Source organism: Pelophylax lessonae (genome assembly GCF_965119305.1).
Source record: "Pelophylax lessonae genome assembly, chromosome: 3".
Classification (NCBI taxonomy): Eukaryota; Metazoa; Chordata; class Amphibia; order Anura; family Ranidae; genus Pelophylax; species Pelophylax lessonae.
Genome location: NC_138770.1, coordinates 308,430,282 through 308,502,370, shown reverse-complemented (window position 1 = coordinate 308,502,370; position 72,089 = coordinate 308,430,282). Strand labels below are relative to the sequence as shown.

At 41.4% G+C, this 72,089-nt stretch overlaps 1 protein-coding gene across 2 annotated transcripts; it reads left to right on the top strand.

The window, feature by feature from the left end:
* The first annotated feature begins 39,639 nt into the window (after nt 1–39,639).
* On the top strand, nt 39,640–70,143 carry PRSS56 (serine protease 56). 2 transcript variants are annotated; one of them, XM_082252391.1, is made up of 17 exons: nt 39,640–40,067; nt 40,522–40,683; nt 42,705–42,905; nt 45,008–45,061; nt 46,734–46,923; nt 47,662–47,770; nt 51,495–51,654; nt 52,131–52,273; nt 54,076–54,235; nt 54,446–54,634; nt 56,207–56,368; nt 58,485–58,581; nt 60,463–60,622; nt 63,328–63,463; nt 66,468–66,545; nt 67,109–67,215; nt 69,524–70,143. In XM_082252391.1, exons 1-17 carry the CDS (start codon nt 39,956–39,958, stop codon nt 69,695–69,697), a joined length of 2,394 nt encoding a protein of 797 aa, XP_082108517.1. In that variant the 5' UTR covers nt 39,640–39,955; the 3' UTR covers nt 69,698–70,143. The 2 variants fall into 2 exon arrangements, with proteins under 2 accessions (XP_082108517.1, XP_082108518.1); XM_082252392.1 differs by having other exon boundaries at nt 39,666–39,740.
* The last annotated feature ends 1,946 nt before the right edge of the window (nt 70,144–72,089 follow it).

Here is a 72,089-nt window from a genome sequence, read left to right as displayed (position 1 = left end):
CTGTAATAGCCAATCGTGTGATCGAAATCCAGCTTTTCTGGTTCCCTATTGTTAGCAGGAGACCCAGAATTGCAGGGGCATTTTATGAAATCAGCCGGCCTGTGTGCAAGATCATACATTGGGCCCTACTGCTTGTTAAAAAAAAAATATATATGGTTTTCAATGTACCAGGGGCATTGCTTGGATTGTAAAAGACCTGGGAAATCTTTGGGCAAACCAAGTAGAAGAGGTGTGGTCAAATTGTGTTAATGGTGGCACGGGCTTGGCTAAATAAAACAAGGTCACCCCCCCGGTCAGTATAATCCTTTCTCCCCCAAGTCAATCTATAAACCCCCCAGGTCAGTCTGTCCCCCAGTATAATCCCCCCTCCCCTACAGGTCAATTTGTCCCCTAGTACAATCCCCCCCCCCCCCAGCTTAGTCTGTCGGCTGTTACAATCTTACCTCCCAGGTCAATCTGATTCCCAAGTATAATTCCCCCTAGGTCAGTCTGTCTCCCAGTATAACCCCCCCCCCCCCCAAGGGAAATCTGTCCCCCAGTAAAATCCCCTCCATTTCTGTCTGTCCCCAGTACAATCCTCCACACCAGATCAATCTGCCCCCCCCCCCCAGTATAATCCCCTCCAGGTCAGTCTGTCATCCAGTATAATTTCCTCCAGGTCAATCTGTCCTCCGATATAATCCCCCTCAGGTCAGTTTGTCTCCCAGTATGATCAGACTGACCTAGGGGGATTGTACTGTGGGACAGAATGACCCCCCGTATAATTCCGGCAATAGTTAATTTTTTAGGCCCCACATTAGTTACACAAATGTTTATTAAATCACTGTTTTAAAAAAAATATATATACTCAAAACATTTTTAGCACACATAAATACAACCTAACTTTCAAAATTCCTGTAAATTCCTACTAAGGCCTCGTTCACATGGTGAACACCCATGTGAGGGCTGTGTTTAGGTGTACAGGGATACACAGGTATTCTCATTCATGTCCCATTCAGGTCAACTGGGACACAGCAGTTGCATGGACATGATCGCTGCTCCCAATCTGACATCCATGTAGGTGCAGGTAGTGTCCATGCAGTTGTTGCTTCCTAATTGACTTGTATGAGACTGCATGCACAGGGATGCACGGAACACTTGTGCATCCTCGTGCAGATATACATGGCCTTGCACAGGTGTATGCTGTAGTATGCCCCGTGTGAACAAGGCCTTACTATTTTTTAAATTTTTTTGGAGGAGAAGGGGCTTGGGTGAAACATCAGGGGTATAAACACAGAAAGCCAGCAGCACTGCAGGGAGGGGGCACTGGGGGATTGGTGGGGGAAGAGGGAAGTACAGGGGGGAGGCAGAGCTAGGGGGATCTATATTTACAGTTCTTCCATGCGTGCTCGCTCTTCTAGGCAAGGAGAACATATAGTGTAATGGATGCCCACATGTAATATATTGATAATAATATGAGTAAAATTATGCAAGTTGATGTACAGGATGATTTATATATTCTCTAGGTTTATGTAGTGAATTCTGGTCTTGTCCTGCTGTGTGTCCTGAAGAAGCAAAAAAGGGAAATGTGTTGACACACAGGAACTTATTTATTCATTTGTACATGTGATTTTATTAATATGATGACTGGATGATTTGAAACTTTGTTTACAAATAAAAATATACTGTATATTTTTTACTATTTTGTGTCCAAATTTGTCGTTAAAGTCCGGGCAAGTTTCTGTCTTTGTAGATTTATCTGTAAACATGGTATGGCATTGGAGAAGTTTTTCTATTATCACTATTTTTACAGTTAAATCCCACTGAGGCTCCCTTGCAGCACCCAAAATGGGAGGGGAGAGGAAGAGAAGTCTGTAGCTGCATGGCTGCCACAGGGAATCAGTGCAGCGAGAGGGAGGGCACATAAGAACGAATGGAGGGGGGCACTTCAGAGGACAGTGTGTGCATTGTGTGTTACTGCACAGTGGGCCTCATCCCCCTTCAGGGCACGTCTGCACCGCACACATGGATGGTACGTACGTCACTGATCTGAAACCATTGTTTTCCGAACCATAATGCAGAGACAGAGATGTATAGTAACTAAGTAGAACTACTTCACTACTCTACTTAAGCACCGAAAGGCGGTATTTATACTTTCCTAGAGTAGAATTTTTTTCTCCTACTTCCACTTTTACTTCACTACATTTTTTCAATGATTTTTTTTTTTTGTGCTGCATAGTTGGTCGTTACTATTATAAAAATTACCACTTCCAGAACAGTAGATGGCAGGTTTCATGAAGCTCAAAACATGTGTATTATCAGCGCATACGACAATAAATGCTACTGTATGTATAAATAAAAGCTGCATTTGAAATAATAAAAAACAATATGATGTTCAAACTTTTGACTTCTTTCTTTAATAACTACATAACACAGTACTTGTACTTTTACTTTCAGTACTTGAGTAGCAATTTTTTTTTCAAAACTACTGGTACTTTTACTTTCAGTACTTGAGTAGCAAAATGTTTTAAAAAAACTACTTGCAATACTTAAGTACAAAAAATGTTGAATACTTTAGTACTTCTACTCAAGTCACTTTTTGATCGAGCACTTCCACTTCTACTCAAGTCACTTTTTGATCGAGTACTTCTACTCAATTCACTTTTTGATCGAGCACTTGTACTTTTACTCCAGTATGGGTTTCGAGTACTTTATACAACCAGCATTTCAGTGACTTTAAACTAATGTGAAACTGAACTCCTTTTCAAGATTAGGACATGGCATCCTGTATGGGGAATTCAAATATAAATAATGCTTCAGATGTCAGAATAAGGGAATTATGAAGACTAGAACTAGTAAAGAAAATCTAGAGATGATGACAGTAAATAACTACTTTGTAAATGAAGCACAAATTGTAAGTTGTTTTTTTTTTTTAAGACAAACTTTGCCAGGTCCATTGATGAAGCTATAGCATTTTTTTATTACAAGACATGTAATTGCAATGCTTCATCAGGTAGTTCAGTCATTCTCCACATATAAAGGGTTAAGTGCGGTGTGAAAAGTGTAGTCCAAAGTACACTGCTCTAGTATAATGAATTATTATTTTGTAAGCATGGTCACACTGAAGTACTGGCATTCAGAGACAACAAGACACATTGTTCATGAATTATAAGCAGGAGGAGCTGATATTTTAAACATGAGTAAAACCAAATAAAGCATGTCAAGTAAATCACACATTTGCAGTCTACACGACACTTATGTATTGTTTGCTGTTCATGTGCTATGCAGTTTTCACAAGTAAAGTAAAAGGACAGAAAAGTAATAACAGCCTGGATCAATGGTCATAGAAATTCTGCATGTTGGAATATTTCGGTTTTGTGACCATACAATCAATTCAGTAGAACTTCAGGTGTGATCTTAATTGCATAGTTACATTGGTCCAGCTTGTTACAATGTAAGTATGCATATCTCATAATATCTGATGGGTAGCTGGGGAAGCTGACAATCACTGTAGTAGTCAGTGCTGCTACAGTTATAGCTGCTATATTCTTTGTGAGTGGCTTCCCTTCTGCACACTGAGCATAGGAGGTCACTCACTCTGCACTGCCCCTGTGGTCAGTGTACAGAGAGGAATCCAAACACACAGGACCCAGAAGATCATGGCGATCACTGTAATAGTGCCAACTACCAATAGTAGTGCCATCGGGTATGAGATATGCATACTCACATTGTGCCAAGCTGGTCCCATGTAAGTATACAATAAAGATTATACCTAGAGTTTAGCTTAAAAGATACAAGGTGCTTGGCAAAAATCTGGAAAATAGCAAACCTGTTATGAGAGAGCATGGAGGTTATTATTTCTGAATTCTCTCAAAAAATTAGCACCGCATCACTGATAACAATTTACAAAAATGTGAAAACAAAGTTTGGGACTTTAACCACTTTACCACCGGAGGATTTTGCTGTCTTACGTCCAGGCCACTTTTTGCGATTCGGCGCTGTGCAACTTTAACTGACAATTGCGTGGTCGTGCGACGCCGTACCCAAACGAAATTTATGTCCTTTTTTTTCCCACAAACAGAGCTTTCTTTTGGTGGTATTTGATCACCTGTGCGATTTTTACTTTTTGCACTATAAACAAAAAGCAAGCATTTATTTTGAAAAAATAGCAATATTTTTAACATTTTTTTATATGAAATTCCCCCCAAAAAATGTAAAAATCAAATTTTTTTAAAATTTTTGGCCAATTTGTTTTCTGCCACCTATGTTTGGTAAAAAAAAATCACAATAAGCGTATTTTGATTGGTTTGCGCAAAAGTTATTGCGTTTACTAACTAAGGGAAAGATTTCTGTAATTTTTGGTGTTTTTTTTTTAACGCGTAATGGCGGCGATCTGCAATTTTTTTTGCGGGACTGCGACATTGCGGCGGACAGATCGGACCCTTGACTGACATTTTTGACACTTTTGGGGGTACCAGTGACATTACTGCAGTAATCAGTGCTATATATATATGCACTGTTACTGTAAAAATGACACTGGCAGGGAAGGGGTTATTTTATTGGAGAGCGATCGCCACCGATCCTCCCCTGGCCTGACTCCCGCTGTGACTGAACACAGTGGGAGTGAGCCTCCGGCGGCGCGCGCGCGCCGCTCACAAGGGGCGGAGTCCAGCGACGTAGGTCTACGTCGCTGGACGATAACGAGCCACATTGCTGCAGTAGCAGCAATGTGAGCAGAGTTAAAGTGGTTAATGGTGCCAAACCATCTCAGGAATAAACAAGAGTGATAAGTTAAAAAAAAAATTACATTTTATTAAATGCACAGCACTAAAAGCCATTCCTAGTAGAAGGTATACGTAAAACAAAAAATGCAGAAGGGGGGGGGGGATTATACTAAACATTACCAGCTGTTAGTCTATTAAAGCTGACAATAATATACTCATATGAAAGATGAAATATGTAAAAAATGATAACACTAATACAGGATTTCAACAGCTGTAAAATCTTAACGCGTTTCGCAGTTTCTGCTTCTTCCGGAGATATCATGAGCTGGTATTAAAACCCCAGACATCCTCAGCAGGAACCTCAGACATCCTTAGCAGAAAACCGAGGAGGAGTCCAGAAGGAGGATAATCCAGAAATGAAAAAGTCACCCGCCAATAAATATGGTCAGCCCCAGGGGATGGGACACAAATACTGGAGGGAAACTCCTCTATCAGGATTCAATAGCAAATGGCAGGGTGGGTATCTTGTGGCTCTGGTCACAAATAAAGGATGGCTAGCTGCCAGAAAAATTCACAAAGTGAGCAGTACTTGCTCCTCCAAAAGTAAGGAAGCGCTGCCTTACATTTCCTCCACTGCTTGAAGTCTGCCTCAGAAAGTTTGGACATCCCGTAATAGAACAATACAAGCAAAAATGAAGAGTGTACCAATCTCGTGCAACGAACATGGCACATTTCATAATTAAAAGACTAAAGTGACAATTCACTAAACTTCAAAAGGACAAAGTACTCAGGCCAGGGGAAGTCAGTCGTGGAATAACACAAGGTGTTTGAAAAGTTCTCAGTGGCTGAAAAATCCTCTGATGGGACCCACTCAAGAAATCTTAACAAAAATGAGAAAATATTGAAAAAGAGGAGAAATATCTGTGTGTGACCTTCAGCTACAGTAAGTTAGGAGTGCAGTTTGTTTTGCACTCCTGTGACCCGTTTTCATCAGACAGCAGGCTGAAGCCCAGTGGCGGCCGGCCCATAGGGGGCGCAGGGGCGCCGCCCCCCCCCCCCCCCCAAAAAAGAAAAAGAAAAAAAAAAGATTTAAAAAAAAAAAAAAAAATTTTTGCCCACAAGGGGCGCCCGTCTCATTGGTGCCTATGGGGGTGGGGTTTTCCACCCGCAGAGGCGCCGATAGACGGCCTTCTGGGGCGTAACTGTAGCGCAGAGCTCTGCGCTCCACCACCCCTCTTTTGGCGTCCGCCGCATTGGTGCCAATGGGGGGCGGGGTTTTCCACCAGCAGAGGCGCCAATTGGCGGCCTTCTGGGGCGTAACTGTAGCGCAGAGCAATGCGCTACACCACCCCCTTTTGTGATGTCTTGGATCATAATTGGTCCAGACTCCAGCCTGGACCAATCATGATTCAGGACATCCATGGTGACCTCGTTGGGGGCGGTGCCGGTGCGTGCATCAGTCACTCACCGTCACCGCCCGGTCACTTTCCCACCGCAGCCCGCGAAGAAGAGGAGTCGCGAGGAGGGGAGAAGCCGCCGCCAGGAGCCGAGCAGAAGAGGACGGACATCAGAGTCGCGAGGAGGGGAGAAGCCGCCGCCGGGAGCCGAGCCGTCGCCAGGTAAGTGCCTATTCCACCACCTGCGCCATGCCTGTGCCATCTGTGCCATGCCTATTCCACCACCTGTGCCATGACCTTACCACCACCTGTGCCATGACCTTACCACCACCTGTGCCATGACCTTACCATCACCTGTGCCATGCCTGTACCATCTGTGCCATGCCTATTCCACCACCTGTGCCATGCCTGTACCATCTGTGCCATGCCTATTCCACCACCTGCGCCATGCCTGTGCCATGCCTATTCCACCACCTGCGCCATGCCTGTGCCATGCCTATTCCACCACCTGCGCCATGCCTGTGCCATGCCTATTCCACCACCTGCGCCATGCCTGTACCATCTGTGCCATGCCTATTCCACCACCTGTGCCATGACCTTACCACCACCTGTGCCATGACCTTACCATCACCTGTGCCATGACCTTACCATCACCTGTGCCATGACCTTACCATCACCTGTGCCATGCCTGTACCATCTGTGCCATGCCTATTTCACCACCTGTGCCATGCCTGTACCATCTGTGCCATGCCTATTCCACCACCTGCGCCATGCCTGTGCCATGCCCATTCCACCACCAGCGCCATGCCTGTGCCATGCCTATTCCACCACCTGCGCCATGCCTGTGCCATGCCTATTCCACCACCTGCGCCATGCCTGTACCATCTGTGCCATGCCTATTCCACCACCTGTGCCATGACGTTACCATCACCTGTGCCATGACCTTACCATCACCTGTGCCATGCCTGTACCATCTGTGCCATGCCTATTCCACCACCTGCGCCATGCCTGTGCCATGCCTATTCCACCACCTGCGCCATGCCTGTGCCATGCCTATTCCACCACCTGCGCCATGCCTGTACCATCTGTGCCATGCCTATTCCACCACCTGTGCCATGACCTTACCACCACCTGTGCCATGACCTTACCATCACCTGTGCCATGACCTTACCATCACCTGTGCCATGCCTGTACCATCTGTGCCATGCCTATTTCACCACCTGTGCCATGCCTGTACCATCTGTGCCATGCCTATTCCACCACCTGCGCCATGCCTGTGCCATGCCCATTCCACCACCAGCGCCATGCCTGTGCCATGCCTATTCCACCATCTGCGCCATGCCTGTGCCATGCCTATTCCACCACCTGCGCCATGCCTGTACCATCTGTGCCATGCCTATTCCACCACCTGTGCCATGACCTTACCATCACCTGTGCCATGACCTTACCATCACCTGTGCCATGCCTGTACCATCTGTGCCATGCCTATTTCACCACCTGTGCCATGCCTGTACCATCTGTGCCATGCCTATTCCATCACCTGTGCCATGCCTATTCCACCACCTGCGCCATGCCTGTACCATCTGTGCCATGCCTATTCCACCACCTGTGCCATGACCTTACCATCACCTGTGCCATGCCTGTACCATCTGTGCCATGCCTATTCCACCACCTGCGCCATGCCTATTCCACCACCTGTGCCATGGCCTTACCATCACCTGTGCCATGCCTATTCCATCACCTGCCCCATGCCTATACCATCTGTGCCATGCCTATTCCACCACCTGTGCCATGACCTTACCATCACCTGTGCCATGCCTGTACCATCTGTGCCATGCCTATTCCACCACCTGCGCCATGCCTATTCCACCACCTGTGCCATGACCTTACCATCACCTGTGCCATGCCTATTCCATCACCTGCGCCATGCCTGTACCATCTGTGCCATGCCTATTCCACCACCTGTGCCATGACCTTACCATCACCTGTGCCATGCCTATTCCATCACCTGTGCCATGCCTATTCCACCACCTGTGCCATGACCTTACCATCACCTGTGCCATGCCTATTCCATCACCTGTGCCATGCCTATTCCATCACCTGCGCCATGCCTGTACCATCTGTGCCATGCCTATTCCACCACCTGTGCCATGACCTTACCATCACCTGTGCCATGCCTATTCCATCACCTGTGCCATGCCTGTACCATCTGTTCCATGCCTATTCCATCACCTGCGCCATGCCTGTACCATCTGTGCCATGCCTATTCCACCACCTGTGCCATGACCTTACCATCACCTGTGCCATGCCTATTCCATCACCTGTGCCATGCCTGTACCATCTGTTCCATGCCTATTCCATCACCTGCGCCATGCCTGTACCATCTGTGCCATGCCTATTCCACCACCTGTGCCATGCCTGTACCATCTGTGCCATGCCTATTCCATCACCTGTGCCATGCCTATACCATCTGTGCCATGCCTATTCCACCACCTGCGCCATGCCTGTGCCATGCCTATTCCACCACCTGCGCCATGCCTGTACCATCTGTGCCATGCCTATTCCACCACCTGTGCCATGCCTGTACCATCTGTGCCATGCCTATTCCATCACCTGTGCCATGCCTATACCATCTGTGCCATGCCTATTCCATCACCTGTGCCATGCCTGTACCATCTGTGCCCTGCCTGTACCATCTGTGCCCTGCCTGTACCATCACCTGTGCCATGCCTGTACCATCACCTGTGCCATGCCTGTACCATCTGTGCCATGCCTATTCCATCACCTGTGCCATGCCTATACCATCTGTGCCATGCCTATTCCATCACCTGTGCCATGCCTGTACCATCACCTGTGCAATGCCTGTACCATCACCTGTGCAATGCCTATTTCATCACCTGTGCCATGCCTGTACCATCTGTGCCATGCCTATTCCATCACCTGTGCCATGCCTATACCATCTGTGCCATGCCTATTCCATCACCTGTGCCATGCCTGTACCATCACCTGTGCAATGCCTATTCCATCACCTGCGCCATGCCTATACCATCACCTGTGCCATGCCTATACCATCACCTGTGCCATGCCTATTCTACCACCTGTTCCATGCCTATACCATCTGTGCCATGCCTATTCCATCACCTGTGCCATGCCTGTACCATCTGTGCCATGCCTATACCATCACATGTGCCATGCCTGTACCATGACCTCAAAGTCATGCAATTTTTTTACCTCGTTTTTTGCCGCGAAGCAATACTTATTACATTTTTGTTTTTGCGCCCCCCCAAAAATTTTGAGCACCAGCCGCCACTGCTGAAGCCCGCTGTCGGCTGATGTCGCAGAGCTGGTCCTGGCTGGGGAAAGATTGTGAGCCTCTAAGAGACTGAGCCAACTGATCCTGCCCCCTCCACAGCCCAGCACTGTTCTCACCTTTTGGTGAGGACACATATGGAAGAAAAAAAATGCCAACATGACCTTCAGCTACAGTAAGTTGCATCTGAGAGTGGGGCATCTCGTTAGATGCAGCCAAATGACCTTCATTTTTTCCTATAGCTTTATTTCCTATGTTTCTCAGCTACATCTAGTGGTCATAATGCTGTATTTTCCTGAATTATCTCAATCAGGAAAAAACTGCCACAAGATAGACAATCTTAGGAAATAAACAATATAGAAAAAGAATGGGACATTAAGACATTCACCTTACTTTAGACATTTGTCCAGCATATTTTTTATAAATAGGCCCCTTAGTAAGTTAGTACAATGCTTTTTTGTTGAAAGTGATGCGGTGCACATAGTACATTTTTGTCTTAGGGCTACCGAATGAATTCTTTATAAAGTATTATTTGAAAACTTTATCTAAAAATGTGCTGGTCATCGTTGATGTAGGGGGTTCAGTGTGTACTTTTCCTTGCTTTCACTCACTACAGTCCTCAAATAATTTTCCTCTTTTTTTAATACATACTACTATCTGGCAAAGATAGTGTTTAATTTCTGTACACACTGAAAGTCTTGTTCCTCGTGACCTTAGCAAGTAAGAGCTTTTTACTTTATTTTTGTATAGGTACTTTTTATGTTTTTATATTTATAATACCTCTGTGAAAATTGCAACTATGTCCTTCATGTACTGCACTCCTATCCCACATGTTGACGGCAACCCTATTGTTACAAATGACTGTCCTGTGTCATTTCCTGACACTCTCTTGATATGGCTCGCCTCTGACCACTGGTAGATGGAAAAAAAAATTACTGAGTTTCCTACAATTCAAGTGGGGGGGGGGGGGGGTTAATATGCTACAGCCAAAGCTAATTTATTTTGGCAGTACTTCTCCTGTGGATCACAGGAGTGCAGTTTGTTTTGCACTCCTGTGACCCGTTTTCATCAGACAGCAGGCTGAAGCCCGCTGTCGGCTGATGTCACAGAGCTGGTCCTGATTGGGGAAAGATTGTGAGCCTCTAATGGCACTTTTCCACTGCAAGTACCGGCTCGGCTCTACTCGGCCCTGCTTGGCCCGGTTTGCTTTTCCACTGCTGGTACCGCATGGTACGGTGTTGGAACGGTTCGGTACGGTATGGTTTGCTTTTCCACTAAAGTAGTACTAAAGTTAAGTGGGTGGGATAACAACGATTCTCTGACCAATCAGTGGCTAGTAGTGACTGCATGCAAAGGATTGTGGGATATGGTACCGGTATGGTACCTCTTGGAACCACAATCGAGGTGGTACTGTTTTTTGAGAGCCGTACCGTTCGGTTCCATGCAGTGGAAAAGCGCCGCCGTACCGTACCGTACCGAACCGTTCCTACACCGTACCATGCGGTACCAGCAGTGGAAAAGCACAAAAGCGAACCGAACCGTTTGGTTACATGCAGTGGGAAAGCGCCATAAGAGACTGAGCTAACTGCTCCGGCCCCCTCTATAGCCCAGCACTCCAGTGAGTGCGGGGGGGGGGGCAGAGCAGACAGCAGTGACTGACAGTCTACAGCTCTCTGCTCAGAGTCGAGCAAAAAAAACAAAGCCATACTTCGCTTTTAAGGTTTATTATCAATATGCTCATGCTATATATTGGAAAAAATGCCCACCCTCAATGTACAATAGTCAATTTACACTCACCAGCCACTTTATTAGGTACCCCTTGCTAGTATTGGGTTGGACCCCCTTTTGCCTTCAGAACTGCCTTTATTCTTCATGGCATAGAATCAACAATGTGTTGGAAACATTCCTCAGAGATTTTGGTCCATATTGATTTGATAGCATTACGCACTGCAGATTTATCGGCTGCACATCCATGATGCGGATCTCCTGTTCCACCACATCTCAAAGGTGCTCTATTGGATTGAGATGTGGTGACTGTGACCATTGGAGTACAGTGACCTCATTGTCATGTGCAAGAAACAAGTATGAGATGAAGAAGATGGGTACACTGTAGTCATAAAGGGATGGACATGGTCAGCAACAATACTCAGGTAGGCCATGGCGCTTAAACAATGCTCAATTAGTACTAAGGGGCCCAAAGTGTACCAAGAAAAAATCCTCCATGCTGTTGGTCAGAGGAGGCCTGTAATGCACACGCAGTGCTCTGGATGGGCAGTGGTCTGAGGGAAGGCCTCAGGCCTGTAGTAGTAATGTACACACTCACAGTGCTCTCTGCTCTGAATGGTCGTCATCGTGAGTCGGGAGTGTGACTCTCCTCGGGACTCAGGAGGCCTAATGCACAGTGCTGCTCTGGGCGTTCGTCTGAGGACTTTGAGGCCTGTAATGCTGGCTGCACAGTCACTTGCTTGCTGGGAGCGGAAGCAGGAGGAGCTCTATGGAAACCGGAAGTTCACGTGGGTAAACATTCCTGCCTCACATTTTCGATTTGTTTGTTAACGAAAACAGAATTGATTTTCATCATAGTTTTAGTCCATGGATGAAAATGTAGTGTATTTTTTTTTTTTTCGTTTTCACCACTGTAACAAGGCCGTTGATAAAAATGTTGACGAAAAGGTTTTAGTTGACGAAATCAGCACTGATACTGACCCTACCATCTGAATGTCGCAGCTGAAATCGAGACTCATCAGACCAGCAACATTTTTCCAATCTTCTATTGTCCAATTTTGGGGAGCCTGTATGAATTTCCTGTTCTTAGCTGACAGGAGTGGCACCCGGTGTGGTATTCTGCTGCTGTAGCCAGAGATGGTATTCTGCATACCTTGGTTGTAAGCAGTGGCGGCCGGTTCGCTGGGGGCGCAGGGGCGCCGCCCCCCCTATCCATGCGTCCGGCCCCCTATTCTACATGCAGGGGCGCCAGACGCATGGAGTTCAATGGGGCTTTTTTTTTGGCATCACCTGATTAGAGCCAGAGGCTCTAATAGGGCGATGCAAAGGGTGGACCCGGGGAGCAGAGCAGTGCATCCCGAGCCCACCCATTGTGTGACAATAGCGAATGAAAATTCGCTATTGTTACACGGATCCTCCTCCTGGCCAATCAGGGAGCGCGTCCGATACGCGCTTCCTGATTGGCCACAAGGCAAATCCCATGCCATTGGCCGAGGTGGAGGCTGGAGCAGGAGGACTCGTGGAGATGTGCCGCCGGGGGACTGAAGAGAAGCCGATGCCAGGACTGCTCCAGGTAAGTGCACTGGTCTGGGGGGGGGGGGCGCCATACTGCATTGAAGGGGGCACACATGCACGCTGGTCTCTGCATTGAAAGGGGCATGTACGCTGGTCACTACATTGAAAGGGGCATGTACGCTGGTCACTGCATTGAAAGGGGGCATGTACGCTGGTCACTGTTTTGAAGGGGGCACGCTGGTCACTGTTTTGAAGAGGGCACACTGGTCACTGTGTATGGAAAGGGGGCACGCTGGTCACTGTGCATTGAAAGGGGGGTCACTGTGCATTGAAAGGGGGCACGCTGGTCTCTCTGCATTGAAAGGGGGCACACTATACCTTAACCACTTGCCGACTGCCGCATGACTATTTACGTCGGCAGTCAGCCCCTCACAGGCAGAGTAACGTAGGGCTACGTCGCTAGCCTGTGAGGGTTTTGGGAGCGAGCACACGCCGCCGGAGGCGTGCTCCCGCGCGATCACGGACCCCCCCGCGCGTGTGCCCGGTGGACCCGATGTCCACCGGTCACTCGCGATCGCCCGTGACAGCGGGAGAAAGGCAGGTGGCTAGTGTAAACAAAGTGGCCTGTCAGTTGTCCCTGTGTAAGAATGATGATCAAACGGTTCTTCTATGTAGGACCGTTGATCATTGTTCTTACACATCAAGCCACAGCCAATCACAGTTAGAAGCACGCCCCTAGGACACACTTAACCCCTCCCTCTCCAATACAGTTAACTCCTTCACTGCCAGTGTCATTTTTACAGTAACAGTGCATATATATAGCACTGATTACTGTAGTAATGTCACTGGTAGCCCCAAAAGTGTCAAAAATGTCAGTCAAGGGTCTGATCTGTCCGTCTCAATGTTGCAGTCCCGCAAAAAAAATCACAGATCACCGCCATTACGCGCTAAAAAAAAAAAAAACAACAAAAATTACAAAAATCTTTCCTTTTGTTAGTAAAAGCAATAACTTTTGCTCAAACCAATCAAAATACGCTTTTTGCAATTTTTTTTACCAAACATATGGTAAAAAAAAATTGGCCTAAAATGTTAAAAAATTTTGATTTTTACATTTTTTTGGGGAATTTCATATAAAAAAATGTGAAAAATAGTGTTATTTTTGCAAAATTTACACTATTTTTTTGTTTATAGCGCATGATCAAAAAATCGCACAGGTGATCAAATACCACCAAAAGAAAGCTCTGTTTGTGGGAAAAAAAGGACGCCAAATTCGTTTAGGTACAGCGTCGCACGACCGCGCAATTGTCCGTTAAAATCACGCAGTGCCGAATCGCAAAATAGGCCCTGGTCAGGAAGGGGGTAAAATCTTCCGGGGCTTAAGTGGTTAATTACTGAAGGCCCCTTTCACACTTTTGCGACCTCAAAGTCACGCAATTTTTTACAGTGTTTTTTGCCGCAAAGCCTATTACATTTTTCTGTTTGCGCCCCCCCCCCAAAATTTTGAGCACCAGCCGCCACTGGTTGTAAGGAGTGGTTATTTGAGTTACTGTTGTCTATCTATCATCTCAAACCAGTCTGCCCATATTCCTCTAACATCAACAAGGCATTTTCTTCCATACAATTGCCGCTCACTGGATATTTTCTCTTTTTCAGACCATTCTATGTAAACCCTAGAGATGGTTGTGCGTGAACAATCCAGTAGATGAGCAGTTTTTGAAATACTCAGACCAGCCCGTCTGGCACTAACAACCATGCCATGTTCAAAGTCACTTAAATCCCCTTTCTTTCCCATTCTAATGCTCGGTTTGAACTTCAGCAAGTCATGTCTAGATGCCTAAATGCATTAAGTTGCTGCCATGTGATTGGCTGATTAGCAATCTGTGTTAGCAAGTGCAGGAACAGGTACCTAATAAAGTGGCCAGTGAGTTTAAGTAGCCATGCATTCATACCTCTTTTTGAAAGAAGGTCTGAACTGTTGGAATTGTGCTCAGAAAGTACAAGAAGATGACAAAGGAGCAGTCACCAGTGTTACCTGTCGACTCCCTGCAGCAGATCAGCCACTTTTACAGACCTTCTGGGGTTGATTTAATAAAACTGGAGAGTGCAAAATCTGCTGCAGCTCTGCATCAAACCAATCAGCTTGCAGCTTTTATTGTCAAAGCGTAATCGAACAAGCTGAAGTTAGAAGCTGATTGGCTACCATGAACAGCTGAATCAGAATTTGCACTTTCCAGTCTTAGAAAATCAACCCCATCTTGCCTTATTCTGCACAGTGTTTCTGTGTAGAGGTATCCATTTTGGAAAAGGCATGTCTTTCGTTCCTCATGTCAGAGTGGATGACCCCCTGCTGACTGGTAATATAATATTCAAGAAGCAGCAGGATAAGTAGATGAAGCACAGTTCAACAGAATGATTGAAGCAGGGGGATGCATGCATTGCAGGTCCCCAGGTGCCGCATACTCTCCAGCAAGCAGCACAGTAGGAACATAACCAAATGCAATAAGACTAGCAGTCAAAGACAGCAATGCCTTTGATGAATTCACATTTCTCATATTTAGTTATCAAGCCCAAGGCAAAGAAAGTGCAATTCTTTTTTTTTCATGAGGAAATTAAGACAAAAGCTACAGTTTTCAGGGTACTGCCTAAGCACAATTAGCATTTCTAGATGTTCTTATAAGAAAGAAAATCTTCACTTTCCAAGTTCAAGCACACGTTAAAATGATTGTAAAGGTTTATTTTTTTAATTAAAATAATGAACATGTCATATGTCATACCTACCTCTGTGCAATGGTTTTGGACAAAGAAGGCCCGATCCTCCTCTTCTTGAGTCCCCCGCTGGCACTTCTGGCTCCTCCCTTACCCACTGAGTGCTCCCAAAGTAAGCCACTTGCTATGGGGGGACTCATGAGTGCTCTCTCCTAAGCCCTACTCTGTGTGTCCATAAGACACACAGAGCAGGTCTTGGCCTTGCCCCCAGCTCCCTTGCCACTGGCTTTGATTGACAGCAATGGGAGCCAATGAGGAGTGAGAATGCTGAGAGAGCCTCTGCCCTTGTGCACATCCCTGGATCGAGATCAGGCTCAGGTATGTATTTAGGAGGGGCTGCAGGGGAAGCTGCTTGAAGGTTTTTATCTTACTGCATAGAATGCAGTAAGGTACAAATCTTCTGCCTTTTTAAGCATTTTAAAGGGGAAAATGGGCACACATCTTTTCTGAGGCACCCACAAATGATTGTATATCCTCCTAGAAGTGAATTATGTCTTGTACACACTATTGAAATAGACAACTACAGGTCAAACGTGACATTTGTTATACTGCTGACCCAGTTAAATGCTGTTTCACTGGGCAGCTTTCATTAGTGCCAATTGAAGACAAGTCATCAGTATTTCAGAGTAAACTGGAGGTGAGCACTGTCCTACTGATGTCAGTGGGCGTTTAATTGCATTTTCCAGTTTAATAAAATGCACAGGACGCAGGTATAAGAATAGGGCATTATGAGCCCTCTGATAGCGTGATTTGATCCTTAAAACAGCTTTTAGACACTTTTTTTTATACTTGATTCACTTACTGACTGTTTTAAGACCTTCTCCATGGAGGAATCACTGCAGGTCAGAAGAGTATCCCTTTTTATCGAATTCTACTTAAATTACATTTTGTTTGCTAAAACAATGTGCATCAAAATTAAATTGAAAAAAATAAAATTGAATTAAAAAAATGAACTAAATAGTTACTTTAATATGTACCATTTTCATTGTTTCATACATCTCAGCGCTGCCAAACACCTGCAGCTTCTTTGCAACTGCCTATTGTCTACATGCATGTACTCCAAGGACCCAAGTATTTCTCAGGGCACACTTCCTAGTGGTGACAACAGTGGACCATGTAAGGTGCATTAGGATTAAACATAGGGACTGAGCGTTGTCAACCTTTATCAGGAAATGCCCGCACAATGACCTTCATGGCAGGATCAGCACATATGTTATTAAAAGCTGCAAATTTTCAAATATACTTTTTTAACTATATCAAGCCATCAAAGATTGCTATAGTGAAAAAAAAAACCCCATGGTTATTTAATACCACCAAAAGCCCAGGATGGCGTGTGCATGGTCCTGCAGCCTCCTGGGATACTTACATCAAATCTCCCAGCAGGCTGGATCAGCACACAGAGCAGCTGGGGGGGGGGGGGGGGGGGGTAGGGGCAGTGTGTCATCATTGGTGGCTGCCTACACCTGGAAGAGGTAGCCAGCTGAAGAAGACCAACCAAGATGGCAGCACAGGAGGGACAAAGCTGGATTCACTGTGCAGGTAAGTACGTTGAAAAACACTACAGAACTACAGGCAAGTGCAGATAAAAAGCAGGGGTGGGATTGGATGGGCTGAGTACCACTTTAAATTAGAAATTTACCTAAAAAGGGAGTTCTGCATTTCTTCTCCCCTCCTCTACCACAACTGGATGTTTAATGTTTTGTCTTGTAAAGGGATCTGCTCCACTTTGGTTGGTACCCACACCCCTGCCCGCAGCTTCCTGGAAATACATCACAGTTCCCAGGAGGCTGCAAGACCAGTGGGAATGTGCAGTGGGAAGGCAGCTGTGCGGCACCAGAAAGTCACAGCTGGCTTTCCACATTCAACATGGTGGCACTAGGGAGTAGGGACCCCTTGTGGCCCTTATAAAAGCAGGATGGTTGCAGTGCTCCTTTAACGGGTCATGTTTGGTGATTGTACTGCCTGCCAAATGCAATAGTGGTCTTGTTTTTGCAATGGCCCCAAGCGGCTGTGGTTTTTTTGTTTAGCTGGGCAGTCACAGTCAGGAGCTGTAAAACTGCAGTTCAGCCACCCGCTTTTACTGTTCCCTGGCTGCACCACTGCCTTTATTCACAGAATAATTTCTCTCAAGTGAAATGTTACAAATTATTTACATTTCTGAGCTCAGGGCAGAACATTTCCACATGGATACATTGTTTTCTTTTAACTTACTGACAAGTGCAAAGTTCCCCTCAGGGTCCATTCACACCTGTCCATTCCGCTGACGGACTCCGTCCTGCTCAGCGGGGGATCGATCCATTGATCCCCACTGAGCAGGGGGATGACAGCTCTGTCTCCGCTCTGTGTGCGGAGACGGAGCTGTCAGATCCCCGCTTTCCTCTATGGGGAGATCGGATGAGAGCGGACGCCTGTCCGTTCTCATCCGATCCGCCAAACAGATGGAAAATAGGGTTTCCATCCCTCCGGATTTGACGGACTGGATTGGATCAGATAGCAGGGGGTGTCAGCAGAGATGTCACCGCTGACATCTGCTGCCCCATAGGGATGCATGGGGCATCGATCAGGTCCGCCTGAAAAACTGACAGGCGGATTTGATCAGACCGTATGTGTGAAAGGGGCCTCATTGTTATTTTGTACATAACTAAAATATTGACTGTCTATACAAAAGATACATAAATAATGTTTTTTCGTTTTGTTTTTCTTTTTGTAGTGAATTGATTTATCTAATTTTTTGCAGTATTTCCATTACAAACTTACCAAATTTGTGATATTTACAGCAAATTCAATAGTTTACTTTGATGAATTGGCTCTTTTGAGAGCTCATACGATATTTCCAAAAACAAACAAACAAATGTTGCATGTTATAACTGTCAGGGCTCATTCACACATGTGGTGCCCTCTGAAGAGTGAAGAAAATTGGCGACACTTCCAGCATAAAAAAAAAACCTTTATTGCAAATACATTAAATATAGAGACAGACAATACACAAATCAATCCTAAAAGGTTAGCAATGCGTTTCATTTTCTGAAACAGTGATCTGAATGCAGATTGCTGACAGTGAGGACACCTCTTCATTGCCCGATTTAACCTTCCTAGCGGTATTCCCGAGTGTGACTCGGGGTAAGATTTTAGTGCCAAAAGCGGTAACCCCGAGTCACACTCGGGGTAGCGCTAAGAAGATCGCTGGATGCTGGAGGAGGTTTTACTTACCTTTTCTCCGGGATCCAGCGAAGACTGCGAACGGTGTGCGGCGGCGGAGCTCTCTCCCGATCGTCTGCGAGCCCCGGCTTCCGTCTCCGGCGACGTGACGTCCGCCGGGGGGTGGAACCGGCGGCAAATTCGAATGTAAAATGCACCAAACACACTGATATCGTTCAAAATAAAATAAAATCACATTACATTACCCCCCAGTGCCCTTTCCTGCAGTTTTACTGTACTTTTTATGTAAATATATGTATATATATATATATATACATATATATACAGTATATATATATATACGTATATATATATACACATATACATATATATATATATATATATATATATATATATATATATATATGTATATATATATATATATATATATATATATATATATATATATATATATACACACGTATATATATATATATATATATATATATATATATATATACACGTAATTCTTGTGAATGAGCAGCCCAAACCAACTGTATACATTATATATATATATATATATATATAATATATGTATACATAATATATGTATACATACATATATATATATATATATATATATATATATATATATATATAATGTATACAGTTGGTTTGGGCTGCTCATTCACAAGAATTACATGCTTTCAGCACCTAAAATAATGGTACCGCTTTCAGCACCTAAAATCCAAAAGAATCATACCGCCAGGGAGGTTAAACCCTGTAAATACTGCATCACTGCTTGCATGGGTCACATTTGGCGGTGGTAATGCCTGCCAAATGCGACATGCTATTGAATTTTTGCTGCAGCTGCGAAGCACAGTATCGAGGCCACGGTATGTGTACAGCCCTGAGTGGCTGCATGTCAATGTTCAGGTGGGAAATAATTATAATTTTACCACCCCCCAGCCCAGGGCCGGATTAAGAGCATCATGGGCTTGGTGCTGAGGATTTTGAAGGGCCTTAAGGGCCGTGCCTTGGCATGCACCCAGAGGAGGAAGGGTGCAGCCATGTATGCCTAATTCAACATGGGATGCTGTCTCTGAAGCCCATAAACACATCCATGCATCGGCAACTGTCCCTCCTTGTCCGGCCTTCGTGCTGTGTGGGGAGGTTCTGAGGGAGCTGCCTGGAGAAGCGAGCATAGAAGCCAGACTTCTGTGTTTACAAGTGACTGAAGAGCGGTAACAGTGAATATGGCCAACCCGGGGCCTATATAAAAGGTAGGGGCCTGGAGCTGCAGCTCCAATAGCCCCTACGTTAATCTGGCCCTGCCCCAGCCATTCGTGTGAATTAGCCTTTAGTAAATTTGCCTAAGAAATTGTGATTCAAGGATTGTTGCTTTGCCTGAAAGTCATATTACACACAATACATAGTTACATAGTAGGTGAGGTTGAATAAAGACAATAGCCATCCAGTTCAACCTGTGTAGGTGTGTGTGGCTGTAATCATCTCACATAGCCCTGAATGTTATGATCCTTGAGATGTACATCCAAGAGTCTTTTAAAAGTAGCCATGCTTCCTGCAGTTACTACCATTTGTGGCAGGGAATTTCACAGTTTTGTAGCCCTTACTGTAAAGAACCCCCTGCGTAGCCTACGGTTAAATCTCTTCTCCTCTAATCGCATTGTATGGACTCATGTTCTCATGCATTCATTGCGATTTAATCGTTTTTTTTCTATGTTAGCATGTTGATTAAAATGTATAGATTTCATTTTAGGCAACAATACCAAAACTAAGACATTTCAGATGTTCCACGTTATTTGCAAATGAATGGTATTACCGACTTGAACCTCATGGTGGGGATATTGAGTTACAGTTCCAAGACTTTGACAAGTGTAGTGTGTGTAACAAGTGTTTGGGAAGGTTATGACACTGCCTGTCATTGTAGCACTATGTAAATGCAGGACGCCATCCCTGCTGTCTCTCCCACCTCCCCCCTCCCTCCTTTCGTACAGCCTTCGTTAAGATGTCTAGACCTTTCCCTTTAGCGCAGTTTGATCCTGCCCTATTACAGTGCAGGGACAGGGCCTGGCATACTCCCCAGCGTCTCTTCTTCATGGAGCTGTCCTCTCTGTGGTTTTCCTAATTGTTGATTGTGGCAGTCAAGCATATGCAGCACGCATTGTACAGCCAGAAAGTCATTACAATACACTAGGTACAAGTAGGAGAAGGAGAATTATGGGCCATACACACTATACGATTGTCTTTAGATTTTTTCCTTTAGATTTACCAAAACCATATAATATGAGGTCAAATCTAAACGCTTTCAATGTGTATACAATCAGGCAGGCCCTTGCACTACATAGTTGAAGGTAAAGGCCCGTACACACGTAGCGATTGTCGGCCGTAAATATTCGGCCACCGACCGATCGGCCGATTGTCGGCTTGTTAGTATGATGCTTCCGACAACCGACTGCGAATTTTCGGCCGAACAGAATCGGGTGTGCAGGCTCTAAAATTTTTGTTGGCCAACACCAGAACGGCCAATTGTTCCTCAGCCAGTACAGAATTTTGGCCGACAAACAGCAGATGAGCAAGACTGGGCATGCTCAGAGAAGAAAAAACACACGGAAAGTTAACCATTACATGACATCACTTCTGCAGTCGGCTGTTGTTGCCCGACAAAATTCGTGTGCAAAAAAAAAAAAAAATAAAATTCGGACAAAAGATGGCCGATCGTTCGGCCGACAATCAGTACGTGTGTACGGGGCTTAAGCCCCGGTTCACACTTGTGCGAGTGCGGGGTTCGCATGTAATGTCGGAGCGCACTGCTCCTTCATTACATGCGATTGGCTGTGCGGTGCGAGTTTAGCCATACACTTTGTATGGCTAAATTCGCTCCGCAGCCGCAGCAAACACGCACAGGGACCCTTTTTGGAAGCCACATCAGGATCGGATCGCACAGCGGTTCACACTTGTGCGATCCGATACTGTGCGAACTGCACGATCGCACTGCGATATGCGATCAAACTGGGGGTGTCGTTAAGATTACATTGACACCCCCAGCGTATCGCATATGGCAGTGTGAACTGCCGGGGGTGCGTGTGCGATGCGGGAACAGGCTGCGGATTTGCAGCCTTCCCGCACTCGCATAAGTGTGAACCGGGGCTAAATCTAAAGGAAATCTAACAACAAAAGTTGCATAGTGTGTATCAAGCTTAAGGCTCACTAAACACCATACAGTCTGATTGTACAATGTTCTTTAGCTCTACCAACCAGTGTGTAGTGCCCCTGCCTGATTGGAGACAAATTGATTGGATAGTTTAGGAGGGTCCTCATAATACACTGGGCTTGATTTGCTAACACCGAAGAGTACAAAATCTGGTGCAGCTGTGCATGGTAGCCAATCAGCTTCTAACTTCAGCTTGTTCAATTAAGCTTCGACAAAAAAAAAAGAAAAACCTGGAAACTGGTTTCCGTGCAGAGCTGCGCCAGATTTTGCACTCTCTAGTTTTATTAAATCAACTCCATAGCTTTGGTAGACCTAAAGTTGATTAATGGATTCCTCCATCCATGTTAAACATTGCAGAACGGGAGGAGGATTGGAGCTGCTCTGTGCAAAACCAATGCACAGAGCAGGTAAGTTGGACATGTTTGTTATTAAAAAAAAAGTGGTTGTAAAATCAAAGGTTTTTTTTTTTTTTTTTTTTTTATGTTAATGCATTCTATGCATTAATATAAAAAACCTTCTGTGTGCAGCAGCCCTCTTAAGCCCCCCTAATACTTACCTGAGGTCCATCTAGATCCAGCGATGTTGCATGAGAGTCTCGACTGCCTGGGACTCTTCCTCCTTATTGGCTGAGACAGCAGCAGGGTGCCATTGCCTCCTGTTGCTGTCAATCAAAATGAGTGAGCCAATGAAGGGAGAGGGGGGGTAGGGCGGAGCCAAGCCGTGTCTTCGTGTCTGAATAGACATACAGAGCAGCGGCCTTGCTTGGGTGCCCCCATAGCAAGCTGCTTGCTGTAGGGGCACTCGGCAGGAGGGAGGGGCCAGGAGCACTGGCGAGGGACCCAAGAAGAGGAGGATCTGGGCTGCTTTGTGCAAAACCACTGCACAGAGGAGGTAAGTATGACATGTTTGTTATATTTAAATGAAAAAAAAAAAAAACCTGAGACGTTAATATAACTTTAATATCTCCTTAATGACCATGTAATCTATTTTTAAAAAATATGTTATATAGTCCAATTCCTCCTGTATTGAATTGTATTGTAACTGTATTGTCTTCCCTCATATTGTAAAGCGCTGTGCAAAATTTTGGCACTATATAAATCCTGTATAATAATAATAACTTTGTTTTTCTGCCGCCTTGTAATCTCCTCCACGAGTCCATAGTTCATAGTCACTAGTCCATCTCAGGAGCAAGTAGGAGAGGGTGGCTACATTCCTTCTTAGAGTGGGACCATAGAGAACCAATGTTGCCACCCTCTAACAGAAAGTCAGATGACAGCAGTGAAAAAAAAAAAAAAACGGGAGATTTGGAGGACGTAGAATGTACTTTTTGAGTTCATAATACTTGAATAGAATATATTTTTTATAAGCAGAGTTTAGTGTCACTTTAAGTGTATTGTGCTCATAGGTTTTCTTTAATCATTCAGTGACTAAAATCCATTAATGTCCTATTATCCTTTGGCTGGCTCAAGTGGAGATCATGGGGCCAGACCAGATTTCCTTTTATCTGGCCAGAGAATCAACTATTTACTGGAGGTGTTCCCAGACTAACTAGTCACTCCAAGCTTTGCAGAGTATCTGATGACCTCCTGTTAGAGGGATGGTGCAGCCTCAGTACTGGTGAAACCTATCCCAACCACCGATGACACTGGTACTTTTACAACCCAAATGCTAAGTATGACCATATCTTTTTCATTCTAGCAGTAAGTGGTTTGACATTAAGTCTGCTTCAAGCTAGCTTTGCACGTAATATAAATATTCATTGTCCTCTACATTTAGCTTAAAAATGTCAACATATCACATTCTTTAACGTAAAGACTAAAAGGCAGCGGTATCCGGAAAAGACTGCTAAAATGCAAAGGAATAAGTTGCAAAAAAACTAGAAACATAAAATGAATTGACTTTATTTTTTGTATTTTAAAGCAAAGTTGTATTTTAAAGAGAACAATTATACACACCTAGATGGGTGCAACATTGGTACCATGGATCTGTCCCTCTGCTGCCTCTACAATCGAAAAACTGAGCGATCAAACATGGCTGATTGCTCAGTTCTCAGTCTTCAGCCTGCAGAGAGCTGATGACTGTCAATCACTGACTCTCTGCTCTGCCCCTCCATCGCCAGGCTGTGGAGGGAGCAGGAGTGGCTGGCTGAGATTCCCATCGGCTTGCTGGGAGGCTGAGCCAGCTGCCGGTCCAGGCCACTGGGTGAATCCCAGTATTCAAGTTGGGATCGATCCAGAGGCTGGACAGGCTGAGTGATTTTAGCCCACGTAACAGCTGAAATCAGATCACAGGAGTGCCGAACTAAGTGCATTCCTGTGATCCACAGGAGAAGTAGGACCTGAGAGCTTTGGCTCTACTTTAAATACATTTTTCCACATTTTGTGCACTCTCTACATGCACTACAGTGATGACTGTATGGCATTTCTCCAAGCAGGTGTCCTGACGTTGACAATAGTGGGCCATGCCTGTGTAATGCAAGCCACCTGTAGTCTCCATTAGAGCTGCACGATTCCGGCCAAAATGAGAATCACGATTTTTTAGCTTGGAATAAAGATCACGATTCTCTCACGATTCTCTGTGTAACAAAAAAAAATTGGGATAACTTTACTGTTACGTTTTTTTTTTTATTCATTAAAGTTTATTAATTGCGTTTGAAAGACTGCTGCGCAAATACAGTGTGACATAAAATATTACAACAATCGCCATTTTATTCTGTAGGGTCTCTGCTAAAAAAATATTTAAAATGTTTGGGGGTTCTAAGTACTTTTCTAGCAAAAAAAAATGATTTTAACTTGCAAGCAACAAGTGTCAGAGAAAGGTCCAGTCTTTAAGAGGTTAAACTTCCTTTCTTCCTGGCAGAGGGATGGAAAAGATACAATGTAATCATTTTGTTTATAGTTACTGGGAGACTTAATGCTGATAGGCGTTTGCGGGAGGAAAGATACAATGTAATCATTTTGTTTATAGTTACTGGGAGTTTTCCACAGCTGTTTTCTCTGCTCCCTCAGCTATGCAAAGAATCGAGACTATGTCAGGTTTAGATCGTCAGGGGGGGTGAATCGAGATCGCGATTTTCATACGATTAATCGTGCAGCTCTAGTCTCCATTTAGGAGCATGTGTGCCAGGGTAACAACTGACAAAGCAGCAGCACAGTTGGGAGAAGGGCAGAGTTTTATCACTCTACAACAGGAAGGGCCTGAACACTCTTTTTAAATTATTTCTATTTATTTACCAAAAATATATTTGTGTTCACTTTTTTCTACCTTTATTTCTCTCACAAGGTAGGTAATAGACCCAGTATGTGATAGCTTTGGGCAGATGACAGATATCAGAAGTCTATTAGCCCCCCCCCCCCATTATCTTGCCTGCTCTCCGAAGCAGCTAAACAAGCACATGTCATTAGTGCCGGGACAAGGTCACCCAGTGCCCAGGGCTAAGATGCCTAACTGCCCCCCCCCCTTTCCCTTAGGGTTAGGGTCAGGGTACCCCATCCCTGCAATAAACCATTGCACCCAGGGCATCCGCTCTCCTGCCCACCCCTTGTCCCGGCCCTGCATGTCATGCTTGATTGGCTGCTTCCCTGGCTGCCAGGAACCTCTACGCGTGGCAACGAGAGAGGAGGCAGCACTACTCTTTATTGTAAAAGTGACCAGATGGCTTACGGAACGCCTGAATCATTTTTACTAAATAGTTGATCGCCGACTGTAAAGAATGGCTCCAAGCTCATGGCTGCAACCATGAACTTGATATAACCACTTGCTGACATGACATAAATCTGCATACGGCAGTCAGCAAGTGGTTAATTAAACTATGCAGATTGAAAATGACTTTTGATATTATATATTAAAGCTTATATGGGATTTTAGTGATTGGGTTTACATACACTTTAAAAAAGACTAATATGGATTAGCGGGTGAAACGTGCACTTGCACCCTTGGCCCTTTCACACTTGTGCGACTTGTCCTGCGATTTGGGACTGCAAAGTCGCATGACAAGTCGTACTCCATGATTTCCAATGAGTACCGTTCATATCTGTATGACTTCAAGTCGCAACGACTTCAACGTAGTCCCTTCACTACTTTGGGCCAATTTTAATGCGTTTTGAGGTCCATAGACATAGGCATTGCTTGAAGTCCAGTCAAAAACCGCGTCTTAAGCCCCGTACACACGTGCAGATTGTCGGCCGAACGATCGGCCGTCTTTTGTCCCCGGGCTGTCGTGTCCGCTGAAAACTGCAAAAGACTGCACACGAATTTTGGCCGCCAACAACAGCCGACTGCAGAAGTGATGTCATGTGATGGTTAACTTTCCCTGTGTTTTTTCTTTTCTGAGCATGCCCAGTCTTGCAAATCTGCTGTCTGTCAGCCGAAATCTGTACTGACTGGCGAACAATCGGCCGTTCTGGTGTCGGCATACAAAAATTTTAATGCTTGCACGACAGATCGCACAAGTGTGAACCGCTGTGCGATCCGATCCTGATGTGGTTTCCAAAAAGGGTCCCTGTGCGTGTTTGCTGTGGCTGCGGTGCGAATTTAGCCATACAAAGTGTATGGCTAAACTCGCACCGCACAGCCGATCGCATGTAATGAAGGAGCAGTGCGCTCCGACATTAAATGCGAACCCCGCACTCGCACAAGTGTGAACCGGGGCTTAAGCCCCGTACACACGTACTGATTGTCGGCCGAACGATCGGCCGTCTTTTGTCCGAATTTATTTTTTTTTTTTTTTGCACACGAATTTTGTCGGCCAACAACAGCCGACTGCAGAAGTGATGTCATGTGATGGTTAACTTTCCCTGTGTTTTTTCTTTTCTGAGCATGCCCAGTCTTGCAAATCTGCTGTCTGTCAGCCGAAATCTGTACTGACTGGCGAACAATCGGCCGTTCTGGTGTCGGCATACAAAAATTTTAATGCTTGCACGACAGATTCTGTTCGAGAGTTCGAGTGCGCTGTCGGCTGTCGGAATCATCATACTAACAAGCCGAAAATCGGCCGATCGGTCGTCGGCCGAATCTTTTTCGGCCGACAATCTGCACGTGTGTACGGGCCTTAAATCACAGTAAAATCACGGCAAAAAAAAATTTGCGGCAAAATTTTTAGGTCGCACAAGTGTAGAAGGGGCCTAAATGGAGCTTGGAGCAGTGCATGCTGCTTATGAATGGATAATTTTTGATTGATGTGAACAACTGTGAGATATTTCCGTGTTACGTTTATCTCAAGAGTTGCATTGTGTTAGCATCTCCTTTCATGCCCTGCCAGGGAGCAGTTTTTTTCCCTGATGTTCTTCTGTTCCTGTCCTTAATTTTTATCATCTATACATCTTCATCTATCTGTTTTTATTTTTGTTTTAGAAGCTTCAGCTTGTGGACCAAAGGGATTTGAACCGACAACATTTCATTGGCGAGGATGAAAGCGTGAAAATGATCAAGAGCAGCGGCTCTTCTCTGATCAGTAGGGCACAGCTTTGATAGAGCCGCTCGCTCTGCTGCCGACTACAATGCTCTCATTCAGACAACGCTGAACACTCATGACCCCCTTCCTGGTTTTCCTTGTTTCTCTTCTTCTTCCCTTTCACAAACTCAGCTATTGACAGCCAGGTTCTCCCTAGGATCATACCATTTGGACATAATTAACCTTTGTTTTCCCGTAAGTTAACTATTCACTGCCAAACAATTGAGCCGTTATTAAAATATATTCTGTGACGCACTTTGTATTTTATGTTTTTTTTATGTTCCTGTTTTAAATCAGTCCTTCCAAAAGTGGGGTTTTAGTTATGAGTCAATCTTGAAATAACCAGTTGTATATTACTCATATTAGGACACTTACATGTCCTGGAGTCCAGCGATGTCAGCACCGCAGCCGATGTTTCCATCGGCTGTCGGGTGCTGCCGCGGACACTGCCAGTAAGGGAACCCGGCAGTGAAGCCTTGCGGCATCACGGCCGGGTCCCTACTGCGCATGCGCGAAGCGTGCTGTGCTCGGTAATTGGGCAAAAAGCAGAGGGAGGAGTAGGGTGCCGAACCTCTGACGACAGAAGTAGCGACAGGGTACCTGTCAAAAACAGGTACCCACTCCCCCCCTGAAAGGTGGCAATTGTGGCACCAGAGGGGGGGAGGAGGCAGATAAGCGGAAGTTCCGCTTTTGAGTGGAACTCTGCTTTAAGAGCTGCTGCGTCACACATTTCACAGAGTCTGCCCTCTGATGACCAGCAGACAGGCAGCACGGTACAGTTTTTCACATAGGCGTATGTTGGATTGTCAGTGAGAATTATTGTTTTTTTGCTTTTATAAAATGAAAGTGTATGTTGTGACCATAGATCTCATTTATGAGACTCCGGCTGTGCCAACTATGCAGTGGAGTCTTCTTCTCGTATCTTCTAATATGTAGAATATATAAAGACAAAAATAAATCCAGAAGGGTATGTGAAAGCCATTTGTATTTGCTACAGTAAGGCTATTTTCATACGGACAGTCAGGGGCAGTAAAAACAGGCAGTTGACCTGTGATTATACTGCCCTGTGACTGCCCAGTTAAAGTTCACAATACAGCCAGAGGCAACTGTTTACAAGCCGAGGCTGCTATGTTTTCAGTTGTTGCCACAGCAAATTTAACACACCATGTCAGATTGGGAGGCGGCACTGCCTGTCAAACTCAGTCAATCAAATCAACCTTTGGCTTGCAGTTACAGAACACTATTTGCAAAGCTGTAAACCCCCCCTCAAAAAAAAAAAAAAACAGGCATTTAGAAGATAGCGGGATCACCTCTTGAAAACCTAGCTTTTAAGAGAATGGGCTTGTGTGAACCTAGACTAAGTGCTTAAAGGATAACTCCACTTTTGTGGGGGGAAAAAATAGAAAATAAAGAAAAAAAAATATAGCGTATACAATTGCGACACAAATCAGTGTAATTGAATGTTATTAAAAATTACCTTTCCTTTTCAATCTGTAGCTGTTGTAATTTTCTAAAAATGCAATGCAATATGGCTACCTGGAGCTGTTCTGTGCACAGAATTGTACTGACCACACCCCAGAAACATCATTTCCTGCTTGTGTGATTGGCTCACCAATTTTCTAAGAAGTCTGCCTAAGATACAAGTCAGATTTCTGGCATCCCCTGCAACAAAAATGTCATTTTTGGTGAGATACTCCCAATAGGAACACGTCTAAAGGGATGCAGGCCCAGCAGATTTTCTCATTAGTGCGCTGCAGCTGCACAGCTGATTGATAATTATGAAATCACTCCCATTAGACCCACTCAGCACAGGAGAACAGAGGAACAAACAATGATTTCTTCAGAATAACAAAAGGTAGGAATCTGCAATAAAGTTTGTCAAAATCCTTGTAATGTACAGAGATCACCCAGAGGGGAATGTTTTTTTCTCAACAAAAGTGGAGTTACGCTTTAAAGCAAGGAAGTCAGATTTAGAAATTGCTGGCTTGTATTTAAAGGAATGTAGAGATCTGCTGTCTTCTATTGTTTGTATTTGTATATAGCTGTTCTTGTTTTCTCTTTTCCTTGGTTATAAACAGGTATACACCTCACATTTTTGAAAATATTTTATTATAACTTTTCATGTGACAACACTGAAGAAATGACACTTTGCTACAATGTAAAGTAGTGAGTGTACAGCTTGTATAACAGTGTAAATTTGCTGTCCCCTCAAAATAACTCAACACACAGCCATTAATGTCTAAACCGCTGGCAACAAAAGTGAGCGAAAATGTCCAATTTGGGCCCAAAGTGTCAATATTTTGTGTAGCCACCTGCGGCCCAGTCTCTGAAGGAAGGGGATCATCCTCTGCTTCAGTATGTCACACATTGACATTCATCCCTCAGTGAACTGTAGCTCCCCAGTGGTGGCAGCACTCATGCAGCCCCAGACCATGACACTCCCACCACCATGCTTGACTGTAGGTAAGACACACTTGTCTTTGTACTCCTCACCTGGCTGCCGCCCCACACGCTTGACACAATCTGAACCAAATGAGTTTATCTTGGTCTCATCAGACCACAAGACCTGGTTCCAGTAATCCATGTCCTTAGTCTGTAGGTGTTCAGCAAACGGTTTGCGGGCTTTCTTGTGCATCATCTTTAGAAGAGACTTCTTCTGGGACAACAGCCATGCAGACCAATTTGATGCAGTGTATGGTCTGAGCACTGACAGGCTGACCCCCCACCCCTTCAACCTCTGCAGCAATGCTGGTGGCACTCATATGTGTATTTCCCAAAGACAACCTCTGGATATGACTCTGAGAACATGCACTCATCTTTTTTGGTCAACCAGGCCTGTTCTAAGTGGAACCTGTCCTGTTAAACCACTGTATGGTCTTGGCCACCATGCTGCAGCTCAGTTTCGGGGTCTTGGTAATCTTTCTTTAGCTTAGGCCATCTTTATGTAGAGCAACAATTCTTTTTTCAGATCCTCAGAGAGTTCTTTGCCATGAGGTGCCATGACCAGTATGAGAGAGTGAGAGCGATAACACCAAACTTAACACACCTGCTCCCCATTCATACCTGAGACATTCTAACACTAACGAGTAACATCACTCATCACTAAGCTCCTGAATAGACTGAGGTGGAACCTGGTGGCGTCAGATGGACCAAAACATAATGTCCTATAGGTGTTTTATTGAATTTAGGTCAGGCGAGCATGGGGGCCATTCAATGGTATAAAGTCCTTCATCTTCCAGGAACTAGCTGTATACTCTCACCACATGAGGCCAGGCATTGTCGTGCACCAGGAGGAACCCAGGACCCACTGCACCAGCGTAGAGTCTGACAATGGGTCCAAATATTTTATCCCAATACCTAATGGGAGTCACGGTGTCATAGACTAGCCTGTAGAGGTGTGTATGTCCCTCCATTGATATGCCTCTCCAGACCATCACTGACCCACCACCAAACTGGTCATGCTGAATGATGTTACAGGCAGCATAATGTTCTATATGGCTTCTCCAGACCTTTCATGTCTGTCACATGTGCTCAGGGTGAACCTGCTCTCATCTGTGAAAAAGTACAGGACGCCAGTGGAAGACCTGCCAATTCTGGTGTTCAAGCTCCACGGTGGTGGGCAGTGAGCACAGGGGCCACTAGAGGACATTGGGCCCTCAGGCCACCCTCATGAAGTCTGTTTCTGATTGTTTAGTCAGAGCCATTCACACCAAAGGCCTGCTGGAGGTCATTTTGTAGGGCTCTGGCAGTGCTCATCCTGATCCTCCTTGCACAAAAGAACAGATACTGGTCTTGCTGATGGGTTGGGACCTTCTTTTTCCCTCTCCAGCTCTCCTAGAGTAACTTTCTGTCTCCTGGAATCTCCTCCATGCTCTTGAGACTGTGGTGGGAGACACAGCAAACCTTCTGGCAATGGCACGTATTGATGTGCCATCCTGGAGGAGTTTGTCTATCTGTGCAACCTCTATAGGGTCCAGGTATTGCCTCATGCTACCAGTAGTGACACTAACCCTAGACAAATGCAAAACTAGTGAAAAACAGTCAGAAAAGACGAGTAGGGAAAATTCTAGTGGCCTCCACCTGTAAAACAATTCCTGTTTTGGAGGTCATCTTATTGTTGCCCCTGTTGTTAATCTCATTAACACCAAAGCAGCTGAAACTGATTACCAGCCCCTTCTGCTATTTAACTGTCCAGATCAATATCTCAGAAGTTTAATTGACTTGATGCTATACACTCTGATTAAAAAGTGTTCCTTTAATTTTATTTAGTGTGTGTATGTGATATATATATATATATATATATATATATATATATATATATATATATATATATATATATATAGTGGGGAAAATATTTATTCAATCCCCTACATATTTTGTAAGTTTGAGAGACAGAATATTAACCAGAAATCCAGAAAAAAACACAATAAAAAATGCTATAAATTAAGTTGCAGTTCAGTGGGTAAAATAAGTATTTGATCCCCAAGCAAAACATGACTTAGTTCTTGGAGAAACCCTTGTTGGCAAGCACAGAGGTAAGACATTTCTTGTAGTTGGTGACCAGGTTTTCATACATCTCAGGAGGGATTTTGGTCCACTCTTCTTTACAGATCTTCTCTAATTCCTTAAGGTTTCTTGGCTGTCTCTTGGCAACTCAAAGTCTCAGCTCCCTCCATAAATTTTCTATAGGATTAGGGTCTGGAGACTGGCTAGGCCACTCCATGACCTTAAAGTGCTTCTTCTTGAGCCACCCCTTTGTTGCCTTGGTGGTATGCTTTGGGTCATTGTCATGCTGGAAGACCCATCCATGACTTATTTTCAGTGTTCTGGCTGTGGGAAGAAGGTTCTCATCCAAGATTTTACAGTACATGGCCCCATCCATTGGTCCCTCAATGCAGCAAAGTCAGCCTGTACCTTTAGCACAGAAACAGCCCCAAAGCATCATGTTTTCACCTCTGTGCTTGACTGTAGGCATGATGTTCTTAGGGTCATACTCAGCATTTTTCTTACTCCAAACACGGCGAGTCGAGTTAATACCAAAGAGCTCAGTTTTAGTCTCATCTGACCACAGCACTTTCTCCCAATCTTTCTCTGAATCATTTAGATGTTAATTGGCATGACTGTACATATGCCTACTTGAGGAGGGGGACTCACCTTGTTTGGAGGAAGAAAAATGCTGACTATGACCCTACAGTAAGAACACCATTCTCATTGACTCACTAGGTAGAGAAGCTAGGTACAGAATCACAGACCTCTATCCTGAGCCTTTGAACACAAGTTACCAATGATATTTCCCATATTTCTAACCATTCTGGATAGAAAGTCCAGTTTTTAAGTCTCTTAGATAACCAGTAAGGGATTTAACTTTTAAACCTCTACCCAATTCTGAAATATACTAGGTATAGACATTTGTTGTAGATGACAAAAGTTAGAAAATTGTCCAGAAACATGCTATATGTTGGACTTCAAGTAATTATCATTTCCGGTGTTTTTGTCTCCCAAACAATACATTTTTATTGATGTATTTTCATGAGCCTAAATTTCTCTTTGTAAGAAATCACAGCACAGAATGGTAATAATCTGCCCATACTTTTCCAAGCAGGTCAGTAAACTAGTTCACCAAGTCAGGTCTACTGATGTCCACTGGTGGAAGGAGAGAAAATCAAGTCATCTATGAGCTGCTTAACTCTTCAATCTTCACTTATGGTTCTGCATTTAATGTCACTCCAGCAGACATCTCACTGACCTCATGTAAATGTGGTGATCATCTGATCCAGTAAAAACAGTTGGGTTAAGCTTACTGTCATTTTATATGTATGGGTTGTTTTAAGAAATCTGGCTGCTGTCTGGACACCAAAGGCCACTGGACCAGTGTTAATTTTGGCAGAAAATTTCAATTCAGTTTTAGTCTTAGGACTAAAATGGCATTTTAGTTTTAGTCCCATTTTAGTCTTCTGCAAGTGTTTTAGTTTTAGTCGTATTTAGTCGACTAAAACTCCAGTACATTTTAGTCGACTAAAACGTCCTACATTTTAGTAGACTAAAACATCCTACATTTTAGCCGACTAAAACTAATTTTAGTCATCTATAATGGAATGGGTGTAGTTCAATTGTAATTTGTAATGCATTATTTAAGCATTTCTCTACAATTTCCAAACTCATTATATACTACTGCTGGTCCTGGAGTGAAAAATCCAATATGTTATTATTTATGGTATTAAGCTTTGAGCATGCACCAGTGTTAATTTTGGCAGCAAATTTAAATTTAGTTTTAGTTATAGTCTTTTGACTAAAATGCCATTTTAGTTTTAGTCGTATTTTAGTCTTAAGACTAAAATGCCATTTTAGTTTTAGTCGTATTTTAGTCTTAAGACTAAAATGCCATTTTAGTTTTAGTTGTATTTTAGTCATCTGAATTGTTTTAGTTTTAGTCGTATTTTAGTCGACTAAAATTGTGTTAATTTAGTCGTTAATTTAGTCGACGAAAACGTTTTAGTCGGTTTTAGTCAATGAAATTAACACTGCACTGGACATCAGTAGTCCTGACTTGGAGACTAGTTTATTGTTTTCTCTTAACAGGGGGGGGGGGGGCGCGGATTTCCTTTCAGGCTGGCAGAACACAATTATTACCGCCAACAGTTGTAGCTGCCTGCAGTAATCAAATGTAAAAAATCAGATAGGCTGGTTGTACCTAAGATGATCAATGGATCGACGTGGGTACAATTAACCTGCCCATACATTGACTGTATCTCAGCTGACCTGGTTGAATTTTGATCTGTGTATGGCCAGATTTAGTGAGCATTTTGTAAATTGTGTTTTGAAAGATGCACTGGACACTGTATATGAGTGTTTCTCAACTTTTTTTCAGTCCAGGTACACTTTAAAATTCTGCACCCTATTCTAAAATGTAAAAAACCAAACTAATAGCAACATTGAGGCATGTAGGACACCCAATGTTAGAGGTGATTTATTCTTTGAAAGCAAATACACCCTTGCACACTGGTCCTGGCTAGTGTTCCAGTGATTCTCTTCTCCACACTCAGCTAATGTGACCACAGTGCTGACAGGGAGAGGCAGGGGAAAACAGGCATGCTGTGCATCCCAACATTCTCCTTCTCAACTGATTACATCATTGGTTGTTAGGAGCCTGGTGGCTGGAAGGTTGTAAGGGTGAACAATGAAAAGCTGTGGCTTTGGGTAAGTAAAAGGCAGACTTGATCTCCTTGCTGGCTTACATACAAATTTTCGTCAATTTTTAAGAATTTTGCCAAGGCACCCCTTAAGAAACCATGACGGCACTCCAGGGTGCCTGGGCACCCTGGTTGAAAAATGGCTGCTTTATATGCATTAAATGTATTAAAATAATTTTTGCAAAGACTTTGCACTGATTTATATGAAATATATATACTATTTTATAATAGTTATTACAAATTAATTTTGTGGACTGTTTCACTTATTATATTTATTAGTTATACATTTATTATATGTGAGTTTTAAGGTAATACCTTATAGAAATTATTTTATTTTGGTTCTTTAATGAAATATATTATATTTAATTTGTAATAAGGCATTGGGTATATTATGGAACCACACTAGTGCTTCATAAATTTAACTATAAGAATTAAAATGCCATTTAGGAAATTTAATTTTAGCTGCTAAGAATAGAATCATATTGGCCTGGGCATGGTTGTTATAGTTTTTAGACATCTGCTGGACCTTACACAGCCCAAATCAGAAGAAAGTCAGTAGAAAGAAGAACAGAGTCAGTCAGACAGCTTAGAAAACGTGTTCTGATCCTGTTGTAGACTGTTGGCATAAGAAGTGTGTAGCCCTCTTTTGGGGGGTTATGACAAATAGCCCTCCCCAACAGAATATTGTGCTAAACCTGTAGGTAAATAAGAGAACTGAAACCTTTGTTAAGTGGAAGAGTGGGTTTGATAACAGAGTTGGAAGTGCTTCGACCCAGGACAAGGCCTCTGTGAACAAAGATTCTCTTCCTTAGAAATTAAAGTGGTTGTAAAGGATGAAGGTTTTTTAACTCTTATGCAAGAACGTAAAAAATAACCCTTCAGTATACAGCAGGGCTGATCACAGACGCCTGGGTGAAAAAACATTTCTGGCGCTCACACATGGGAGTGGCCATCTTACTAATTCCTCCCCTTTACAACTGTTTCTTTGGCAATGAGTCAATGGCACAACACCCGAGAATAATGCTCAACAGTTTATCACTGGTGATTCTAAACTTTTGAGTTTACAGTTTTACTATATGTGATAATGGGTTACAATAAAGAAACATCCCTTTAAAAAGCATGCAAGGATCACTCTAAATTCAGCATTAGAAGAAACAAGTCACAATGACTGGGGGCCCCTACTGCACCATGTCTCTATGCAGGGTCTTTCTGAGATCTGCGGGACCCTCCTACCCCCAGCTGTACGCACACATGTGTTGGTCTGTACACCCGGGGCGGATCCTATATCTGGCACCCCACCAAACTTTAAAATGTAAAAACACCCACAAAAATTTGTAATGTTTTCAATAATATTTATTGCACAAAAAGTCCCCCCCTTCTCTCTAATCACAGTGCCCCTTTTACTCTCTGCCTCCCTTGCACAGTCCTACCTTCGGCATAAACAGATAGCTAATAGTAACATAGTAGTTAAGGTTAAATAAAGACAATAGTGCATTCAGTTCAACCTGTGTAGGTGTGTGTGTGTGTCAGTGGCGATAATCATTTCCCATATCCCTGTATATTGTGTTTTTTAAGATGCACATCCAGGAATCTTTTAAAAATATCAATACTCCCCATTGGCACCACCAGATGTGGAAGAGAGTTCCACATTCTTACCGGCCTGACAGTGAAAAACCCCCTACGCAGCTTGAGGTTTAACCGCTTCTCCTCCAGTCTCATTGTGTGGCCACGTGTCCTCTTACATTCTCTGGGACTGAATAGCTTTTTTCCTATGCTGGGGTCACTATTGAGGTATTTGTAAATTGCTATCATGTGCCCTATCAAGAGTCTCTTCTCCACCGAAAATAAATTTAGTGCTTGTAATTGCTCCTCGTAATTGAGGTCCTCCAATCCCTTAATTCATTTTGTTGCCCTTCTTTGGACTCTCTCCAGTTCCAGCACATCCTTTCTGAGAACTTGTGACCAGAGCTGGACAGAATACTCCAGATGTTGCCAGACCACAGTTTTATAATGTGGCAGCATTCTAGTTTTATCTCTGGAGAATATCCCCTTTTTTGCATGCTAATATTCTGCCGGCTTTGGTAGCTGAAGCTTGACATTTTATGCTATAATACTACTGGTAATGTGTTTAGGTTTATGTAAGAGATTGCAGACATACTACAGGAGATGGTTAGAGACCAGGGACATAATACAAGAAATGCTCAGAGACTGGGTACATGATACAAGAGATGGTCAGAGACTGCAGACATGATACAAGAGATAGACAAAGACTGCAGACATACTACATGAGATGGTCAGAGACTGCAGACATACTACAGAAGATGGTCAGAGCCTGTAAACATGATACAATATATAGTCAGAGACTGCAGACATGATACAAGAGATAGTCAGAGACTGAGGACATGATACAAGAGATGTGAGAGACTGCAGACATGATACAGGAGATGGTCAGAGACTGCAGACATAATACAGGAGATGGTCAGAGACTGCAGACATGATACAGGAGATGGTCAGAGACTGCAGACATGATACAAGAGATCAATCCTTGAAATGCAGCCTTATCAGTGCCCATCAATGCAGCCTCATTAGTACCCATCAATGCAGACTTATCAGTGCCCATCAAAGCAGCCTACCAGTGCCCACATAACCCCTAATCATTCTGAAATAATGAATGATTAGGCTAATTTATGTCCACTCTATCAGGTGACAATGTTCAGGCTGGGCGATTGGCCTCCCAGACATGAGCACTGCATTTTGGGAGGAGGTCGAATGCCCCTAAATTACTAGAGGTATTCACTAAAAGCTCAGACATGACAGTGGAGCTCCTCGTCACAGGTGAGTATCAGTGTGCATGTGTGGTTGGGTGGTTAAAAGAAATTATCTTTCAAGCAGATCAGTAGTCAAACTGTAAAACCATATATTCATTTATACAGTACATTGGATTTCAGTTATTTCTAGCCTACTCCTATTAATCTGAACCATGTTTAAAGTCTAAATTAAAAAAAACAAAACAAAAAACAAACATGTTATACTTGCATGCTCTGTGCAGTTGGTTTTGTACAGAGTGGCCCAGATCCTTCTCTTCTCGGGTCCCTCTTCGGCTGTCCTGGCCCCTCCCTCCTCTTCAGTGCCCCTACAGCAAGCAGCTTACAGTGGGGGCACCTGAGCGAGTCACAGATACCTGTGTCCAGCCTGTTTATCCTGATTGGCTTATTGACTTTGATTGACACCAGTGGGAGTCAATCGCGCCGTGCTGTTGTCTCAGCCAATGAGGAAAGGAGTCGCGAGCAGCTGAGAAACTCTCCTGCAACATCGCTGGATAGAGATGGGCTCAGGTAAGTAATAGGGAGGCTGCTGCACACAAAAGGTGTTTTTTTTTATTATCATGCATAGAATGCAATTAAGGTAAAAAAACCTTCTGCCTTTAAAATTCCTTTAAGTTTGTACATTTACTTTGTGAAGATCCTCACTCATTTACCTCAAAATTCTGTGGCATGTATTCACTATGCCCTGTTGATAGACGCTGCTGTGTCACACATTTCATAGAGCCTATCTTCTAAACTGCAGAAATGCTGAGAGTTTCAAAAGGCAGAGTCAACACAGGAATCGCAGCTTGTAGACTGCAAAGTACCTTGGGATATGTAGTCCTTAGTAATTGAAAGTAAACCGCAAAGAAGAAGCTGCAAAGTAAGTAATGGAAAGTAATGGCCACTAGGCAGGACTCCCAAAATGAAAGAAGATTATAATTACAGTATATTGGATTATCAGTAATAACTATTGTTTGTATTGCTTCTACAATGCTGATGTTATAAAATTAAAGTGTATGATATGTCCTTTAACGGAGATGTACAGCCAAAGCTTGTTTATGGATCATAGGCGTGCAGTTCATTCTGCACTCCTGTGACCCGTTTTCAGCAGAGAGCGGGCTGAAGTCTGCTCTCTGCTAACGTCACAGAAGTCGTTCCAGGCTCCGTGTCATCATGACCACGGAGTTGGGATCCGCTAGGAGCGTTGACTGACACTTGCCTCAGCTTCTCATCGAGCCGCTGAGAGCCTGAGCCAGCTGCTCCGCCCCCTCCACAGCCCAGCGCTCCAGTGAATGAAGAGGGGGCAGAGCAGAGAGCTGCTGACTAACAGTCTGTAAGAACAGAGCGATCAGTGGTGTTCTCAGGGCACAGGCGCCAGGGGACAGATGCAGCATCGGACCGAAGCTGCATCCACCTAGGTAAGTATGAGTAAAAGAAAAAAAAAACCTATACATCTCTTTTAAAGTTGGTTTTACACATTCTTCAAAGTCGAAAAGTCCAAAGTTATTTTCTTATTTTAAATCTCTTGTTTCAGCTAAATAATACATGGTGATTTTGCCATGAAAGTCCTTGTTGAGGCATGTCCTCTTTCAGGGAAACAATAGCCTCCACAATGTGACCTTGCATTGTTACCCTGTCATGCTGTCACATGAACATTACAATCTTTCTCCTCCAATCATAGAATACCTTGCATTTAGTGAAAAGAATGAAAGGTTTTTTCTGAATAAAAGAGATGTTGAACAAGTGATCTCCTTTCATATCTGTATTGTACCTGGAACTACAAGTCTCATCACCCGATGTTCGGTGCCAATCAAAAGTAAATGTTCAATTAAAACTGCAGTAGCCGAACATGGGGCACACTTTGTTAGAGGTAACCTATTTTTATTATGCAAAGTTGCAAAAATAATTTTTGCCTATACTCCAGTTTTAAAGAAACAAAGTAATTACATCTGTTTTTAATCACATCTTATATATACACTAATAGATGGGATGGGCTTTGAATATGCTAGTGTTTCAATGAATCTACATATTTTTTAAAAGTATATTGTGTAAAAGAATATTCTGAGTTATTGCCTAAGCCATTAATCAAAGCAGTATTCTGAGGTTATTCTAGACAAAGTGTTACATGGGTGAGCGCATTTACAGTACAGTCTGAACAATTGTTCATAACGGGAGATGATGTAGCAATGCTTAAGATCAACCCTAGTGCTAATGAACACAAACCCTTCTTTTCTCACCCCATCCAGTCTACAGACTCCCTCCCACCGCCTCCTCCTGTCCTGGCATCTGTGTCAAAGCATTAATGAATCGAGCAGTTTATCAGAACGCTTGGGAACTGTCCTTTTCTCCCCACAACCCCCTCCTGTGGTCCTGGACATATACAGCGCAACTAACCATGCTGCGTATTGTCCAACTGTCAACTTCAGAAGAGGGTGCAGTGAGACAAAGGCAGAGGAGAGAGTGAAAACACATAAACAGAACAGTGCCTGCAGAGAGACAGAGGTAAAGAGAGAGACTGAGTCAATAGCAGGGGCAGAGACTATATAAAACAGAATAATAGACTGATTCAAAGACAAAGTGGCGATTACGAGAGGGCCACAGTCATATGTACTTTGGAGAAAAAAAAACAATAATCTGAAGCCTGGTATTACAGAAGAATAACAAGATTCAGAACCATTTAGCTCCCATCCTCGGCTAAACAATTTGGGGAGTATACAATGGAACTCCTGTGGTGGACTGTGTCCGTGATGTCATGCCTAGATCTACAACAGATTGCCTGTGCTCCAATAAGTAAGGAGCAATACAGATTACCAGCTAGTGTCCTGCAAGGTGAGTTCTTCAGAGCAGGTGCAGTAATTGGATCATTATTGGGTGGAACACATACTGTCTAGCTCTTCCTCTTTGATGTTTCCTCAAAAGATCATCTACTAATTACTGTGATTGTAACTATGGAATGCAGACTGTACTGTAATTCATCCAAACTCAGGCAATAATATGCTTGATTTTAAGTTAAACTAATTGCATTTTAGCCAACAAATGGTATCACTAACTTTTTAATTGATGGGGAATAATGTACAATGCTTCATTTCTAAGAAGAAATCAAAATTTAACTCTTTTTTTTCTCCGTCTTTTGGTTAATATTTTGCTTTCTTTCAGAAATGTTAATGTTTCTATAAAACCAGATCAATTTGGCACTGAGATTTTGGCCATATATAGAAAACTCAGTTGTCTGGCTTATAGTAAAAGTTTGATGAGTAACTAAATGTCCCTCTTTTTTTGACAGCTCTGTCTAACAAGGGAACTTTAATTCTGGAAGTGGCCCTTAAAACAGCTCTGCAGGCTCTGGAGGGGGCAGTTAATGAGCACAATCGTCGTCAGCTGGAGTGTAGAGGATGCGTTCTTTGCCTCTTCCCAGAATGTACCAGCCTCAACATACAATGTAGAGGTTAGTGGTGTCATTTCGAAATTCCCCTTCAAAAAGGGTAGAATGTTCACAGACACTATGAGAACTTAGCCCTTCCAAGACACAAACATGTTTGCTTTTTTAATCTCTCTCCCTATAATATTTGAAGATTGTCTTTAAAAATCCCATCTTTTAAATAAAAAAAAATAAAAAAATGTAATTACAAGCAAAATTATCAAAAATGCTATGATATTAAAATGTAACTGTAACTGTTTAAAGGACTGGTCCTGGGTTGTATATAGGATAGTGTATGTATTTAGGTAGTATATTGCATTTCTCCCATCATGTCTTAATGAGTGTTGGCTTGGTTCTCATATGTGTATAAAATACAAAGCTGTCTCTGTAGTGTGCACTGTGATAGTATGCTGACATCAGAAAATTTGAACTAAGCAGCGCGAAATCTTAATTAACTCAAGCCTTGTATGCACGTTATTATGGGGAGGGTTTAGAAAACAATAATATTTTTTTTTTTAAAAAGGGAATATACAAATACAACCAGATTTGAGAAAGTAGTGTAATATAAGTGTCACAATTAATTTTAGTTTGCTTCAATTTGTTTATTGTCAACTCCCTGTTCCCCTATATATAGGATGTTTGGGTGTAAAATTATTGCTAAGGTCATTTTATGATCTAATTCAGTATTTCTTAACCAAGGTTCCATAGAACCCCAGGGTTCCTTCAGACATTTATAAGGGTTTCCTCACCTGTGAGCAATTTATGACTTACAGATAATTAACTACTAATATCAATGAATATTTTAGCTGTCTGTAGGGGGCATTCTTTCCACTTACCATCACTGTAAGTAGCATTTTTCCCACTGACCTTCAATCTGATTAGGCCTGTCTCCCACAGACCAATGATCTATTGAGTCCTTCTCAAACTGACCATCAGTGTTAGGGGGACCTTTTCCACCGACCATCAGTGCAGGAGAGCACTTCTCTGACCACCAGTGTAAGTGGGCATTTCTTCATTGACCACTGATGTAAAGGGGCCCTTCTCTACTAATCATCAGTGTAATGGTGCCCTACTCCACTAACCATCAGTGTAAGGGGGTCCTTCTCCTCTGACCACCAGCGTAAGTGGAGCCCTTCTCTAAAGACCACTATTGTAAGGGGGTACTTCTCTGACCACCAGTGTAAGTGGGCATTTCTTCATTGACCACTGATGTAAAGGGGCCCTTCTCTACTAATCATCAGTGTAATGGTGCCCTACTCCACTAACCATCAGTGTAAGGGGGTCCTTCTCTTCTGACCACCAGCGTAAGTGAAGCCCTTCTCTAAAGACCACTATTGTAAGGGGGCACTTCTCTGACCACCAATAAAAAGGGGCATTTCTTATAGACTACGAATATGATTGAACACTACAATTATCTGTGTTTCTTTTTAGGTCAATATAACTACTGAAAATAATTTTTAGTGTATAAAGCAGCCCTGGGTGTCAAAAAATTTAAGTGTACCACATTCCTTATTCTTTCATTTAATATTCTGTCTTAGCCCACTGTGTTGTTTGTGTTTGCATGCTGTAAGGTAAGGATATTGTAAGTATAGGCAGGGTTTCCCTGAGACCTGAAAGTCATTTTAGGAGTTCCTTCATGTTTAAAAAGCTGGTCTGGTTGGTCAACATTTTTTTCTGTAAGGCCAAGAATTCTGCCATTCGAACAATCACCTTTCATTGTCTGTTTGCTTTGAATGGTTCCATCAACCTGATTTACAGTTAACCACATATATACACCTTAATATACCACCAATGCACCATTGCTGACCTCCTTTTTGAAAGTGTGGGTTCCTGAATACCTTCGGAGACATTAACCTGGAAGAAATATGCAAGTTCTGGGTTAGTGACAGAAAGTATTGACAAAAGTGATTTATCATGACAGCCACACAGCTAGCACTTTCAGAAGCAGATCAAAAGAGGTAGCCTCCAAGTTTCTTATAGGAAATGTTGATATAAGGTACAAACGCTTTATTTAATATTTTAATAACATTTACTCTGGCCACTTACAGAAAAGGAGACAGCAGCAGAGATGGAGCCAACTTGTGAGGATCTGCTGACTGCAGAAAGTGAAGCTGATCCAGTGGAAAGGAGCTGGTCATTGAGCCGACTGTGTGGCTTTTATCAGCGCTTCTGCCCAGAGGTGAACAGCACATCACAAGCTTGCATCAAGGCTATGGCTGGACACTGCCATCTCAAGCTGCAAGAGTGCAGTAAGAATGACTTGTTAAAGCAAATCATTTTTCTATCATGCAGTTAGATCTTATTAGAAAGTTTGAGATATTTTCCATAATGTGGCAAAGTAAGCATTCTCAGTCTTTGTATGATAAGTTATTGTTTGATGCAATAGTTTTGGTGCAAAGTATTACACCCCAAATAGTAACTAAATAAGGTTCCATTATCTTATCCCTTACATTTAAGCCTTAAAGTAGTATTAAACCCAAAAACAAAAAAGTAATTTATTGCAGAATAATTTGTGGGTGTAGTTTCCTTTTTGATGGCTTTTCATTTGTTTTTATCTGTTTATTCAACCAGTAAATATGGTATTTTTCTTTATTTTTTCTGTTCTATATCTTCCTTTACCAGACCAAGCTGTCCAGCAATGTGGCAGTTAGAGGGCTTAGACAAACTATTTGACATTGACAGGGGTGCTTACAATATTCAGCTTTTTTTCATTTATTTAAGGAATGGTAAACTGCAATATATTAAATTTTGTTTTTTTGTTTAATACCATTTTAACTTTACCCTTGATCCTAAATCAGAATAAAAAAAAAACCCTAAACAGTTAAATTCAAGGCAAGCCATTAATGATAACTGTTACAGTTACTGGGGTTATCTTTAAACCAAAATGTCAAGCCATCAAATGGATGGATAGCAGATGACATGTGCAGCACCATGGCAACTGCAGATCAAACAGAGGCTAAGATGGCAGCTTCTTTGGCTTTAAAAGACAGGGGGGGGGGGGATTTAGTTCCCCATAACTCTTAAACTGACCTAACCCCTAAAATTAGCTCTTAACCCAAACTGAACTCGTACCTATAACTCTTAACCTAACCTTTAACTTGAATGTGCCCCTCGGCTCAACCTTAGGTTAACCACTAAACCTAAGCTATATAATTAATCTGAACCCTAATTCTAAAATACTGCATATTAATAAAAGAAAATGACCATAAAGAAAGAAAATATCATGCCAATAATAGAACAGTAGCTCTTATAAAAAAAAAGCATAATGCCATAAAACTTGTGATGCAAACCTTGTGCCAACAATATTGCCAACAATATTGCATCAAAAATGAAACAAGGGTATAGAGAAAACTCCTACAAAAGAAACAATATTAAAAAGGACAATGCTCCATCGGGTGGGACCAATCCTAACTCTAATTCTGTTATGCTTGTTTCCTCCTCATCCAATCTCATGGTAAGATTCATGGCTAAGATATTTTGGAAATTTCTACAACATAGACTGCATATATAACAACCACAAAAAGAGTTTGCGTTATAATCAACCAAAGGGATAACAGAAGGCGTAAAGCCCCAATCTCCATGTTAACTAGGATTTAATATGGCCAATTTTCAAACAAAATTTTGTAGTATAGACAAGGAGATATGATTCATAGGAAAACAAAAGATGCAAAGAGTTCAGAGAAAGGCAACAAAGCTAATAAAGGGCCTGTAGGACCTCCGTTATAGGGAAAGACTACAAACATTAAACGTATTCTCTCTGGAGAAGAGAGGTTTGAGAGGAGATTTAATAGCGATATTCGAAAAACGTATTGGTGACCCTATCATAGGCAAAAAACCTTTCAGTGTGAGGGAGTATAAAAAGACACACGACTATTCATTGAAATTGAAAAAAAGCAGTTTAATCTTAAACTGCATAGAGGGTTCTTTACTGTCAGAGCGGTAAGGATGCGGAGTTCTCTTCTTTAAGCAGTGGTATAATTTTAGAGCATCAGTAGTTTAAAAAAACTATTAGATGGGCATCTTAACAATCACAACATCCGGGATATGCGATTTGACATAAACATACACACCACAGGTTGAACTGGATGCACTGGTATCTTTATTTAACCTTACCAACTATGTAACTATGTAAGATAACTTGAGTCTCCAGTTCACATGCTGCATCTAGACCTTCATTTTTATTAGGATGAACCTAAAACAGATTATAATTAAGTTGAATACAGTTCACTTTAGTCCAGTAAACCCATGTTTGTTTTAAAAAGAGGAAATTCTGATAATATTCCTCTTGATCTAGCTGCTTGTGGTGCTATTACAAGTTAATTATTATCTTATTCATTATTTTATTGTACAGAATTGGAAAGTGACATGGATTATCTCAGTGACTCGCCAGATGAAGGAAGTTTATGTAAGTATAGACAGTTGATCTTCTAAGCATCTAAATTGGAATCAGGAAATCGAGGGGAGAATACAGTTTCCTTTTTGTATACAGAACAAAATACTTTAAGAGGTTGTAAACCCTGGGGGAAAAAAACTGTAAGTCAAAGGCATAATGAGCAAATGTGCAGCACATACTAGCTTATTATTAAAAATACTTACCTTAGAACAAAGCTGTCTCAGCAGGGCCCGCACACTGTTGAGACGGCTGACACATTCCCCAGTGTTTCTTCCGGGTTCACGGGCTCTGGTGCTGGGAGTGGCCAGAGCCGTGATTACCTCAATCCCGTGCATGCACAGGAGCCACCTGTTTTCGGACCGGGCTCTGAAGGTTTGGCGCGGTAAGCCAGACCTTTAGAGCGCATGCACCAATGACATCATTGGCTGCATGCACTTTGAATATCTCCTAAACTGTGCAAATTTAAGAGATATTTACAGTACCTAGAGGTAAGCCTTATTATAGGCTTATCTGTAGGTACAAGTAAAAAGAGAGAGTTTACTTCCTCTATATTATTATTATTATTATTATTATTATTATTATACAGGATTTATAGAGCAACAACAGTTTGTGCAGCACTCTAAAGGGGGACAGTACAGCTACAATGCAATTCAATACAAAGGGGTTAGAAGGGCCTTGCTCCTGAGAGCCTACAATCTCATTTTAATTGGTTCTTGAATTAAAATGTTTATATAGGCAATGTATAGAGTTTGCCATATAATTTCTGAATACATTATATTCAGAAGTAAAAAAATATATTTCATCCTGCAGGAGAACTTAAAGAGCTACTGTTGGGTTTTATTTTTAAACACCTAAACCATTGAAGCACCTTGCATCAATATTTGTAAAATACAAAATGTATTACAAATAATACAAATAGTAATACAAAATACTATTTTATAAGCCTAAATTAAAAAAGAGATAAAATGGACCTAAAACTGATTTATTTAAACTTTAAAACTGGTGCTTAGGATAGTTTAGAGCTGATAATTATCAGATCTTTAATTTTGGCTAATGTCATATATTGACAACTGTAATATTGGCCTCATAATTAAATGTGATTGAAAGGAGAACTGCCTATGACATTTGAAGGCTTCTGTCTATTGTTAGGGCTGATATACAACTAAAAGTATAGGCTATTCAAAGGCAAAGTGAATGTTAGTAAAAAAATGTGAGCCATTGTTCACTCTTAAACCCAATGATATACTAACGAATATATATATATATATATATATATATATATATATATATATATATATATATATATATAATTTTTTTTTTTTTGTTCCCTTGTACAAGATTGGGTATTTAAAGTGAACACATGTTCAACCTCTTTGCTAACGTTTATTTTGCATTGTGTACGACCTCTGCTTCATTAATAAATCAACCTCCTTTTCTACCCTGTTGTGGAAAATAAAAAGGTGACAAGGCTCAGTTGCCATAGGAGAAGCTCATCCCTTATACACCTCCAGTGAAGAAGTTGAGATCTTGTAGGTTACGATGTTTAACGCATGTTATTTTTCATGTTTGACTACATTTTCAGCAGCAAGGTTTCTGATGTTATGTGATGGACTAAATATGTCTTATGCTAGAATGAAATAATAATCAGAGCTTTCCATTTTCCTTTTTTGTTTCTCTTTATCAGTGACCTGTGGACAGACTATAGCACCTGTCAATAACAGCACTGGTCCCAAAGGTCGCATAGTTGGAGGGAGTGTGACCTCACCAGGGTCTTGGCCATGGTTGGTTAACATTAGACTCAATGGTGAGCTCATGTGTGGAGGAGTCCTGCTAGGAGATGTGTGGGTCCTTACAGCTGCACATTGCTTTAATGGGTAGGAAATTAATTCTTCAATTTCTTGATTTACTTGATCACTAAGCTACTTATCTGTGCTTTTTATCTAATAGGAATTATTTTACAGTTTACGTAGAAAAACCATTCCACCTAAGTAATGTCAAAATAGGTTCTGATTGTTAGCTGGATGCACATGAATGCATATAGGTATATGCCGAGTACATCTGAGGACATACAGAAAGCATCTGAAATCTATGACAAATGAAATAGATTTTAGAAGCATCAACTATTTCCACATGATAACTATTTAAATATGTACCACAAAGACAAAGGGCCTGATTAATTAAGGCGAGAAGTGGTGTGAAATGCAGTAAGGTAATCAGACATCCAATCATGAGCCAATTCTTTATTTTGTTATTACCCTGCAGATGATTGGATGTTTGTGCTTACTACACTCTATTTCATTGCATTCACCTCATTTCACACTTTGCAAATCGGGTCCAAAGCCGAGAGTTCTCCTAGCTTAAAAAACTGCTAGGTCATAAAGCAGCTCTTGCAAAGTCTGTTGAGCAATATCGCTAATTTTGGCTTAATCATGTGATTGCTTGACAATGTGACAGAATAAAAAAATCAAAAAAGAAAATGAATTAAATAGGTATAGGGCAATTAGCGAAACCCTGCTATTTGTGGCACTTTGGGCTGCTGTTGAATATTTATACCACCTAAATAAAGTCACATTGTCATATGCTTATGTGTGTATTTTCTATCTGCAATTTAGGGATGTAAATGAATTGCATTGGACAGTTGTTGTTGGAGAATATGATCTGAGCAAGCAGGAAGATGGAAAAATGGTTTTCCAAGTGAACAGAATTATAATTCATCCTAAGGTATTCGAGCTGAATTAAAGAATTATTAAATGTACATTTCAATCAATAAGACACAGACAGTCTATGGGGTTGATTTATTAAAGGCAAAAAAATTGCTCCAGAGCTTAGTAAATGAGGTGAAGCGTCACTTTGCAAAGAATACCAAATGGCATGCAAGGAAAAAAAAAATAGCATTTTTGTGTGCACACGATTGATTAATAGAAGTCAGCAGAGCTTCTGCTCATTTACTAAGCTCTGGAACATCTGCACTTGCAAAGTGTACAGTCAGTATGCCTTTAGTAAATCAACCCCCATGTGTGTTAAATGTGAGCTACTTAAAGCGAAACTACACTGCATCTGAGCATCACAAACCAAAAACACTATTTAATTAATTTTTAATATTCAAAGCAAACTTACCAATACATCCATGTCTCCATGTTTATTTTGCTGAGAAATTACTTTGAAACCACCCCCTAGCATTCCTGATTGTGCCCATCTTTAGAAAGGGCAGATAAATTATTGTAGCGTTTACTTCCTAGAATTCATCTACCTTTATATTAGCCATTCAGATATGAGGGTATGCTTAGCTGATAAAGCCCCTCCTCCGCTCCTGAAACCTCCTGGGATGTATGAAAAATCAACTCATGCCAGACTTGGCTCTGGTGGGTGAATGTGAAGGCAAGGAAGCAAACATGATGTGATGGAAGAGGGATGGTAGTGGCAAGGGTGTGCTATAGTGGGGACTGGATACATTTCCCTGAACAGGCAGGTTCATATCAAACACATTGACGATTTTATTGGCATTATTTTTATTCGTATACCAACATTTGAAATGTAAGCATTTAGAGACTGGTCATACAATCTGCAGCAATGTAACAATTTATAGTGCCATGCATTCAGCACATGTAGTAATACAGATCTCTACATCAGATATGAAAGGGGGCACTTGTGGAGGAAATAGGGAGAGATAGATTTGCCTCAAAAAAAGCAATGTCTCTCGACTAAAAACACAGTTGGAGCTATGTTATGAAATGATAAAATAGGTTTTGCCCCTCCGGCTTAAATGTGATGTGGCCTACAAGATGGGACACTACTACAAACTTTGCCCAAACCACAGGAATCACAATCTATGCAACTGCTACTTGGATTGTCTTAGTTGTTTCCTTATTTGTAAAGCAATCTTAAAATAGCGCAATAGCTTATTTTTGAGTGCAGTGGTCACTGGTCAGTGATCAAGCACTTTCCTATCATATAAGCATGTGTGGCACTAAAGAAGGACACCTTTAGGAAAGGTCTTTAATGTCATTGATTCTTGGTTCTTACTTTTGTATTGGAATGTTTCCCAAAATTCTTCTGCATTCAAAGAAAAGTGATGAACTTTAGCAAGAATGACGGAAAGCTGAATCATTTCTGGTGTTTCTATGTTTAACCTGGAGCAGATGGTCAAGGACAGCTGAAAACACAGACAGTGGGTTCAACAGGGTAGAGTTAAACCTGTGTATTATCCATATACCATGATAGTGCAGTCCAAGAGAGATAGTGGAATTGAAAACTGATAATGGCTAAAGGTATTTCAAAAGGTATAACCTATAAAAGTAAACCTCTTGTTAGGGCAATTGGCAGAAACAATTTGAACCAAGCCTAAATTGAAAACTGAATTTTGTTTGTCTGCTTTATAGACTGATATATTTAATGTAATTAGTAGGTTTCAGAAAAGTGTCTCTCAATTCCAAGCCTTAAGGACATCCAAAAGGTTACATTGAGTGGCTTTGCTTCATGGTTAAATGTAAAGGCAATACAGTACCTTTTATAGTTTTGGATGGAAAGGAAAGGGGTTAAACTCCCCTTTCAATTTTTGTTTTGCCCTATGTGCCCCTTATGTGCACCCCTGTTTATATATCCTGGTTACCAATGTCACTGAGAAAAAAGGAAACTTGCAAAATTTTAAAGTTGTTATCACAGCAAGGGTTAATCCTCCAATGGGGACAAATGTTTTGATGATAACTGTGTACAGTGAGGGGAAAAAAATTATTTAATCCCCTGCTGATTTTGTATGTTTGCCAACTGACAAAGAACTGATCAGTCTATAATTTTAATGGTAGGTTTATTTTAACAGTGAGAGACAGAATAACAACAACAAAGTTATAAATTGATTTGCATTTTAATGAGTGAAATAAGTATTTGACACCTTCGCAAAACATGACTTGGTACTTGGTGGCAAAACCCTTGTTGACAATCACAGAGGTCAGATATTTCTTGTAGTTGTCCACCAGATTTGCACACATCCAAGGAGGGATTTTGTCCAACTCCTCTTTGCAGATCCTCTCCAAGTCATTAAGGTTTCAAGGTTAATTTGAACCTTTAGCTCCCTCCACATATTTTCTATGAGACTAACTAGGCCACTCCAGGATCTTAATGTGCTTCTTCTTGAGCCACTCCTTTGTTGCCTTGGCCATGTGTTTTGGGTCATTGTCATGATAGAATACCCATTCACAACCCATTTTTTTGCCCTGGCTGAGGGAAGGGGGTTCTCACCCAGGATTTGACAGTACATGGCCCTGTCCATCGTCCCTTTGTTGCCGTGAAGTTGTCCTGTCCCCCTAGCAGAAAAACACCCCTTAGCACAATGTTTCCACCTCCATGTTTGACGTTGGGGATGGTATTCTTGGGGTCAAAGGCAGCATTCCTCCTCCTCCAAACAAGGCGAGTTGAGTTGATGCCAAATAGCTCGATTTTGGGTCGCATCTGACCACAACACTTTCACCCAGTTCTCCTCTGAATTATTCAGATCTTCATTAGCAAACTTCAGACAGGTCTTTACTTGTGCTTTCTTCAGCAGGGGGACCTTGCGGGCACTGCAGGATTTCAGTCCTTCATGGCGTTGTGTATTATCAATTGTTTTCTTGGTGATTATGGTCCCAGCTGCCTTGAGATCATTGACAAGATTTTCCCGTGTAGTTCCTGGGCAGATTCCTCACCATTCTCATAATCATTAAAACTCCATGGAGCCCCAGACCGAGGGAGATTGACAGTTATTTTGTGTTTCTTCCATTTGCGAATAATCGCACCAACTGTTGTCACCCTCTCACCAAGCTGCTTGGCGATAGCCTTGTAGCCCAATTCAGCCTTGTGTAGGTCTACAATCTTGTCCTTGACATCCTTGGACAGCTCTTTGGTATTTGCCATTATGGAGGGATTGGAATCTGATTGATTGCTTTTGTGGACAGGTGTCTTTTATACAGGTAACAAGCTGATATTAGGAGCATAGAGTGTTTCTAATCTCAGCTTGTTACCTGTACAGAAGACTCCTGGGAGCCAGAAATCTTGCTGAAATTAAAGGGGATCAAATACCTATTTCTCTCAATAAAATGCAAATCAATTTATAACTTTTTTGAAATGCGTTTTTCTGGATATTTTTGTTGTTATTCTGTCTCTCACAGTTAAAATAAACCTACCATTAAAATATAGACTGATCTTCTTTGTCAGTGGGAAAACGTACAAAATCGGCAGGGGATCAAATACTTTTTTCCCTCAATGTAAGTCAGGGATTCCCCTAATTTGGACAGATTTTCTGTCATTTTCTGTTGTGACTCCAGGACAGAAGTGAAGCACAACTAAAAACTTTTGGCTAAACATACACTTTAGCACAGATTGTAATTACCATTGAGAAGCACTGTTTTGTTTTTCTATTGAGAACATTTTTGGCAAACCAGACAAATCTCATTTTGTGTATACTTTATTATAGTTTAACCAGAAGACCTTTAACAGTGATGTAGCCCTGATAGAGCTGACAAATAAAGTGAGAACATCCGAGAGAGCAATACCTGTGTGTCTCCCTTCAGTACCTGTGGACCCTGCTCCTGGCACAAACTGCTACATTGCTGGATGGGGATCTCTTTATGAAGGTCAGTCTAGACATATATTATCATGCTAGGATCAGTAACAGTTGTGTAAAAAGACTGGCATTTTATATGTGGGTGGTGCATATTTTGAAGAAAATAGGAAGGAAACAAGCTTTTTTTTGCCACTGTATAATGAGTAGAAAATTGCAAAGATAAAAGCAAGTTCTTCAGTTAGGTCCTTAGGTAATACAGTATATTATACAAACTGAACACAACACCAATTGTGAATTTAATGTCACTGACCCATTTACAAAATTCAGCAGGTTTTCAAGAGATAATGGTTGTCTTGCAAGAGGATAAAGCTTGTTTTGTAGGGATGTGGTACCCAGGAACAGTCAAATCTCAGGCCAAATGCAGAACGTAGCCATCTCTTCAATAGATGTACCCTAAAGAAGAAATGCAGAAATGTACTGCATATTTTAAATGTAACTATATTGTTTATTTGTGAAAAATAATATTAATGCTATTTATACAATCAGATGGTCCACCCTCAGATGTTGTCATGGAAGCCAGCGTACCGGTCATGAGTCAGGAATCTTGCATGAGGACCCTGGGGAAAGAGATGTTCACCAGCACCATGTTCTGTGCAGGTTACCTTACCGGAGGCATTGACTCTTGCCAGGTAATGGATTGACTTCCAAAACCATTACAGTGACATGTATAGATTGATTTGTCTACCTGTGAATATTTTAGATGATGTTAGGGGTAATTATGCAAATGTCAGCATTAGTTAGCAACTGCAAAATAAAAAAGCATTGTTCTGTTTGAATAAAATCGGTCTATGTCATTTTCTTAAGTGCTCTAAGAAGCACTCCCAGTCTTATTTGTGGCCATTTTTTGACAAGTGAAAGAAAAGTTAATCTACTGCATATGCATTATTACCATAGCTTCATAAACTGTGTAATAAATAATCTCTTATTTCATTTCATTTACGTTTAATAAAGAGTAATGTCAATCATGGCTAAATATACATACTGTAGTTACATTGGTCCAGCTTGGACCAATGTAACTACAGTGGATATAGAAAAGAATGCCCACCCCTTTAAAATCACATTTTGTTGCTTTGCGGCCCGTAATGAACACCGTTTCTGTTTTATTCAGCTTTATTTACTAGTGCAACTTTTAACATCCAAATCAAAGATATATCACCCAACATGTCAGAAAGAAAAACATGTAAAATTAAAAAACAGAGTTGGAAAAAGGATCCCCCCCCCCCCCACACACACTTATGTCAGTATTTGTTGGACCACCTTTTTCTTTAATTACAGCCTTTAGTCTATTGCAGAGATCTCCAAACTTTGGCCCTCCAGCTGTGTTGCGGAACTACATGTTCCATCAGGCATTGTAAAACTGACATTCACAGTCATGACTAGCCATGATGGGAATTGTAGTTCCTGAAGAACTTGAGGGCCATAGTTTGGAGACCCCTGGCCTATTGGAATATGTCCCTACTAACTTTACACATCTAGACTTTTCAATGTTTTCCCAATCTTCTTTGTAGAACTGCTCAGGTTCAGTTAAATTTGATGGTAAACGTTTGTGGACTGCAGTCTTCACGTCATTCCACAGATTTTCAATGGGGTTTAAGTCTGGGCCCTGTCTAGGCCATGCAAGGACATTCACCTTTTTCTCTTTCAACCACTTTGTGGTCATTTTTGCTGTGCGCTTTGGGTTATTGCCATGTTGGAAGGAAAACCTTCTTCCCATTGACAACTTTCTGGCAGAGGACAGCAGATTTTCCTCAAGAATTTTATGGTATTTTGACTCATTCATTTTTATTCTATCATGACAAGTGCTCCAGTCCCTACTGCCGAGAAACACCATCATACCAGGATATTACCACCTCCATGCTTTATTGTAGGAATGGTGTTTTTTGGATGGTGAGCTGTATTGGATTTACGTTAAATATATAATTTGGTGTTGAGGACAAAAAATTAAATTTTAGTTTCATCTCAACTGTCTGCCAATTGTGCACCTGCATCAAGAGTTTGTTAAACATGCTCCTTGTTGAGACTATGACCGGGTGTGCCAACTCAAATTGTGCATGCATTGTCCAGCATAGTTATTAAAAGAAAGCTAGACCAGAGCAATGACGTGCACTCAAAGCTGGAGCAGGTGGTGTAGTTATGAAGTGGCCAAAAGAGGCTGGAGGAGATCAGTATCATTGAAACACTACAAAGGATAAAAAAAGTAAAAAGTGTATTTTAAGAAAAAACTAAAACACAAAACAAAGAACAAACAAACAAATGCATCAAAGCTTAGGAAAGTGCTGTGCTTTCTAAAGAAACTCTGACATGACAGCTATCTATCAAACAAATTTGTCAAGAAAGCCTGTCAAAAAGCCATAGCATACTTTCTTTTCAGAGTTCCAATTAATTTGATGAGCTAATCAGTAATAATCTAATGTGATGATTTCCTCTATAGGGAGACTCTGGAGGACCTTTGACCTGCCAGGATCCTTCATCCAATCAATATGTATTATATGGAATCACCTCCTGGGGTGATGGCTGTGGAGAGAAAGGAAAACCAGGAGTATACACTAGAATAACAGCTTTCATTGACTGGATTGGAAGCCAAATGAAAAGTGAGCAGTTTGGTTTTGTGTTAGGTACTCTGTAAATGTCGACTACAGAATTTGACACTCTATAGTATATTTGATTGAATTAATACAGTCAGAATATATAATATATAACAGTATTTTGTGTAGATACAGCACATACTGCAAAATTTACGCACATACTATGAAGGTGGGAGAGATTTATGCCATTACTAAAAAGGGTTATTTTACCTACAGAGTCAAGCCCTGCTCTTGAGCCTTCGTGTCTTGAATTGCGTGCGCTGAGTGATATTCAGCAAAATAATCCAAAGTCAGAAATCAACTCCATCTGTTCTTTTTATAAGCAGTCCTGTCCAGGCCCTCTCAACCCAGAGGCTTGCACACGTCTAGCAGAGGAGAAGTGCAGACAGAAGAAGAGAAGATGTGGTGAGTCCCCAATCAAAATCTTACTTATTTATAAATATATATATATATATATATATATATATATATATATATATATATATATATATATATATATATACATACTGTTCAAAAAAATTAAAGGAACACTTTTGTTATTTAGAGTGTAATATCAAGTTAATTAAACTCCTGGGATATTGATCTGGTCAGTTTGGTAGCAGAGGGGGTTGTTAATCAGTTTCAGCTACTGGTCCCATGAGGCGATACCTGGACCCTATAGAGGTTGCACAGGCAGTTCAACTCCTCCAGGATGGCACATCAATATGTGCCATTGCCAGAAGGTTTGCTGTGTCTCCCATCACAGTCTCAAGAGCATGGATGAGATTCTAGGAGACAGACAGTTACTCTAGGAGAGCTGGACAGGGCCATAGAAGGTCCTTAACCCATCTGCAGGACCGGTATCTGCTCCTTTGTGCAAGGAGGAACAGGATGAGCACTGCCAGAGTCCTACAAAATTACCTCCAGTAGGCCACTGGTGTGAATGTCTCTGATCAAACAATCAGAAACAGACTTCATGAAGGTGGCCTGAGGGCCTAACATCCTCTAGTGGGCCCTGTGCTCACTGCCCAGCACCGTGGAGCTGGATTGGCATTTGCCACTGAACACCAGAATTGGCAGGTCCGCCACTGGTGCCCTGTGCTTTTCATAGATGAGAGCAGGTTCACTCTGAGCACATGTGACAGACGTGAAAGGGTCTGGAGAAGCAATTTTCCATTTTTTTAAATCTCTCTTTTAAAAATTGTATCTATCTGTTCCCTACCAGTTAGCAAGTCACAAATGTTTCATAGCTAACTGTCAGTGCTGATTATAGGTTTACATTGTTACCTTTATTTTTTGTTCCTTTAACATAAAATATGAAAGTGCAGACGTTGATTCTGTTATCGAATAGTAAATTTAATGCTGGTTTGATTTTTGGCATGGTTGTAGTTCCTCTTAGAGTAAAATCATTGGTGGGACCCAGAAGCATAACTAAGGGTTGTATTAATCTAATTGGCTGTGAAATGTAAAACACTCAGCAATTCTTCATAAAAGAGGTGACTTGGAAAAAAGCAAGGACTCATTTCATACAATTCATATGATATTCTCAGTATTGGCCTTGTGTTTAAAGTCCTACGTGATTTTTCAAGAAGCATGCAGAGTGACACAGTAACGACCTACGTCGATGATTGTTCTTCTTCGAGGTTAATTGTTACATTATATTCTCTCTGTAATTTATGAGTATGAAATCCTCTAGTCAGCATAGATATTGTACTTGAAAATCACAGCCATTATCAATAATTTAGGCACAGTTAAAGATATTTTTTTGATAATACATTGCAGATACAGGCAGGCTATAAATATATATTTCATGGTCAATAAAAAAAAAAGGAACTGGCTTGGGACAGCTGCTGGTTCCCTTTGCTGAAATAAAACTGGACACCTGTGAGTTAGTGTCTGGGAAATGTTACTAGGCCAGGCATGTCAAAGCTTCTTTTCAGATGTCAAGTCACCGGCATGCAGTAATGCGTTTTACTCGTCTGCCTTTCATTGTTTCAGAGCTTCGATCCTATCTTCAAATTCTTCTAAATTTGCTACGTAAGGCAGAAGACTCTTTGCGAAAAAACATGGACTTTTTATTCTTCACTCAGACCATCCCACAATTCATGAAGCAAATGTACAGTGACATATTCCCCTCTAGGGTCCGCAGAGACCTTCCAGGTACCTCATTCTGATAAACAAAATGAAGTAGTTTTTACAATGTCAGATCTACTTTCAGTAATGACAAAGAATGGACAATTTTTAAACCAAAAACAAAAATGAAATATTTTGTAATGGTGATGAACAAAGGCAGACATGAAGTCCAGACTGTGTGAAAACCATGTTTCCCTCCAGAGATATAATGAAAAAGTATATACACGGGGACAGGAAGAGTGTATTTTGCAGGAAAACTAGGTGAAAACAAAACCTGAAAACAGAAAACTATTACAGTTATTAGGTAAACTGTGATACAGTATATTCAATTTCAGTTTTGGAGTTAATATTTAAAATACATTTGGCATTGTTGCCCTGTACACACGATCCGAAAATCGGACGCCTTTTTTCGCTTGCTAGTCGCATTTTGAAACTGAATAGGTTACTAAAAAGCTCTCGTACCACAGAATAAAAAATCGGAAATGATGTAATGTATTGTATTTTCAGATGTAAACTGTACTGATTAAATTAAAACCAAACGATCTGGTATAGTTATCCATGCTTGTCCTATCGGATAATATCGGAGGAAATCTCGTGATCGGCTCTCAAAAGCTTTGTACAAACAATCAGATTTTCAGACGATTGCTTTGAATGCGGTATTTTTCATACAATTTTCGGATTGTGTGTATGCAAACATTAGGCAGAAGACAGGAGAAGACAGGAGACAATATTTTGACTGTTAGCTCAAAGTATGCAAACACATAGATGGAAGGAGAATGTGTGCCTGGACACAGATGCCGTTTTTGCAACTCCTGGTCTTTCTAAAAGGAAACCTTTTCAATGAGAAACATGGACACTACAATTGCTGACTTGTCATTCTGCAAATATTAGTTGCCTGGCTGTCATGTTAACTTTCTGGTTTCAGTATTTTCAGTTGCTAACCCAGAACATGTTTGCTAAAAATGACCTCTGACTTTACTGATATTTCTGATGGGCATACTTGCTCTGGGTTAGTAACCCAGAAAGTATTAAGGGAGTTGTAAAGTCCCCATTTTTTTCACCTTAATGCATTCTATGGGCTGAGCTATCGTCACTGATGCAGAGAGCAGCGCTTATTTGATGACGTCAGAGCCACTATCTGCATCAGAAAACTGTGAATGAGAGGAGCTGTGGTGATGCCCCCTTCGGAGGTCAGGTCCATGACCTGAACTCACACTGTAGTCCTCCTTATTCTGGCCTGAGTACTATTGGAAGTCATTCAACCTGGAAGACTAAAGATATCTTGTGGTAGAGAAGAGGTACTGTGCAGGGACAGCTTGGGATTGCAGGTGAGTATTGCAGAAGGGGACCATCTAAAAAAAAGAAGTTGGGATTTAAAGCCAAAGAGTCAGCCAGGCAACAATCACTTTCAGATTGGAAGTCAACAATAGCAGTCCCCAATGTTCTCTTTGAAAACCTTTACTTATTTGCTATCTAATTATTATTGTTGTCAATATTCAGATCTGAGCAACCTCCCATAGTAGTATAGATGCCATCAACAGAATCCATTAGATTGTATTTTACATGTGGTTTCAATGCCATACCGAAGGCTATCATAGGGCTGCAAGGACCAGTACTAGTTCCATGGCATCCATGCAATCTCTGATTAGTGACACACCTATCCTGGAACTAGCACTTATTACAAGAATATAATTATAGTGACCTTCAGCAATGAATAACAACCTTGACTTGAGATAGATTCTGTCTGAGAAATTAATTTACAAAAGTGGTTTTGTTATGAGTATGGTTCGGATCCATGTATGGCCTTATCATTAGGTACAGTCAGTGTAGCTGCACTAAACCATGGTAAATCTGATCTTCTCCTGCATGGATTTCTAAAATCATTAAATGATTTCTGACATGAAAGAAAAGCTTGCCTGTTTGTTAAAACTTCTTAACTGTAGGTGGCACTGTCATCTGTATCTATGACCACGACTAAGCTAATAGACTGTGCTGTTTTATTACATAAATATTGAGAATATTATATATATATATATATATATATATATATATATATATATATATATATATATATATATATATATATATATATATATATATCTTTACGCCTTAAAGCTTATGGTTGTATTTTTATTTTAAAAAGAGCAGCATTCTGCCCCGGAGGAATTGATTAAGGATGTACAATCCGATTCTCAGGAATACAACAGGACAGAGACACAGTCTGGAAATGATACACACAGGTAACATGTAATTGCTATATGTACATACAAAGTATATTTGATGTTCTTAAACTGGATCAGTCACTTGGACAAATTCTGGGGGTTTCTTTGCTTCTGTGCTAATGCTTCTATGAACATAACGACTCTCAGGCAACTTGCTCACAAAAATGATCAAAGCATCAATACAACTTACCTCCTACACTTTTAAATCTTTCACAGTTTTGACACCATCTATTGGTTGTAGATGACATTAATCTATAATGTCAATTCTGCATTTGAAAGCTGGTCACAAGTATTTGAAGCTCCTTAAAATTTGCATGAGTATGGGCAACATACTACAAGAGGCCTAATGAAAATTGATGATATCACATGATTGACGAAGAGGTTCTGTGTGGCCCCATATTGTTGCACCTTACTTATGTGATCATCTAAATAAACATTCAGACTTTTTCTCAAAGATCCCTATTGTGCTGGCGATATACGTACCAGGAACATGTGATGTTATCGGTTTCCAGTCAGTAGTTACCAAAGCACCTGTTTATTTTTGGTAATTTCCAGGTGTGTAATGGGAATATTATGTGAAACCACATTTTTTAATTTTGCCATTGCTACATGTTCCCCATGGCAGTGCCATGCTTCCTATGTGTTTTGTTTGGTAACAACTTACTTCTAAGCTTAATGTAATGTCTTGATTACAAGACGAGAGGCACTCGTCGATAGTGACAACTATACCTGCCCTTTCCACTACCCTCCTCTCAATTCATAGAAGCTGTATCATAGCTTCCTTCATGAAAAGAACTCTATGAAAGAAGGACAGGCAGATGATTGAAAGGTCCACTTCCTCAATTCACATGTGCTTTTCATTGCTAGAGGCTATAGTAGAGCTTCTATGAATGGAGGTGGGGGGGGGGGGGGCAGAAATGGTAGGCATAGTCAACTCCCTTGAAGAATGCCTATGACAGGTCCAGCAGGTGGTATGGGGGGGGGGGGGCGGTCAGAAAACTTCAACTTTCAACTAAAACAGCAACCACCAGCACAAGGGATGCTGGTTTAAAAAAGGAAAAAACTGAACTTTGGCTTTAAGAATGTACGAAAGGTAACACAATGCAAATATCTGTTCACGGTAATAATCTGGTAAAATTAACAGAATGATAGACAGGTGCCTGGATCTGTTTCTACCTTAATGAGGAGAGAGGAGTTTCTTCCATTGGACAATACATGCTTTCTCATGTTGGTTTTCTGGTAAGAGGCTTATATTGATTTTGGGTGTCCACACGTGGCAAGTGGGTTCTTTCACATCGCACAAGAGTGATTTTATTTGTTTATTTCGCACTTTCATCATTTCCGTCTGGTGAGAGCAGAATTTGTATGGTGGAGGGAATATTTATCACTTAACATGAATTTTCACCGTTGGATTTGGAAGTCTACATTTCATTTTGTTGATACCAGTGATTTATGGACTTTTTTTATGTGTATACATTTTTTCCACTTCACTTTTTTCATATACATTTGTGTATGGGTATTTATTTTGTCACATTTATTAGCGCACCAGACCATTTTTTCATCATTATTTATTCCAATCGCATATTTGGTTTCTTTGGTAGCAGCTTTTATTATATTCACCAACAGCGCACCTATTTTTATTTTTTCAGTTCATTTTATGTTATGGTTAAAATGTAATTATGGGTAAATGGAAGCAAAGACTAACAAGATTACTTGACAGGACAGAAATAGCTCCAAAGCTTGAAAATGTTCCGCATTCAATTTTGGTAAAACTGTATCTACTACTTGAAATCTTGAAAAAGTAACTGTTTTACTCAAAGAGGTTTATAATTTGTCTCAAAGACAAAAAAAAAAGAAACTTAACTAGTGTAATTTTGTTTCTCTTCATCATTCTTCCAGAAAACTACAGAGCATAGTGTTTGACTCCCTGTTTCCTGATGTGGGACCTGAGTTGAAATATTGGGTATCTGTTCTTCACAGTATGGCTCCTGTGAATTCACTAGAGGAGAACTTGGTGGGCAAAGACGTTTTAGGACTGGAGGAACAATTGTTACTGGATGTAAGAAGTCAGGCACTTCAATTTATAGGAAAGATCATGTTTCTTATGCTTTGGTGAAATTGGTGTTTTAGCTTTTGTAGTTCTGAAGGAAAGTCTATTTTAAAGCATACCTGTCATGTACACATAAAAATCAAGATAACGCATAACATAGCAGCCTACCTCTAAGGCCAAATCATACCTTCACAATTCATGCCCTTCTTCTGAAAGACATTACTTGAATATGACTAGGCATATCCCCCCAGATGACACATGCTTGAACCTGGTGATAGGCAATGAGTGTTGCATCGTGAGATGCAAAAAACTTTCATTTGAATATGTTTCTCAATAGCCATAAGGGATAGAAGCCCACTTGGTGTAACCAAATGCATTTGCATACGCAAATATTAACTTGTAGTATTTGTGGTAAGTGGTAATATCATCACTGTGCTACACATATCCTTGTTCACAGAGCAAAGCTCTGGGAGGGACTCAGCAGGCTCCATATCCTAATGGCTACCTGCAGAAAAATACAGGGGGAGGATACAAGAAGAGAGAACGGTCTTTATTACAGGAAGTTCCTGGACAGGCAAAGTAAAGAAGTTGCTTCATACTGGGTTAATGCATAGATTTGGAAGAAATACAAAAATGCCACAATACACAAAGGGTTGAAGTAATGCCAGGTACACATTGGGAGTTTTTTGTTCAACCCAGTAGGGTTGTGTACTAACACAAGCGAAGTTAGTGTGGCGATCTTCCCCGCTGAGCTATTGTGTTCTGACAGGGGGACTGCCCCCCACCAGAACACAGTCAACAGTGCTTGCAGCCAATGGCCAGTCCTTGGACCAGTCAATACTGGCTGATATTCAGCCGTGTGTACCAGCCTTAAGAATTTATACAATGGCACTTGTATTTACATTATATTTACATAGCCCAAAGTTCAGCTTTTAAGTGTATCTCCTGACAAAAGCTTTTTTTAAGTTTTGGATAGCTTGGGGGTTAAGTCTTTACTGTCAAGTCTTTACTGTCATCTGTGTCCCGTTCTGTTTGTCCTGATGACTATTGTCACCAAAATAGAAAGTTTTTGTCCTCAAAACTAAGGTAAATGGATATCTTCCAAAATGGGACACCTGTTCTGGGGACAACTGTCTAAGAGGAGAATGTCTGTAATGTGCTGTAATGTGAACTAGATGGACTTGTGTCCTCTTTCAACCTGACTTACTATGTAGCTTCATTATCAGTTGTAAATTAGATGTGCATATTTTTAATTATTTTAGGTATGCTATATGAATGGGAACACATAAAAAACACATAGTGGGGGTGTTTCTTAAATTTTGCTGTAAAAGTTGAAATATAACCACTTCTTACCCAACCGCCGTCAAATGACAGCAAAGCGGTGCATCCATTGTTCTGGGATGCCATCATATGACGGCACACCAGAACTGCCTCTCTTGCGGAGCGGCAATCATGGCCACGCCGCGTTGCTAGGACACGGCGCGACCCCGATCTTGGTAAAGAGTCAGTGTCTTTACCCATGGGATCGGCTGTGGCCAATCACAGCCGGTCACATGTAGATGAGGAAATGTCGTTATTCGGCTCTCCTCGCCTCCTCACACCTGTCAGTGTGTGAGGCGAGGAGAGCCGATCAGCGGCTCCTCCTCACAGGGGAGACAAAGACAGGTAATCAGGGCACTGATCATCAGGGCCCTGATTACAGAAAATTAAAATAAAGTGCCAATCTGTGCCCACCATCAGTGCCCACAATCAGTGCCCATAGTGCTGCCAGTCAGTGCCCATCAGTGCTTGCTCATCTAGGCACTGATGGGCACTGACTGGCATCACTATGAGCACTGTTTGTGGGCACTGAGGGTGCTGCCCATCAGTGTCACCCGTCAGTGCCCATCAGTGCCGCCCATCAGTGCCACCCATCAGTGCCACCTCTCAGTACCCATCAGTGCCGCCTATCAGTGCTCATCAGTGCGGAATATTAGTACCTCTCATCAGTGCTCATCAGTGCGGAATATTAGTACCTCCTCATCAGTGCCACCTCATCAGTGCCCATAAGTGCCACCTCATCAGTGCCCAAAAGTGCCACATCATCAGTGCCCATCAGTGCAGCCTATCAGTGCCCATCAGTGCTGCCTCATCAGCGCACATCAGTGAAGGAGAAAAAAAATTTTTTTCAAAATTTTCTGTCTTTTTTCTTTTTTTTTTGTAAGAAATAAAAAAATCCAGTGGTCATTAATTACCACCAAAAGAAAGCTCTATTTGTGTGAAAAAAATGATACAACATTTCATATGGGTACAGTGTAGCATGATCACGCAATTGTCATTCAAAGTGTGACAGCACTAAAAGCTAAAAATTGGCCTGGGCAGGAAGGGGGTGAAAGTGCACTGTATTGAAGTGGTTAAGTATATTTATGCAGATTGTGGGAAGAGCAATCGGAAAGCAACTAAAGATTCTGTAATTTTCTGTCCGTTTTTATTATGATATCCCCGCACTAGGTATTAGAAAGATGTACAGAATCTCCTATGGATTATCCTTGTTTGCCTCATAATTTATAGTTGATATATATAGTAATTGATGATAAAAACCAGCACTCAGCACTTTAAAAGTTTTTATTCTTCCCATGTGTTGCCCACAGGTCATTTAACAAGCCCAATGCTACTGTCATGAAAAAACTACATTAAAAAGTATTAAGTAGAATTGTGCTTTCTTGACATTTCAGACAAATGATGATGAAGTGCAAGAGTTGGAACAAGAGGGATGGCGAGCCATTCACAGCCTGAAGTCACAGCTCAGAAGTGAAGGTGTTCTCATAGATGATCTTTCTGAATCACAGGATTCTGCAGCATCAAATCTAGGTACTGGATTTATTTTGCTACTTTTAGCTAATGAAAAACTATCTGGCTTTATTAACCACTTTAGCTCCGGAAGATTTTACCCCTTTCATGATCATTGCATTTTTTGCTATTTGGCACTGCCCTAATTTAACTGACAATTGCGCAGTCATGCAACACTGTATGCAAATTAATTTTTGTACCATTTTTTTCACAAAAATAGAGCTTTCTTTTGGTGGTATTTGATCACTACTGTTCTTTTTTTTTATGTAAATGGAAAAAAGACAGAAAAAAACAATATTTTTTACTTTTTGGTAAAATAACATTCAATAAAAATTAAAAAAAAATCGAATTTCTTCATAAATTTAGGCCAAAATATATTCTGCGTCATGTCTTTGGTAAACAATATAAAAAATACCAGAAAGTGTATATTAATTGATTTGCATGAAAGTTTTAGTGTCTACAAATGATGGTATATATACTGGATTTTCTTTCCTTTTTACTAGTAATGCCTTTGATCAGCGACTTATATGGGACTGTGATAGTGTGGCAGACAATCTGGCACTAACTGGCACTGGTTGGTAACTGAATAACTGGCACTGATATCACCAGTGACACTAATACAGTGATCAGTGCTAATACTATACACTGTCACTGTACTAATTACATTGGCTGGGAAGGGGTTAACATCTAGGAGCAATGAAAGGGTTAACTAAGTGTCTAACAAGTGTAATGTGTGCAGTGCGTGCTGCTTTTACTAGTATGTGTGGCTGATTTTTTTCAGCCACATCTCTGCTCCATGTACAAGGCATTATGTTGTTAGTACACACAGAGTTCTGTACTGTGATTTGCTAAGCCAATCAGTAGGTCCCAGCTTGTGATATACCCAATCACAGTACAGACTGGGCAGTGCACGCCCATGCCCCCTACCCAGAAATGCAGGATCACGTACATGTACGTTATCAGGCACAGCGCGGCTGCCCCTTCACCGTAAATGTGCAAGGGGCATTCCACAAGTGGTTAATAAAACAGGGCAATGACTGTGCACATAACAATAAGCATAGCAACCAATTAGAATAACTCTGACAGCACAGTACGGTATCAAATTGATTTTTTTCGGGGTTGCTATATGTTACTACACTTTAAAGGACAAAAGGGCAAAAGACACAGACATAGTCAGTAAGGATCCATAAGGAAGGAAGAATGAACCACCACAAAAAAAACTGGTGTATTCCTTTGTCTTATGCTACCCCCAAGTACAGTAACCTCTCCACAGCTGTAACATCATATTTGTGGAAACAAAGTTATTACTGTTCAAAAGCAGGACTGGGCCTCAAACGGGATCCATAATAATGGATCATTATATCAAGGGCACTACAGGAGAACTGGAAACAATTGTATATGCCATCTTTGTACTTCCTCAGCCCTAGGTTAAAGCTTGGGAACATGGAGGGTGAACTATAAGTATCTTTTCTTGCTGTTTGTATCAGTTACAGAAAGATTGGTGACCTAAAAGGAGCAAGTCAAATTTAGTCAGTATTTTGGTGATGTGGGATCCCCTGCTTATGGTGTAGGGGACTTATTCACAACTACGCCCACAGTAGGCACCTTGTTGTCCAAGATTAAAAATACATTTTTGTTAATAAAAAAGGGCAATACTAAGAAATGTTTTATGACTATACATCAGAGTCAGACCTGCATTGAAATTAATTGCATTGGTGATATAGGACAAAGAGTTAAAGTGGTTGTAACCTAAAAAAAAAAAAGAAAATCCTGTTCCCTTATAGCATATTAAACAGAACAGTGCTCGTGCTGTCAAATCTGCTCCTTTCTAAGCTGTAAAAAAAACTGGCTGATCCTGCCAGTTCCGGCGTCCCCATGTGTGTGCTGACCATGATAATCATGGCTGCTAATCCTGGATTATCATGGTCAGTTTACCTGCCTCCCTCATCCCGCTGTTCTCTTCTCTCCCCCTCCCTCCCTGCCTGTCAGCTCCTATGTGAGCTTATCTGCTCCCCTGTCCTCCTGTCACTATTAGTAGCTGGCAGTAAAGTTAAATAAATATTACTGACAGCCACTCTCTTTTATCAAGACATAACACACTGTGTATCTGTTTGTTTAAAACGATGCCAGTAATTACCTTATCTCAGAGCTTTTCTGACTGGTCATGTGAACTCCAACCACTCTCCTCCTCCAATCTAAGAGCTACAGTGGGAAGGGCTGAGACAACAGCACAGCGGTCACGTGACCTCCATTTGTGATGTCAGAGGAGGATCTTGGTGCCTCCCACTGTAGCCCTTAGATCAGAGGAGGAGAGTGGCCGAAGGTCACATGACTGGCCAGAAAAGCTCTGTGATAAGGTAATTACAGGTATTGTTTTACACAAACAGGTACACAGTGTGTTATGTCTTGATAAAAGAGAGGGGCAGGCATTAAATCATTTTTTTTACTTAACCACCACTTAAAGCCTGGTACACACTAAAAGTTCATTTCCATTCAACCTAGCGGGTTGAAAAAAAAAAAAACTCTCAGCTCCTGTCGGAGCCGCTGTACTAACGATCCAACATAAGTACAGTGATTCCCTCTACCCCCCTAAGCTGTTTTGTTCTGATAGGGGGACCTATCCCCCCTGCCAAAACACTCTGATCAGCAGTCATTGGCTGAGAGCACCTATCGGGAGCCGGTCAGCTGCTGGTTTTCCAGCATGGTCGTCTGACCAAACGGCCTGGCTTCTGTTAGACTGACTGCCATACATACAGATTGAATGTAGACCGTTTTTTTATTGAACCGGCCAATGTCGCCCGGCATTCAGCCCGTGTGTACCGTAACTGTTACATAGCAAAAGCTTCAAGAAGTGTATTTACGTTTACACTGTTAGATGCTCTCTGGAATATAAGAACCGATGATTACACAGAACTATGGTATCAGTATCAAGCAGGGAAAATAAGTGAACCTCATTTTAGCATGTTGCAGAGTTGTCTGATTCCTGAAAAAAATTATTGTGTATTAACCTATGGCTTTTTAACAGAACATCTAGTTCCTGATCATTCTCGGCTACAGAAAAGGGACCTCACAAGCATCAATATAGAAAGAAAAGAATTCCAAGGTACTGTACAGAAAGTTGCGAGCACCATACTTACTTTCTAAATACATAGATAATTCTGAGTGAATAAATAGTTATTGCTATTTGTTAACAAAATAAATAAGAAATAAGAAATCCAGCTGGGGGTTTATTCATCCCTGCCCCAAGGGATGTTTTTATTTGTAGAAATTAATTCAGGACTACAAATGAGTAAAGGTTCTTCACAGATGTGCAATTTGCCACTTGTGTGTTGATGGCTGAACTGGAAATACATTTGTGAATTGAAATTCACCAGTTTACCTGTATTTGTAAATGCCCATAGGTTTAACTAGCACTGGTTTATCATTAGTTTTGATTGGTTACATTATTATTCTAGCTCCGTTCATACTTATTGGCATGCACAAGTAATTTGGGGGACCCTAATCAAAAATGTGCTTTCCAAATCAGTAATTCTGACATTTTCCAAAACATTAATTGATTAATTTGCCTAATTTATAGCAGATGAGTAGTATATATTAGAGATTGCTTACAGTTTTCAATTCTTCAGTAGATGATTAACTGAAACTTGACATGTCAATACTGCACAGGTTGCCAAGATGTGGCAGAAGCACTTGGTGAAGTTGAGTCTGTTAAAGAGAAGTACAAGTGGATCTTGCAAGTACCAGAAAAAGAGCTGTCAATGAAGTTCCAGGAGGTGAGAATGGGAAATCCGTGGCTACTTTATTAATTTTCTGGTAATTAAGACCCCTTTGACACTTGTGCGACTTGTCCTGCGACTTGGGACTGCAAAGTCATATGACACATTGTACTCCATGATTTCCAATGAGTACTGGTCATATCTGTGTGACTTCAAGTTGCAACGACTTCAAAGTAGTCCTTGCACTACTTTGGTCTGACTTTAATGAGTTTTGAGGTCTTCAGAACTCAAGGTTACACAGGCATTGCTTTGAGTCCAGGCAAAATTTTAGGTTTGCTGCTTTTAGGTAAGCCCATATTCACATTGGTCCTATTTGACATGCAATTGCACCGTCCGAATCGGTGTGACAAGACTTTGTGGCGCCACACCGATTCCCAAAATTAGTTTCTCTATACTTTTGTCCACTTCGGTGGGTCAATTTCCATACACATCTGTGCAGGAACTCCCACAGATATATGTAAAATCCCCCCTGAAGTCGGACTGAAATGCCGGCTTGAAATAGAATGGCCTCAGTGTGAACCTGGGCTACAGGTGGCTAAAGATTGCTTCATAAGACAAATAAATGTGCCGCAGTCTATGCATGGGTAGCACACAGTCGTATAAGGAAAATGGCATTGACTCACTAGACATTTGGATACTAGACTTAAGGATTTTTATTATAGTTTTGCTGATAAAGCATGATTCATCATGATTCTTCTTATCTAAATGGTGTGGCTTCATGCCATAGAGATATGCAATTTTTTTTTTCTCATATCCTTGTGTGAACAGCCAGCTTGACATTTTTAAAGTGAGTCTAGCATCAATATATGTTTTAATGTTAAAGTGTATATAAAGGCATGTTATAGTTTTGAAGAAAAAAGGGAATGGTTACCCTTTGTCAAGGTAATTTTGATGCCTGTATCTCACTAGAGAAATGCACTGTTCTTCACTGCTCTGTCTTGGTGACCATTGTTGTAGAATAGAAAAGTGAGGGAAAATAAACTTTTTTAAAGTTGGCATCACATTGAGATTAAAGGGAAAAGCCTTTAATGGGGACACTTATTCCTGTGGCAACTCTCTAAGGTGGGTATTCTATTCACTTTTTCCTTGTATTTCCTGATGGTTCTGCCTGACAGGAAGTAAAATGAAATCTCCAAATGGGGGGCAAAGGCAGAAAAAAAATGTGATAGAAGTTTTCGCCCTTACCTACTGTATCCAAAACTAAAAAAAAAAAAAAAAAAAAAAAAGTTTTGGCCTTACATATACTTTAAAAAAAGCCTAACAATAACTAATCTTAAAAATGTTCCCTCTCCCTTCCTTCTATGTTTTCTGCATACCCTGTGTGACAAAGATCTGTGTACTTTGCAATTTGAAATCCAATCTGGTGCTGTCACATGATCCTGCAGCTCTGGCTTCCCAGTGTCAGTAGGAAGAGAAGGTAGAGGAGGGAGCTCTGGCAACAGCTGGGCTATGGGAAATTATTGGTGCCTATGGGTGATGTCATGGCTCACGGAATTCACAGCTATTATTGAGTGCTCCCTTGCACGGGGAAGCAGGAGCTGTGAGATCATGTGACCGGACCGGATTTAGGGGAAAGAAACAGACCTTTTTTTTACACAAAGTAAGCAGGATAAGGGGGGGGGGCATTTTTAGGAGTAGTTAGTGTTAGGCTTTTCTTCCACTATGTGATTGCATGGTATTTAAAGTAATACCTCTCAGAGAGATCATATCAACCATCACAATTTCTCCAGGCTAGTGCCAAATTTCAAGGTCAGCAACTACTTTCTGGTTAGCCAAATACATGAGATTGCAGTGGGACACACACGCTTTGACAGGTCTCAAGTATCTTTTCTTACCTGTTAACATGACAGAAGAACCTTTGTGTTACTATGGAGGACTATGGAGAAGGATCGAAAAGTGGTACTGATTCTGAAACCTCTAACACCAGCTTTTTAAAAAATTGAACAAGGTTTTCTTGCCTGCCTGATTTCTAATGAGCCTGGTGATGTCTGCAAGTGCACCATAGACATTGCCAGTGGAAGAATAAACTGTTTATGCCCCTGTAGGTTTATATTAAGCATGGTCATAAACCTTTGGACGTTACCAGTTAACCTGGTTTAGTGTTCTTCCAAGATGGTTTATTCCAGAGTACTACACAACATGAAAGTTATGTAGCCCAGATACACTTAATTAAATACTATTTTAGCATAAAATCCTTTCATTGTCTTACCAATCTAGCCAATTTTTTGTAACATAAGCATAAAAGAAAAAAATATAATATTGATCAAATTGACAGAAATAACGGTTCATATCTTCTATCTTTCAGATCCTGGTGGACCTTGGGTCAAAGAATGGGAAAGGCTTGTATAGAGCTCGGGTTCGGGTTTGTGTGGCTGGGAAGTCCACATCATTTATCAGTCTCGTTGGTCTGGAAAACAGTTCTTTTTACCGTACTATGCCAGGACTCATTGCTCTCTCAATGGACACCTTGAAGACTTAAGAAGCTTAATGTCAAATAACATGAAAAAGAAAACAAAGATATAATTTGGACAAAGGGTAATAAAACCCTTTTGCCTATTCATTCAAGGAGCTCAAAGGGAAGGCTGTGGCTACACCTCACCACAGTACACTCGTACACTGTGATTAGTGCAAGTGAATAATACATTTGTCAGTTGTCTCTAAGGGCAAATTAGACAATGAAGATGCTGGACCTTTGAATCCTAACAAAACAAAGAACTATTTTATTTAATTTTTAATTCTAACCAAATTTTAAATGGCAAGAATTCAGCTTTTTTAAATTGTCAAGATCCTAAATCATATGCTACCCCATTACCTGTTTCTCTGTGGTGAACCAAATTGAAAAAGAAAAGTTAAATGGACATTGAAACAGTATGCTTAGTATTTATAACTGCACTTAAAGGACCAAGCATGAGTTGTAACACTTGAAATCCATTGCACTATGAATGCTATAGTAATTTGTATTTTATGCACTGTGATTAAAATGTGACAATGGAAGATCTCTGTAGCTCTTGCTACCTTATTCTCTACACAAGCATGGATTGGCTTATCTAATTCAGTAACATCTTTTTGATACAGAAAAACATAGTAATGTGCACTTTCCACAAGTAATTCCTGTATTTGTGAACTGCCTATCTGCACATTAAATGCAAAGTTTCAGAATGAATAATATTCTGGAAAACAACTTCATTTGTTGCTTGAAATACGTATTGTTTAGAAAAAGTAGAGATGATCCAATTAAACGGCGATTAAAGCAAACCTGTTATGGAAAAAAAAAAAACTGCTGTCAGACATACCTGCAGCAGCCCTCTTGTTACACCCAGATACTGGACCATTTAGACAAGCAAAGCTTTGGTGCTTTCTGGTAGTGTTGAAATGTCCTTGTCCCTTCAACCACATGGGATTTCAGACCACATACAGCACCACCTTAACCACAACAAAAAACAAACCAACCTGAAAGAGAAAAGTTAAGGAAATAAACAAAAAGACAAGAATGTTGAAAATTTTAGGCCACAACTCTTTTATTGTGGTTAAAAACATATAATTTAAATCCAATTAAAAAAAAAAACTTTATTTAAAATATTGACCATAAGCAAACTAATCTTTTAAAAAAAATACCAAACAACCAAAGCTCAGTCACCAAGACTCAAGCTACATGTAAACAGCCAATTAAAGTATTAATTCACACTGTTAACCCACAATTGTGGGTGACAATAACCCCAACAAAGGATAACCATGACAAAAGGAGGGAGAGCTTTACAGCTCAGTTTGATTGAAGATCCATCTGCTGACAGAAGTTTCAAAGACAAAATTATTTAAAGGTGAGCCTGATACAGGATTGGTAGGTAGGTTTTCCCTTTAAAAGTCCAGGGCCAATCACGGGTTGATGGGAAACTAGCAGATGTGCCTTGTGTCAGCTGACTGGAAAAACTCTGAGTGGGCACAGCTAATAACGGGAGCCCAAAACAGATAAAAAAGAGAGCCACAGAAGTGCCAGATATAAAAATTCCTATCAACACCCTTAATTAACTTAGGTTAGCAAAAAAGGGATGCCACGGTTTTGAAATCCCATTGGGCAACTTCACATTTTTTGTGGCCCTAATATTCTAATTGGTCTGTGAAGCAGCTGATAGTTAAGGAGGGGGCAAAAAGAATGAATAGGGGATTGAAAACTTCATTAAGCTTTTATAAGGAAGCGTTAGAGCTCTGGTCAGAGTGGCCTGGTATTTTGGTGTAACGGTGGAGCTTGAAAACTGGTGCAAGTATGTATAGGCACATCTATATGCATGCATTATATACCTATGAGCAGTTTTTTTATAGTTATATAGAGTGAAGGAGCTTCTCATGGGATTTGGGATACTCAGCTTTTCCAAGATAATGCCAGAAGGCCCATCATAACGTTACCCTGGTGGGAAGCTGGGGTAAAATATATTTTTCATCTCATGTATGCACTTTTTTAAAATGTAATGCTGCCTTTTAGCATTGGAGAATCTAGAGAATAAGCAGATCTTGCATTTTAATGAGAGAGAGAAGCCGGTAAATAACAGGAACATACTTACAGGCCTGCTGTCCCCCTGTCAGGGCACAGCTGAAAAGACCAAACATAAAGGCACATCCTTACAAACTCCAACAAAGAGCAGGATACTACATTGAACTATCTGCAGATCAGCCTCCATTTTCATCATCTCCAGTTTTTGGAACAAAGCACAGAACATCATTTACAAGTACAATGTTTTAAAATCCTGCACGTGTGTTATTTTTTGAATGTTCACGCTACCATAAATACAAAAACGAAATCTTCCAAAAGCATAAAAAAAAAAAAAATTCTGCGAATATAATTTAGCTGAAAAATACCAATTAAAGAGAGCTGGGGG

Bases quoted from the DNA above. Each gene is read 5' to 3' on its own strand.
- PRSS56 (XM_082252391.1), top strand. From the start codon at position 39,956: ATGGAACTCCTGTGGTGGACTGTGTCCGTGATGTCATGCCTAGATCTA. The intron at 40,068-40,521 runs GTGAGTTCTTCA...TTTTTTTGACAG, and splicing joins ACCAGCTAGTGTCCTGCAAG to CTCTGTCTAACAAGGGAACT. The intron at 45,062-46,733 runs GTAAGTATAGAC...TCTCTTTATCAG, and splicing joins GCCAGATGAAGGAAGTTTAT to TGACCTGTGGACAGACTATA.